The sequence below is a fragment of the Dasypus novemcinctus genome, chromosome 28 (genome assembly GCF_030445035.2).
Source record: "Dasypus novemcinctus isolate mDasNov1 chromosome 28, mDasNov1.1.hap2, whole genome shotgun sequence".
Lineage (NCBI taxonomy): Eukaryota > Metazoa > Chordata > Mammalia > Cingulata > Dasypodidae > Dasypus > Dasypus novemcinctus.
Genome location: NC_080700.1, coordinates 16050351 through 16122439, shown reverse-complemented (window position 1 = coordinate 16122439; position 72089 = coordinate 16050351). Strand labels below are relative to the sequence as shown.

Sequence of the window (72089 nt, the reverse complement as noted above, 5' to 3'; positions counted from 1 at the left end):
CCTATATATCAACAAAAGACAAACAAACAAACAAACAAAAAACAGGAAGAGATGGCTTATTCAAAGGAACAAAATAAAATAACAGTGGACACACAGACACTGGAATTAGTCAAAGATATTAACACAAATTTCCTTAATAAGTTCAATGAACTCAAGGAAAACATGGACATAGAACTAAAGGAAATCAAAAAGATGATGCATGAATGAAAGGAGGACTTAGAAATTTTAAAAAGAAAGAAAAAATATTGAGGATGAGAAACACAATAACAGAAATAAAAAATACCCTAGAAGAGGTTTAACAGGTTTTAATAGTCAGGAGAAAGAATCAGTGAACTACAAGACAAGATAATTGAAACTATTCCATCTAAAGAGCAGGAAATAACAATGAAATTTAAAAAGTGAGCTAAGGGACCTATGAGACAATATGAAACATGCTAACATATTCATTACAAGAGTCCCAGAAGGAGAAGAGAAAGGGGCAGAAAGAATAGTTGAAAAAATAATGGCTAAAAATTTTTCAAAATGATGAAAGAATATATACATCAAAGAAATGCAACAGACTTCATAGTCTGTAGGATAAACCCAAAGAGACCCAAACCTACCTAGACATATTGTAATTAAACTGTCAAAGGACAAAGACAAAGAGAAGAGATCCTAAAAGCAGAAAGAAGCAACTTGTCACATACAAGGGATTTACAATAAGATTACATGCCAAAAGTCAGGGAGACCACATATATAAAGTACTAAAAGAGGAAACTTTATGGCCAAGAATTCTATATCTGGCAAAACTATCCTTTAAATGTCAGAAACAAAGCTGAGGGAGTTCATTACCATTAGACCTACCCTATAAGAAATGCTATAGAGAGTTCTTCAGGTTGAAAGGAAAGAACACTAGACATTTGAGGAAAAAAAGATCTCTGGTAACACTTTTCAGTATGTAATTCTACTTCGTATTTCTTACAAAATCTAAAATACAAATGCATAAAAACACCACCTTTCTATGTTTTGGGGAATGCAAAATATAAAGAGGTAAGATGAAGCAAGAACTGCATAAAGAGGAGGACAGATGGGCATAAGAAGAGAGATTGTATATGCTATAGAAGTTAATTAGGCTTCATTTCAAACTAGTTTATTATAGATTTAGGATATTAAATATAAAACACATGATAACCATAAAGAAAAAACATAAAAAATATACAGAAAAGGAAATGAGATGGGGACCAATCTGTTACATTGCAAAAGAGCAACTATACACAAAAGAATGATGTAATGGAGGAAATAAAGGATAAAATGGGTTATAAGACATATGAGAAACAAATGACAAAATGGCTGAAATAAGTCCAGTAATTACTTCAGTGTAAATTATTAAACTTTCCAACCAAAAGACAGATTCACAGAATGGATAAAAAGTGTGATCCAATAAGAAAATCATCTTAGACTCAAAGTCACATATATGTTGAAAGTGAAAGGATGGAATAAAATATTCCATGCATATACTGACCAAAAAAGAACTGAGTGGCCACATTATTATTGGAAAAAAATTAACTTTAAGTCAAAATTTGTTACCATTGACAAAGAGTGATACTATATAGTAAAAAGTCCAATCCACCAAGAAGAGATAAATAGCATAAACATACATACAGCTAATCAAAGAGCCCCAAAATACATGAAGCATACATGGACAAAATGGAAGGAAGAAATAGATAGTTCTACAATAACAGTTGGAGATTTCAAGACATCATTTTCAATAACTGATAGAAAATTCAGACAAAAGATCAATAAGGAAAAACAAGTCTTAGACAATACCCTAAACCAACAAGACCTAGCTAACAGTAACAGAATATATATTCTTGAGTGCATATGGTTCATTCCACAGGATAGACCACAACTTAGGTCCCAAAAAGGAAAGAGCCAAAATCAATAATCTAATTTCCCATCTTGAGGAGCTAGAAAAAGCAGAGCAAATGAAAACTAAAGTTAGTAGAAGGAAAGAAATGATTAGAATGGAAATAATGAAATAGAGAACAGAAATACAATTGAGAGAATCAAAGAAATCAAAAGTTGGTTCTTTGAAAAGATCAATAAAATTGACAAAACTTTAGCTAGACTGATAAAGAAAAAAAGAGAAAGGACACAGGTTACTAAAATCAAAAATGAAAGTGGGGGGCATTACTACTGATCTTGCAGAGATTAACAGGATTATGAGCAAATACCATAAGCAGTTAATTGTATGCCAACAAATTAGATATTCTAGAGGAAACGAAAAAATTCCTAGAAACACAACCATATCTAAATTTACTCAAGATGAAATAGAATATCTCGACAGAACCATAACAAGAGATTGAATAGGTAATCATAAACTTCCCATTAAATGCCCTGGAACCAAATTCTACCAAATATTCTACCAATTCTACCAAAATATTCCCCCAAATATTCAAATATTCTACCAAATATTCAAAGAAGAATTAACATCAATCCTTCTTCAGCTCTTCCAAAAAACTGTAGAGGAGGGAACCCTTCCTAACCCATTCTGTGAGGCTAGCATTACTCTGATACCAAAACCATATAAAAACATAACTAGAGGAAGTGGCTGTAGTTCAATCAATTGGGCTTTCATCTACCATATGGGAGGCCCTGGGTTCATGTCCCAGGGCCTCCTTGTGAAGGCAAGCCCCACAGAAAGCTGACAGCCCATGCCCACAGAAAGCTGGTACAGCAAGATGATGCAACAAAGGGATACAAGCAGACACAGAAGAATGCACAGCAAATGGACACACAGAGCAGACAGCAAAACAAGCCACAAGGGTAGCAGGGATAAATAAATAAGTAGATAGATAGATAAATAAATAAATATTTTTAAAAAAGACATAACTAGAAAAGAAAACTACAGACCAATGTCCTTTATGAATATAGATGCATAAATCCTCAACAAAATACCGGTGAATCCAACAGTATATTTAAAGGATTATATACACCATGACCAAGAGGGATTTATCCCAGGAATTCAAGTGTAGTTCAAAAGAAGAGAATCAATCAATGTAATATACCATATTAATAAAATGAAGGGAAAAATCACTCAATTATCTCATTGATGCAGTAAAGGCATTTGACAAAATCCAAAACCCATTCAAGATAAAACCAACTCAGAAAGACAGTTAAGAGAAAGTAATTTCCTCAACATGATATAGGGCACATATAAAAAACCCACAGCTAATATTATATTCAAAGGTGAAAGACTCAAAGCTTTCCCTGAGATCAGGAAAAAGACAAGGATGCCTACTATTACCTCTGCTATTCAAAATTATACTGGAAACCCTAGACAGAACAAGAAATTAAAGACATCCAAATTGGAAAGGAAGAAGTCAAATTATCTCAATTCACAGATGACATAATCCTTTATAGAGAAAAATCCCAAAGAATTCACAAGAAAACTACCAGAGTTAATAATAAAACATCAGCAAAGGGGTAGAATACAAGACAACACACAAACATCAGTGTTTCCACACATCAGCAAAGAACATTCCAAAATGCAAATTAAGAAAAGAACAATTCTATTTACAATAGCATCTAGAAGAATAAAATACCTGGGAGTCCACTTAAACAAGGAGATGAAATACTTGTAAACTGAAAACTACAGGGAAGAGGATTTGGCTCAACTGATAGAGCACCCGAGTACCATATGGGAGGTCCAGGGTTCAAACTCAGGGCCTCCTGACCTGTGTGGTGAGCTGGCCCATGCACAGTGCTGATGTGTGCAAGGAGTGTCAGGCTATGCAGGGGTCTCCCTTGCATAGGGGAACCCCATGCTCAAGGAGTGCGCTCTGCAAGGGAAGCCACCCTGTGTGAAAAAAAAAAAAGAGAATTACAAAACTTTGCTGAAAGAAATTAAAGACAACTGAAATAAATGACAACACATTCATGTCCATGTGTTGGAAGACTTAATATTGTTAAAATGACAGTACTACCCAAAGCAACTACAGATGCAACAAAATCACTATCAAAATCCCAGCAGCCTTTTTTTGCAGAAATAGAAAAGCCAATCCTCATATTCATATGGAAGTTGCCTTAAATAGTCAAACCAATATTGAAAAAGCACAGAGTTGGAAGTCTCACACTTCCTGATTTGAGAACCTATTAGAAAGCCACGGTAGTCATGAGTGTGGTTCTGGCATGAAGATAGACATATAGACCAATGGAATAAAACTGAGAGTTTAGAAAGAAACCCATAAATCTATGGCCAATTGATTTTTGACCCCGTAAAATGGCCTCTTCATCAAATGGCAAGATCAGCCAGACACAGACAACTATTGGATCATCTTACTTATATGAAACACTTAGAATAAGCAAATTCCTAGAGACATATAGTAAATTACAGGGTACTAGGGACCAGGTGGTGAGGGGAATGGAGAGTTAAGATCTAATGTAGGTAGGTAGAGATTCTGTTTGATGTGATGAGAATGTTTGGATATTGGATGTTGGTGATGGCAGTGCTTGATTGGCAATGTAATTTAAACTACTGAATTGTACACTTGAAAGTGGCTAAAATGGACAATTCTGAGTTATATAGGTTACTACACTAAAAAGTTTAAAGAAAAATGTAGCTTGGAATACAAGTTATCAAACTTTTAATAAAAGTTACTCCAGCCAAGTTATCATAACAATTTAAATAGAAAGAATCCTAATCTTGTGCAATTCCCCTTCTCTTAAGATGGAGTCTTTGGTAGTTTTTTGTTGTTTTTAGAGTAACGAGGCCTTGCTATAACCAAGCTGCAACTGTCAGCGCAGTGGCTGGTGCCAGACTGTAGCCTGACCTCCTCTCACCCCCCCTCACATGGGGACCCATGAACCAGGAAAAGAGAGGGAGGGGGTTAGCTCTATGCAAGCCTTTAGAAACAGCGTTGAAGGAAAAGTTGTTTAGAACAAATATCCTCCCACGTCATCACTCAAGGTTAATCTCTGATATAACCAGTTTGGGAAGTGGTATCTGGTCACAGGACAAAGTGAAGTCTTCTGGACAAAGGAGCCCCTGCATAGTCCTGTCCTCATGGGTACTGTCAACAGAGCTGACAGTCCACAAGAGCACAGGAAGGAGCCCAACATCACTTCTTACTGAAAATATTAAGTATGTGATGAAGTATATTCACCACAGTAATTTATCTTCATAAGAACATAATGGAATTTTCTAGTTAAATAATCTGTTGATCTAATAATTATATTTAAGTCTTTCAACAGGTCCTGAAAAGATAAAAATGTTATTCCTTAGCTCTCCCATATTTGGCTTTATGGTGTCTGATCCTTTAACTAGAACACCAGAAAGGTCAGTGTAGGAGAAAACCACATTAATTAAGGTTTATTCTATATAGTTTCACAACTAACATTTCCTAAAAATTAACTGGGGAAACTTTTTATTTGAAAATTCTAAATTCCTATAAAGGAAAATTTTCAGAGGATTAATTTAAAGGAGTGGAACAACCATTTCAATTATCAAAGTAAAAATTTAATGTACAACATTAGCACTTCCACATTTAGTAAATTGTAAAAACTATTCTTTCTTCTCTGATTTTATTTTCCTTCATTCAGAAGATATTCATCAACAAAATAAAATTAATAACATTTTCCCCAAAAGGGATGCAGAATAAGCTATTCCCATGACTGTAAAATTGATATACAATATGAGAAAATTTGGAAAGTTTGGAAAATTGAAAAAAAAATAGCTTTACTAAACTATGTACTTTTAATATTATTTACCTCCAGACTTCTAATGCATTAACAAATGAAGGTGTAATCATATTCCAACTTCATATATTCCCCATTCTAAGTATTTTTTCTTATTAATACAAATTTTTAAATAATTATTTTTAATGACTAAAATAAATAACATTCCATTCTATGGTTATACAGTGACATGCTTACAATATACTTCCCCATACATTTCTAATTATAAATTTAGAGAAAGTTAACTTATACTATTAAAAATTTGGAAAATAATGCTTTATCTATAAAGATACTAATCCTGCCTTTCCACAAATGACCAACATTTTACCTTCTATGTCATCCCTGCTACAAGACTTCTCAGATTTTGTGTAACTGTTCAACTCTGGCAAACATGGAATGCATCCCTCAGGAGGCAGACTTACTGTATACAGCTGTCTTTCGGATGATCTCAGTGTTACCACCTGAAATTTAAAAAAAAGAAAAGAAAATAACATGAATTTATAAATATTACATAATGTAACTAGATATTTATTTGCTCAAGCATCATTTCTCCAACTAAATTCACTGAAGACATGAAATCCAATAATGCAGTAAATACATATTCACTGTTATATAAACAGTGATTTTTAATAAGCCAGTCTTTTGCCAAAAGAGTGAGTCAGCTATATATACAGTGAGGAAAAAGGAATGATCTGCAACTTTTAAAATTCACATAAGTTACTCATTTATGTAAACATATGGGTTTTTGTGATATGATATAAAAATATAACTAATATTCATGAAATTGAAGCAGAAAATAAAAATTCCCCACATATACTTATTATCACAACATGAATCTTTTAACATTTTTAAGCACAGTCTTCATAGAATTTTTTTCCGAACATGCTACAAAACTAACATGTGGCACACATGTACACATAAATATATATGTTAAAGGGATCATATATACATTTTATCATTATGCATTTATATATATTGCACATTAAACATTTATATAATATGTATAATATTTAAAAGAGAATATATGTGATAAAATACATTAAAGCATTTTAAATGTACATACTTATTTTAATAGCTGTCTTATATACCAGGTTATGGATAAATTATAATGTAATCATTCTCCTAACTTTTACAATGGAGGTTAATTCTAAATTTTCACTATTTCAAAAAGTTACTTTTGTGCGATCTATGTATCTTTTTTAAAAAAAGAAAAAAGAAAAAAAAGTTTCTATGTACTTCATTGTTGCATACAACTTTGGACACTTTGTCATTTAGTTCCTCAGGGTGAATTCTTAGAAATGGAATTTTTGGTTCAAAGAACATATGCCTTTTGGATTTCGATACACATCATTTAGAAAGATAACTGCTTTCTCCATAAACTTTCAACATTAGGTAACATCTTTTTAAGCTTTATATTTTCATTTAAAATAAGCAGTAACTTTCTTGTAGATAAATACCATTACTCTTTCCCATAAAAAATGATCATTTGATTTTAAAAACAATGAACAAAGATTGAACAAAATCACTAATACATAACAGAATGTGTGGTTTCAAGAAAAGCCTTGAAACATTTTCAAATTTTTCTGCCATCAATACATTTCACTTTCTTTAATGTAAGGTACAAAATTATGTTAATGTGATTCACCACAGATGATTAATTACACATGTTATTCAAGGGCAGAATGGAGACATTCTTCTGAGGATACTATCCCTTATCGGGTAACATCAACAATTGACCATTTTTTACAGGGTATTGTAAGCTTTTAATCAGCTAAATTTTTCTTAATAAGAAAGCTAAATAGAACTCAGAAATGTCATCATTGTTCATTTAATTATTAGGATGAATATAGGAAGTATCATAGAAGTGGAACATGAGATGACTCATGCAATGAAAAATAATGACACATTTAAGAAAAACACTTCAAAATACGATATGCAGGCAAATAATTCTCATAGCCTAAGAATTCACATCCTGACTTGTAAGTCAGAGCTTTTAAACCACAAATGACAATATTATTTTAATGAAAGATATGAAGTAAAGTTTTAGAAAATACCCTTGGCCTTCAGTTTGTTCGTCTGTAATTTTAAATGAGCAGATAATCTATAATAGCTTCCATTTCTAAGTTTTTATACATTTCTGGGTAAAATACAGTTCATTCTTTTGACATTTACCCTTTTTATGAGTTAGACATTATATTCATTACTCAGGTGGTAAGCAAGGAAAAGATCAGTTATACTTATTGAACAGCCAGTAGCCATGTGATATTCCACTTGACAGTTTCCTTCTCCCCTTGACACATACAGAGCACTGCATTTGTTACTCTCAGCAGTTAAACTGGAACAGAGTTCCTTTGAAACCTAATCTACCAGTGCAGGAGTTAGATATATAGAGACTGCACATCAGAATTCTACCTTCCTTTCTAATGAAAGTCATAAGCACTGACATCCCTAGGAAAAAAATAGAGGAAAGACATCAAGGTTTGAAATCATTAAGTATAAGAGAAAAAGTACAATTTAATTAGCTCTAGTTGGTTGATTGACTTAAATTCATAGTTCTGAATTTTTATTGTATTTCTGGTACTGGCATATTTTTGTGTAGGATACTGTCATTCAAGCTTCATTAAATTCTTCAACTTCACCAGGAGTTATAACCTATTAATTTGATCTTTTCACTGTTACATCCCTAATAAACTCCTTTTCCTCTTTTCCCAGCTTAAATTGTGTGGTCTTCATCAAAATCATTCCTCTGCATATGCCTATAGACCCCCTGCCTCTTTCTCTTCCTCTGTTATGATGGGCATCTATACTGAACACTCTATCTAACATTATACTGAACACTCTATCTAAATGGTGATGGAGAAACACATGGCCATATTGACTGTTGTCACTTCAACAGGTCCTGGGTGCTGCATGAGAATCACAGCGTTCCCCTGGTCTTTTTCTCCTAGCATCTCTTTTTATACTTCCTCCTCTCTCCTTCAATGACTCTTGCTTCCTATTTCACTAGGAAAGCAAATCAGATTAGAGTTCCACAAGCTCCTACTAGCACATCTACTGTAGCCACATTCATCATCAGATGTGAACTTCCTCTTCTGTACAGACTGGCCGAGGCCAACCCCTTCACTCATGCCACCCCCAACCCCTCCCACATCTAGTCAAAGATGCTGATCTAGCAATTGTTTCCTCTCTTGCATGATCAGTTTTTCCTCTCTGTCATTCTCAGTAGCATATAAACATGCTGTTATTTCTCCAATCTTAAGTATGTATATTTATATATATATTGTCCTGCCTTTTCCCATCTACCACCAATTAATATGTTCCTTGTGAAAGCAAAATTGCCTATACTCACCATGTCTAACTCCTCTACCCCTATTCTCTCTTTTTTTATTATTTATTATTATTATTATTTTTATTTCTTCTCCCCTCTTCCCCCATTGTCTGCTCTCTGTGTCCACTCACTGTGTGTTCTTCTGTGTCCGCTTGCAATCTTGTCAGTGGGACCAGGAATATGTGTCTCTTTTTGTTGCATCGTCTTGCTGCGTCAGCTCTCCATGTGTATGGCGCCATTCCTGGGCAGGCTGCACTTTTTTTTGCGTGGGGTGGCTCTCCTAACGGAGCGCACTCCTTGCACGTGGGGATCCCCTAAGCGGGGAACACCGCTGCATGACACAGAACTCCTTGTGCACATCAGCACTGTGTGTGGACCAGCTCATCACAAGGGCCAGGAGGCCCTAAGTTTGAACCCTGGACCTCTTATATGGTAAGGTGAATCCTCTATCAGTTGAGCCAAATCAGCTTCCCTCCATTCTCTTTTGAACAAACTCCAGTCAGTCTCTCTTGTTGAGGTCTAAATGGCATTCAAGTTTTACTGTGCATACAATTGTGACTTCTTTCTTACAGGCAATAGTTAATTACCTTATCTCTATCAATTTCTGAACTCCCTACTGTTTCCAATATCCTGTGCTTCCCCTTCAAGGTTCACTCTTATTTTTGCTAAAATACGTTCATTATTGTGCTTTCATTGAGGGTCTGGGAGAATGGTAAAATCTCCTATGCTTTGTAGGTATGAAAATCTTTATTTGGCCTCTTTTTAAAGATTATATATATTTATTCACTTAATAGGCACTATAATTACATAGTTCAAGGTGTGAGAATTATATGCAGTTAAAAATCTCCCTCCTGTTCCCTTTTCCCCAGCCACATAGCTTCCCTCCCAGGAAGAAACTAATGATATAATGTTCTTGTGTTTTCTTCCAGAGCTATTTGTATACATACAAACATATATATATATAGTTAGAGATTTGCAATAATTACCAAGCTGTACCTCAGTTTCCCCTGATATGCACCGGGGAAAGGTTAACCCCATCTGCCATAAGCCTACATGTCCAAGGGCATGGCTCTTCCCCACAGGTTAAATAAAGAAACCACATAGAGACAGGAGTAAAGGGAAATGGAAACCTTCCCTACCTACATATCAGAGGGAGATAAAATTCCTACAGAACAAAGAAACATCAGCTCCTGCAGCATTCCAAGAAACCATAACTCCCTAACCCACTATCTTCTAGTCACTATCAGGGAAAGTTTTCACCTCTAGGGCTTCCTATTGGTCCGTGCACCTCACTCAGACCCTCAACCCCCTCCCACCAACTACCATTCCCTGCCTAGGAAAGTTCTGTATAAATTCAAGTCCCCCCCTTCCAGGAGTGCACTGAAGCCTCTCCAGGAGTGCACTGAAGTCTGTTCTTCAGATCCCCTCCACTGGGAGAGCTTCTCAATAAATCTTTCTTTGTCTATAGTCAATCAGTCTCCATGTCCCAGTAAGCGCTGTATTTTCTCCAACATATGGTGCCAAAACCCTGGGACTGAGATCATGTTAAAACTTATTAACTAGGGAGGAATCTCCCCTCTGCCATGGCTGAACACACATCCAACACCAGACATTAAATCTCAGCTGGGTGAGTTAAGGATTTCTCCACTGGAGGATCCTGCTGTGTCTCTCTCCTTTTCCGTTGTCCAGGACAACCCAGTGGGAAAACCTAGCACTAGGTCAGGGTCCTCACCATTCCCCAAGGGTCATGGTGGGTGGTATGCCTGCGTCCTCATGGGAAGAAACCCCTTGGCTCCAGAGATGTCTGGCTCCAAGAGCAGTTTCCCATTTCCTTGGAGATATCTGACTGATTCCGGGACACCTGTCTCACTCAGGATTTCCCCTGTTCTAGAGGTCCTTAGTCTCACCCCAGCCCCTAAAATGGGGAATTCAATATTGGCTCCCCCAAAATCCACACCGCTAGGCTGTATCCTTCATAACCTTAAAAGTCTGTACCCAGAAGGAAATATCAGACCTAAAAAACTCATTTTCTGTTCAACCTCTGTGTGGCCTCAATACAAATTAGACAATGAAAGTCAATGGCTGGAAAATGGCACTTTTGATTTCCAAGTTCTCCAAGACTTAGAGAACTTTATCCAGTGCCTTTGCAGATGGCCAGAGATCCCTTACATTCAGGTATTTTTCTCTCTTCGAAATTTTCTCTCCCTCTGCCAATCCTGTTCTTCCTACCAAATTCTTCTTTTTTTTTTTTTATTGACTTTGTAATAATATTACATTAAAAATATATATGTGAGGTCCCATTCAACCCCACCCCCCACCCCCCCTCTCCCCCCCCAACAACACTCGTTCCCATCATCATGACACATCCATTGGATTTGGTAAGTACATCTTTGGGCACCTCTGCACCTCATAGACAATGGTCCACATCATGGCCCATACTCTCCTCCATTCCATCCAGTGGGCCCTGTGAGGATTTACGATGTCCGGTGATTACCTCTGAGGCGCCATCCAGGGCAGCTCCATGTCCCAAATACGCCTCCACCTCTCATCTCTTCCTGCCTTTCCCCATACCCATCGTCCACCTTGTCCACTTTTCCCAATCCAATGCCACCTCTTCTATGTGGACATTGGATTGGTTGTGTCCATTGCACCTCTATGTCAAGAGGAGGCTCAGATTCCACATGGATGCTGGCTGCCATCCTCCCACCAAATTCTTCTTTTACACCAGGAACTTCCTAAAAATTCTCCCTCCTCCTTACTTCCATCCCCTAAAACTTCTGAAAACTCCAACTTTGATCTCTCAGATCACGCTCCTCCTGTGCCTCCTCCCTATAATCCTCCGGTGTTATCCCCAAACTCACCCTCCATCCCTTCTTCCTCCCCCTCTTCATCACTGCTGCCCTCTAACCCTCATTTCTCTCCTCCTCATACTCCCTATCTCCTCTTTTAACTCACAAAGCTACTGCATCTATCTCCTCTACTCATCTTCAAACCCTTCATGCAACTCTTCTACAAAATCCTGGTGTCTTCTTACACCATTGTCCTCCTCTCAATCCTGCCACCTTCCTCCCCATTAATCCCAACCCATCCCCAGAAACACTGAACACAGATTACACTCATAATTGTGGTGATGTGCTTAATCTCCTCACTAAACCTCTTCCCAATATTTCAGATATTCCTCTTCCTAATCCTGCTCACACGTGGTTTATTGATGGCAGCGCAACTAAACAATTCCACCTAGGCTCGAATCGCTATTGTTACCTTAACTGACACCATTGAGTTGAGTCCCCTCCCACCTGGCACAACCTCACAACAAGCTGAGCTTATAGCCCTCACCAGAGCACTAGTCAGAGGCAAAGGGCAAGCCCTAAACATCTACATTGACTCCAAATATTCATACCACATCCTACACTCACACGCCTCCATCTGGTGGGAGAGAGGGTTCCTAACTTCTAACGGATCCTCCATTGTAAATAAAGATCTCATCCTACAGTTACTCAACCTGGCATCACTTCCAACTCAAGCTGCTATAATTCACTGCAAAAGGCACCAAAAATCAAATTCCCCATATCTTTTGGCAATAATCGAGCCGATGTTAAAGCCAAAGCACAGGCTACCAAACCCTACTTAAGTGCACACACCACTATCACACCCATTCTCCTAGCACTCCCATATCCTGTTCCCCCTTATACACCTGAAAAAACCTCAAAGCTTCCCCTTATTGGAGCAAAACAAATTAAAGGATGGTTTATAAAAAAACATTTCTTAGGAAACCCAGAATTTGGATATCATGCCCATAACAATCCAATCTTAAAAAAACCTGGTATAGGACACACTATCTTCCACAGCCTATTTTGGTTTGCAGGAATCCCACTATTAGAACAATGAATTTTAAACATTTCTCTCCAACTACAGCTATTCTGGAATGCAACCATACAGGCCATAAACAGTCAACAGTTAAAAATAAATAGTCTAGCTTCAGTTGTCATGCAAAATAAAAGAGCATTGATGTTCTCACAGCAGCCATGGTAGGCACCTGTGTAATCATAAATGAAACTTGTTTTTACATTAACAGAACTGGTCAGGTAAAAAAAAAAAATCTTAAAGTCCTGAAAGAAAACAAAGAAATCATTCAGAAAGCCCGAGATAATAACTATGGAACTCAGTTATGGCTATCCTCATTCCTTTCTTATTTTTCTTCACCCTTAAAATCAATCCTTTTACCCATTATAACACCATTATTAATAGCATTGCTCCTGCTTCTTTTTGGTCCTTGTCTCTTACAGCTTCTTGTCCAATTCATACACCAAATCATACAGTCAATAACCCAGGGATAAGTAAATGGCATCTTTCTGCTACGTGAACAATAATATCAACCCCTGCGGGACCTGAAACCACAGCCCACTGTACAGGATGGAAGGGAACTTCTTTTCTCCACCCCTTGACAGCAGGAAGTAGCCAGACAGAGCCGATGCCCCAAATCGCCTCACCCTCCCATCCTGCCCAGTACCTTATACTCCAATACCCAGTTCCCCCTATATATATATATATAAATAAAGAGTTAGGAATGTTAGAGGTTGGTAATAATTAACAAGCTGTACCTCAGTTTCCCCTGATATGCACTGAGGAAAGGCTAACCCCATCCCCCATAAGCCTACATGTCCAAGGGCATGGTGCTTCCTCACAGATTAAAGAAACCACATAGAAACAGGAGTAAAGGGAATGGAAACCTTCCTTACCTACATATCAGAGGGAGATAAAATCCCTACAGAACAAAGAAACATCTGCAACTGCAGCATTCCAAGAAACCAAAACTCCCTAACCTATTATCTTCTAGTCAGTATCAGGAAAAGTTCCCTCTAGGGCTTCCTAATGGTCCCTGCACTTCACTCAGACCCTCAACCCCTCCCACTATCATTCCCCCACCTAGGAAAGTTCTGTATAAATACAAATTCCCCCATTCCAGGGGTGGGCTGAAGTCTGTTCTTCAGACCCCCTCCGTTGGGAGAGCTTCTCAATAAATCTTCCTTTGTCTATAGTCATTTCAGTTTCTGTGTCCCAGTAAGCACCGTATTTTCTCCAATATATATATTATTCCTTTTTCTCCTTTTTTTAAAAACCAATCCAGTAGCAAACTCTACACACTGCCTCTTGCTTTTTTCACTTAATAATATATCTTGGTGTTAGCTTCATTCATGCAAAGAGACTGTTGCTCACTCCTTTTGATAGGTATATATAACTCCATTGTAAAAACGTACTATAATTTATTTAGGCAATCTCCTACTAAAGAAAATTTAAACTTTTCCAATCTTCTTTTATTCTGAATAATGCTTTGATGAATAACCTTGAACATGTCATTTTCTACACATGCCAGTAAATCTATAGCTAGACTTGCTAGAGGTATAATTGCTGGGCCCATGGTGTGTATTTTTAACGTAAATACTGTGAGACTGCCCGCCCTTCAAAATGACTGTACTGATGTATATACTTCAACTAGCCATGCAAGAGTGCCCATTCCTTTCTCCTGACACTGTGTTGACAAGCTTTTTTTTAAATATGACAATTTGACAATTGAAAAATAGTATCTCAATATACTTTCAATTTGTACTTCTCTTGAAATCAATGATATTTTCTAAGCTAAAAGAGCACCTACATATGTTTCTGTGAATTGTCTCAATTTCCTTTTGCCCATTTCTGTTTTGAGCTCTTCCATCATTTTCTTATTAATATTTAAGCTCTTTATGTATCAAGGAAGTGCACCATTTATCAGTACTAGGAGCTGTAATATTTTTTTCACTTTATTATTTATCTTTTGACTTTGCTAAATGTTTTTTGTTTTTGTTTTTTTTGATCATGTAGACACTTCAACTTTATTAGGTGCACTTAGCGATTTTTTCTTTTGTGACCCTAGATTGTGCATAAAATTCTATAGAGGAAAATTTCTCACTTTATGATTGAAAGTTTTGAGATTTGGATATCAGATCCATTTGGAATTTGGCCAGAGGTGCTTGAGGAAACGTGACTCCACCCAATTTACCTTTTCCTAGATAGTTAGCCAGTTGTCTCCAACATATTTATTACGTAGCTCACAACTCACTGATCTGTGGCCCTTGCTCTCCCTCGCTGATTCCTCCTCCCTTACTCTTGAAATCAGCTTGACTGTTTATAAAAATTCCAATAGAACTTGCTGTTATGATGGAAACGTTCTTATCTTTGTGTCCAACTCAAACCTCATGTGGCTATTGAGCACTTGAAATATAGCTAGTGTGATTGGAGTACTGAATTTTAAAGTTTTGATATTTTCATTTAAAGTTATACAGTCATATGTGGATGAACCTTATTAGACAGTACAGTTCTAGAGCAAGTTAATTTTTCTCAGTATGTTGGAAGACACCTATGATAAATCTAGTCTAAGAAGGACTATTTCTTCTAGAAAATTCTCAAATTTCAAACATTCCTTCATTTTCTATACATAGACAACTCTTTCTATCTCTGTTGGGTTCTGATTGAACATTCCTTAGTACTACCTTCAATTCACAAACTTTTGTAAATGAGTTCAGCCTACAGTTGCCCATTTTTAAGTTCCGGTATTTTTATTTTCAAGGTAGAGATGGTTCTTTCCTACAACTACTGGTTCTTTATTTCATTTTTATTTCAAAATTCTTTTTTAATAGACACTATGCTAGTATGGGTCCCCTAGATAACTCTCAATGTATTTTATTTTATTTTTTTATTTTTTGGTTTTTAAAAAAATATTTATTTTTTCTTCCCCTCCCCCACCCTGCTGTTTTTGCTGTCTGTGTCCATTCGCTCTGTGATCTTCTGTATCTATTCCTTTTTTTTGGCTTCTTTTCTCATCTTTCTCTTCTAGGGTTCACCAGGATTTGATCCTGGGGACCTGTGATGTGGAGAGAGGATCCCTGACAATTCTGCCACCTCAGTTCTTGGTCTCTGCTGTACTTCACCTTGACTCTTCCCTTCATCTCTCTTTTGTTGCGTCATTATCTTGCTACATGACTCACTCGTGCAGGAACTGGCTCACTGTGCAGGCACTCGGCTTACCACATGGGCACTGGCTCACCATGTGGGCACTCACATGGGTACTGGGCTCACCAGGAGGGCACTTGTGTGTGCACCCGACTCTCCGCATAGGCACTTGGTTTTCCACGCGGGTACTGGCTCACAATGCAGAGATGCTTTCTCTTCTTCTTTTTCACTAGGAGGTCCCAGGGATTGAACCCAGGTCTTCCCATATGGTAGGCGGAGGCCTTATCACTTGAGCCACATCAGCTTCCCTTAAAACATGTTTTGAAGTGAGATCAAGCCAGAGTATATTCTAAAATAGTCTTGTTCAACTTCTGGGTTGACTCCTTGCACTTTGTCAGCATTCATTCATGGGCTCATATTCATGTAACACATCTTAAGGCATTGAGTCCGGATGTGTAGACTTGTGGGTGATTCTTAACTTTCCCAACTTGCTGAAAATCTCATTCCTTGCTCTAGGCCTCCAGCTTATCATAGATTTCACCCATGTAGGTGTCAGCTTACTCCTTCCTCTACCCTCCATTTTCCTTTAAGCCTATCATGCAGTCTCTAGCTCTCTGAGGCACCTTGGTTTATTTATATCATATCATTGAGGTCATGTAGTATTTGTCCTTCAATGCCTGGGTTGCTTCACTCAACATAAGGTTCTCAAGATTCATCCATGTTATCACATGTGTTTGTAGTGTATTCGTTCTTAAAGCTGAATAGTATTCCATTGTATCTCAATGTATTTTAAATAGGCCTTTCCTTGGAAAATAGAGCTCTACTCAACCACTTGACCCAGAAAGTCATCCAGGGTCTATCGTTCTTTTACCTGCAATTCAGCAGCAAATGTTGATGTCAATTTTAACTCTGAAATACATCTTAGAGAATGTACCGCCATCTCTGTTGCCACCAATCTAGTCTGTTCCACAAATCATCCCTCACCTGGACTCCTGCAACATCTCCCTAACAGGTCATCCTATGTAGTTCCCCTCCCCTGCCCATCCATTCTTATAGCAGCCAAATATTTTTTTAAACAAATCACATCACACCACTCTCACACCTTGAAAAAGCCCTAATGCCTTCTGAGAGCACTTAGAGTAAGATCCTTACCTTGGCCCAGTGTGGTATGACCTCTACTGAATCCTCCCTTATCCCATTCTCTAACCTAAAGGTCTCCGCACATGCTATTCCTTCTCTCTAGAAAACTCTCTTCACCAGGCTCCTACTGATCCTTTAGGTTCCAGGTTTTGTGACTTCTTGGTGATCTCAGTAAACAAGACTTTTATGACACTTGCAACACCTTCACTAGTTCATCTCAGCACTATTTCCTTCTTAACAGATACTCAGCAGATATATGCATCCCTTCCATGTCCTGGACAGTATGAAATTTTCATATTTTTCAGTTACTTGTTCACATATTTTATTGTATCCCTAGCTAAAGGGTGAAGTCCATGATGGTCAGGTGTTTCTGCTTCACTGCTCTCTAATCAGCACTGTGCAGTGCCCAGCAGACAGTGGGCACCCAATATAGTTATTGAAAACATCAATGATGGGGCCATTATTCCCTGTAGAGCTACCCTAGCACTTTTGTAGATCATATCTCCACTTACCCCTAGTGCTTTTATAGCTCTAATTCAACTTAAAACTTATAAACCCATGACTTAAAGCATCACATTGGGAAGGTGAAAATGGTTTAATGGTTATGAGATTAAGGGTAAGCTCTAGAATCACATCTGCTTTCAAATTTCAGTTCATTCTACTAACTGTAATTAGCCTTGGGACCTAAGCCTCCATTTCCTCATCTGTAGAATAAAATTATCTAATTTAGAGGATTATTTTGGAGATTTAATGAAATAATATATGTGAGGCACTTGGCATAGTACCTAACCATAGAATGCACTTTAATATCAGTAATGGTAGCAAAGAAGAGGTATCATGAGTGGAATAAAATTCTGGGAGAAATTTACCACTGCAACTTATTTGAAGCTGGTGCAAAATGGCAGTCCTCAACGTTTGACTTGAATATATGCTTCATTTAACTCTTTCCTCAGGCCTTGGATAGGCTCAAAATGAAATTTATGAAGTTCATTCATGAGATAATCAAATTTTATGAGTTGCCTTCTCTGTGCCAACCACTGTGAAAGGAACTAGGTATACTATCATGTAGTCCCAGCCTTCAGACACCTAACATTCTAAAGTGACAGACAGAAAATAAATAATGTGATATTTGCAGATTATGCAAAAAGTTATGGAGGAAATAATTAAGTTAACAGTATATAATTGGGTAGGCAGAGAGAAAGATCACATAAATGGAAAGAGAAACTTAGTATTATAAAGGTGGCAATGCTTCCCAAATTTACTTAGAGAGTAAATGTAATTCTAATTAAATTCCCTAGAGGATGTGTAGCATGCTTATGGACACACACATATGTCATAATAGAATGAAAACAAGGACTGAGATATACGTCTCTTTTATTCTATATATCCTTCTGCACATTATTTTTTTCACTTGATTTGTCATTAATGATGGTACACATAGAACTAATTAATTGCTTTAAAGCAGCCTAGAGTATTCTATTAAATGAACATGTTACACTTAACTTATCTATTTCCTTAATAATAGTCATAGAGATAATTAAAGCAGATTTTGGCAAAACCAGTTCTGGATTTTCCAATGTATTATCTTAAAAAATAATAATAACAAACTTTTAAAAAGTTAAAGTAAACATAGTCATTGAAATAACTATATAATACATAAAAAATATTTAAGGAAAAGTGTAAAAATTTCTCACAATTCCATCAATAAGACAGCCACTACTAACATTGAGGAAATGACTGCAATCAAATTACTCATATGGTTTAAATACATTTTTCTCTCTTTTAATCAAGGGTATTTGCTATATGCACATGCATTCTTTAATAGCATGATTTTAATGGTTGAATAACATTCCATCTTATCAGTGTAACATCAATTTAGCCAACTTCAACTGTTAAATATTAGTACTCTAACTTTAGCTATTAGAAGTAACCAGATGTCAGCTAATGTCCTCCTTCCTCTTGGAGATTGAAAGAAATGACTCAGACTCTCAGTAACATGACCTGTGGCAGTTCAAAGGCCTCCTGCCATTTTTACAAATCCTGAGGTGATAGTTTTTCATCAGGTATTCTGCCCCTGGCTCCTGTGTCTTTGCATGCAATTTCTCTTTTATTCCTTGTCAGTCCAAATGCAACACTCAAGCCTTCTTTTTCTACAAATAATCCAATTACCACAAGCACTTCAAGAGTTGAGTATTTTAGTGGCAATTTGAGGGGAAAGAGAGGGGTCAGATCATGCTCTGCACAGATCTTTGCCGTTTGGTAGCCTTCCCTCCTACCCCATCTGTATCTTATGCACGGTCATTTTACCCTCCTAAGAAATCTTGGGGACCCTAATGTCCATGCCCTCAGCAAGCCAAACAGGTTTTCCTCTTGCCAGCAGTTATCCCTACAGCAGTAAAGAAAACCAAATTTTCTAGGAGAAAGAATCAGATTCAGGATATGCTCATGGATTATATGTCGGTTCTGAGTGAAGGAGAACAAAAAGGGATGACCAATGCTTTGGACTTAAGAAACTGGGAGGAGGAAGATGTCCAGTAGACCTCCTTCTCAGCAGAGGTGACAGGCAGCAGATGTTCATGCAGTGCTTTATGAGCTATATCAAAGCAAGGATCTGAGTTGCGGAATAAGTCCAGGTCGGAGAACTAAATCTGGGATTCATAAGTATCTCTATATATGGAAACAGAAGCCCTGAGACTGGATAAATTTCCTTAGGAAGTGGGTATAAATAAGAGAAGAAATGAGTTCTGGGGTACTCTACTATTCACAGGTTATACATGTGAATCATTTCAGTATGCAGAAGGGAATGATTGGGTCAAAGGGCATGAAAATGTAATATTTTAAATCATACAATAAAACTTCCTTTCAGAAGGGTTGTAATAGGTGATATTTCCACCAGCAATTTATAAGTACATATTTTCCTGAATTCTCAATTACAAGGTAGAAGACATACTTTAGAAAAACTCCTTCACCAACTTGGTGGGAGAAAAGTATGATTGTCTTTATCTGTGCATTTTAAATTATTATTAGGGAGGTTTTCTTCCTTATTCATCTTGTATAAGGTACAGCAATTTTCACACACAATTGCTTACTCTACTCCATTCAACAATATGACTACAATTATCTTAAAATGAAATATTTTAAGTTAATTATGCTCAAGGAAAAAATTTCTGCATGACAACGAGCTACTACAGGGAGAATCAGTATCAGGAGATGGCTCTGAATTGAAGAGAGTTGACAACACGTAACAGATCCCGTGTCCTGGCAAGTTTTCTTCTACCTTGTTTTATATTATTTCAAGAAATCAGATTGAAGGAAATACATGGATATAAATTAGAGCAGTTTCTTTTGCCATTTTTATGAGCTAATCAGCACAAAAATCTCCAAAGAAATGTGCCAAGAGCTGCCCCCAGGGGCCTGAGGCCAGGTTCCTAGCCTCTGTGGTTGACAATGGCTGGGGGGTATCTCCTCACAGAGGCAAGTTGCTTGTGTCCAGAGGAGGCTGGAGGAGCCTGCAGTCCTGCTGGTTGCTCTGCCTCCTCCAAGGAACTACTCATCAAAACATTTTCAGTCTAGAAGGATAATTGCTTGTATTTTCATAGTTCACCAAATTTCAGTATCCAATATCTCAGTATGTACACACAAACAAAACAAGGCCAAAAAGAACCTCACAGTCCCCATGATCAAGTCTCTTTATCCAGCTTTCAACTATAATTTCATTACATCCTTTTATGCACAATAAAAAGTTTCCCTACCTTGTATTTGTTGATTGAAAGTGCTCTGCCTTGAAAACAATCTGCCAAATAGGATGTTTCCAAGGCACTCTTTATTTGAATGGTAAACAATTCATCTATTAACCATATCCAGAATTTTATCCTCTCACAAATTCTTTTCCCACCTTTAGTATCCAACTTTCTCTATCAGCTTGAGCACATTGTCAGCGTACATACATCTATATAGCAGAGCTAGCTTTCAAAGGCACTTTCTTTTCCATGACAATATTTCCTAAATGCAAAAATATTCTAACATTTAAAATGTCTATTTTTTAAGTAACAAAATTTAAGTTATTTTTGCTACTCTACTGAACATTAATGAGAAAGTGGGATGCAAAGTTCAGGGCTAGATATAAAGGAATAGATTAGTACTGAGCCTTGATACAGGCTACCATTTCTTTTCTTATGACTTTCACACTGTTTTATACCCATGAACAGTTAACTACCTAATCATATTTTGGGAAAATACTCACATATTAGAGCCTTCTACTACTGATAATATGGCTGAAGAGAATATGAAAAATGCCCTCAGAAAATACCTAAAATTGCCACAAATAAAATATTCAAATATTCTTTAAATGCATAGTTCAGCTCTCAAACCTTTAAGAGTAATCCCACAGGATGGAGGAATAGAATATGGATTAGAGTGGACCTACTGATATTCTATTCATGAACTATTGTGAGTAGTAATCGAAGAAAATGTGGTATTGGTGTGGAGGAAGTGGCCATGGTGGCTGCTGGGGGTAGGGAGTGGGAGGAAGAGATGTGATGTTGGGGCGTTTTCGGGACTTGGAGTTGTCCTGGATGGTGCTGTGGGGACAGTTACTGGACATTGTATGTTCTCCCATGGCCCACTGGGTGGACTGTGGGAGAGTGTGGGCTATGATGTGGACCATTTACCATGAGGTGCAGCGGTTCTCAGAGAGGTATTCAAGTACAACGAATGTCTCATGATGATGGAGGAGGTTGTTGCTATGGGGGGAGGAGTGGAGTGAGGGGGTGAGGGGTATATGGGGACTTCGTATTTTTTTAATGTAACATTAAAAAAATAAAGACAAAAAAAAAAGAGTAATCCCGGAGGGCCAAAATTGAAGAAATAAATCTTGAGGGTAAGCATAAAAACTAAAACTATCACATGCAATAGCACAGATGATGTTAATTCTACCAAAACTAATACATAAATATGATACAAATGAAAGTGAATTTAAGAGTTAAGAGGATTTTTAAAATCTCTTTTAAGGAGTTTAAAGTAAGCTTCAGATTACATAAATGTTAAATAAAAAATATTAAGGGTAAACCATAATGTAAAACATAGGATAACTAAAAATGTAAAGAACTGTGTATCCTAAAGTAGGCACCATAATGTAAGCACAGATGTCACCTTGTTAGAAAGCTAATGTCTCAGACTCTGTACATCACTTTAAGTAAATATGATATGAATAGGGCGTAAGAGTATCACTGTGGAAGGGAAAAGGTTTTCTGGTGGATGTGTGGGAGTGCTGTATATTATATATATACATTGCTGTGGTCTAGGACTCCTGTGAAGAAAAGCTGAATAATTAGGGGGGAAAAAAAAAAAAAAGAAAAAGATAGGATGTGGAATTTTTTCAAGTCAACATTCTTTATCTAAGCTCTTTATCTAACTTTATCCAAGTTCTTTATCTATCCTTTAAACCCATCGCTATATGCCATTCCCTAGTAAGGGACCATGACATTATATTGGGCTTCAAATTTCGGGGAGTTCTGGATCACAGAGTGTTTCAACAATGGCAATGGAGAGATACTGGTATGGGATACCAATGACAGGTGATATATGGCTGACAGGGAGCTGTACAGAACATCTGTCCAGGGTGCATGGTAATGTTTGGATATACTCATAGTGGCAACAATTAAAAACCACAGCAGGGGGGGTACTGGGTTCCTGGCCAGTGGTGCTCTGTCATGGTCCCTAGGGGAGCAGCGACAGTCTCCCAGGTACAGTGGCGGGGACCGGGAGGGAGTGAGGGTTCAACAGTGAGCCCCTGATGCTAATGACTATGCTTGTGAGCTGATAAACCTAAAATAAGAACAAGGCCTAGAGCAACATTGTGCCTGGGAATTTCCTCCTGTCAGCCTTCATGTTACTCAAATGTGGCCAGTCTCGAAGCCAAACTCAGCATGTAAATGCAATGCCTTCCCCCCAGCGTGGGACATGACACCCGGGGATGAGCCTCCCTGGCAACGAGGGACCACTATCAACTACCAACTGATGATGCAACTGGAAAATGACCTATATGGAAGGTTCAATGCGGATCAGCAGAATATCCATGTCTACATAAAATACCATGACTTTAAAATGCTGTTTGACCTAAAGTAAGGGGGAAATGGAAAGGAGAAATGAGTTTATATGGCTACGAGTTTCTAAAAAAGAGTCTGGAGGCTGGCAGAAGGATTGCCCTCATGCACAACTGAGCAGAGTCAGAGGACAGATAAAGCAGATACAACCCCCAGATATTGGTTCCTTTGAGGGCTAAAGAGACCCATGGGAGTTATGGTCATGGCCGATGGGGTTAACTACCAGGGCAGATGGCCCCTCTTTGGAAATGGTGTTTATGTGTGATGAATCTGGACTCAGATGGGATCTCCCTTCATAAGACTTTCATGCTAATGTGCTGGAGGTGCAGTTAATGTTGGGGTTTAAGATATATTTAGGGGATTTGAATCTCTGGACTGACAATGTGATAGCCAGGTCCTGAGCCTCAACAGACTCCAGCACCTACAATCTGATCTATTGGACTTACCACACTCAGCTAAGATGGAGTTGAAGAAGGACAACCACCACACCATGGAGCCTAGAGTGATTACAACTGAAAATGGGAGGATTGCATCCAGCATCCATGTGGAATCTGAGCCTCCTCTTGACATAGAGGTGCAATGGACACAACCAATCCAATGTCCACATAGAAGAGGTGGCATTGGATTGGGAAAAGTGGACATGGTGGACGATGGGTATGGGGAAAGGCAGGAAGAGATGAGAGGTGGAGGCGTCTTTGGGACATGGAGCTGCCCTGGATGGTGCTTCAGAGGTAATCACCGGACATTGTAAATCCTCACAGGGCCCACTGGATGGAATGGAGGAGAGTATGGGCCATGATGTGAACCATTGTCTATGAGGTGCAGAGGTGCCCAAAGATGTACTTACCAAATCCAATGGATGTGTCATGATGATGGGAACGAGTGTTGTTGGGGGGGAGGGGGGGGTGGAGGGGTGGGGTTGAATGGGACCTCACATATATATTTTTAATGTAATATTATTACAAAGTCAATAAAAAAAAAATTAAGGATTCCCATATGCTCCACTCCCACCCCCTTCCACGCTTGCCCCCATTAACATCTTTCATTAGTGTGATACATTTGTTACAATTGATGAACACATATTTAAGCATTGCTATTGACCATGGTCAGTACTTTATATTTTACATTTTGCACAACACAATTTTATACTTTTTGACAAAATGTATGAGGGCCTGTATCCATCATTGCAATGTCATGCAGGATAATTTCAATGTCCCCAAAAAAATGCCTCATGTTACACCTCTTCTTCCCTTTCTCTTCTCAGAACCCCCGGGGGCCACTGCCTTTATATCAATGATACAAGTTCTTCCATTACTAGAATAATAATAAGTCTACTTTAGTCCTTATTTGCATTTCCCACATGTTTGTTCATTTGGCAATCTTGAGGATTTGGAATAGTGATGCCCACTCTCTTTCTGATCAAGAGAGGGCTTAGATCCTGTAGGACAGATGGCTGGAACTCTCTTGCCTATAGTTGTAGATACATTCTGAATTTGGAGATGGGTGTTGTCCATCATCATCTTTTGTTAGTTGTCCTGGGTGAATCTAATGAACTGGACAGTAGGGGTTGCAACTCTTACTGAGATTCAAAGTTTAATCAGCATATGAACAGACCAAAGATTTAAGTCTCTGGGACATCAATTTAATGAGTATAGTACTAATTATAAGTTCAAATAAGAAAAGCAGAAGAGCCATATGTAGGAAAATTATAAATGAATCTAATTCTGGTACATTGAAAAACATATATTCTAAAGAAAAGCCCACTGACAGGGCGCCAAATTCCCAAGATTGTCTGCCCTTCTTATAGTATTTTGATGTCTCCAGAGCCTCAGGAGGTCTGTTGCTTGAGGCACTGTTTACTGTGGCAGTTAATGAGATTCTGCTGAGATGTGCATAAGCATAGGTGCTGGAATGACCTCCCTGACTCACTTTGAAATCTCTTAGCCATAAAAACTCATTTGTATTCTCCACATCAATGCTACAGTTTCTTCCATTAGTTGCTGAGGGCAGGGAGAGGGAAGAAGAGATGTAATGTGAGAATATTTTTGAGACTTGGAGTTGTCCTAAATGATATTGCAGGGACAGATGATGGACATTATATATCCTGCCATAACCCACTGAATGTACTGGGGGAGAGTGTAAACTACAATGTAAACTATAAGCCATGGGGTGCAGCAGTGCTCCCAAATGTATTCACCAAATGCAATGAATGAGCCACAATGACGAAAGAGGTTGTTGATGTGGGAGGAGTGTGTGGGGGGTGGGGGGTGGGGTATATGGAACCCTCTTATATTTTTTAATGTAACACTTATTGTGATCTATGTATCTTCAAAAAAACACAATAAAAAATTACAAACAATATTTTTTTAAAACTTATTTGTATTTAATATTTCCCCCTTTTGGTCAAGGTCTTTATCCAAATGCTTTCCTAGTTGGCACTTGGTAATAATTCCTCAGTGCTAGGGAGACTTATCCCTGGGAGTCATGTCCCATGCCAGGAGGAAGGTAGTAAGTTTATATGCTGAGTTTGGTTTAGAGAAAGACCATATTTGAGCAACAAGGAGGCTTTCCGGAGGTAACTCTTAGGAAATATATAATACTAGGCTAACTTTCAATTTCTCAAGAAAAGGTTCACAAGTACAACCATCAATATCAAGGGTCTGGCATAATGGTCTGTCCTCCTTTGCTAGGCACTGACCATGTACCTGGGGGATTCTTACCATTCCATTAGAGAATGCAGCAGGACCCCCAGGCTGGGAATTCAATATTCTTTTGGTTATTATATGGGTTGCCACCACCATGGGTTCACATCCCATACCATGTGAACATATTCACATGACATAAAGGCATGCCCCAGGTACACCTCTGCCCACACATTCTGCCATCACTGGTACCCCACACCATTGGCCCTCCCCTGCCACAGTTGTGATCCTACTGCAATCCAAAATCTCCCCCAAAACAAAGCAAAAATAATATTAATAACAAGTAAAATACAGAAATAAAAATTTTTAAACTAAAAAATTTTTTCATTGCTACTTTTATCACTGTAAGATCTGTTATCTTTTATGTACAATGACAATTTCTTCCTTATGTTCTCCCAGTGTCTTTTTTCACTTGACTCTTGAAGAAGCAATTGATTTCAGAAAAGTCACATCGAAATATAGGGCATTCCCATACACCCAAACCCCTCCCCCTCTCTCACTCTACCCTAGTAATAACATTTTACGTGTGCATGGTACTTTTGTTACAAGTAATGTACAAGTATTGAAGCATTGCTACTAATCATGGTAAATGGTTTACATTATGGTTTACATTTTGCACCATATGTAGATAGGTTTTGATAAAATTTGAAATGGCCAGTATCCAGCATTGCAAGACCATTCCATTGCCCTAAGTTCTATCTATTCTATTCTTCACTCATTGTCCCCTCATAATCCATGGTAACCACTAACTTTCAATTTTTTAAGAATCAGGTTCATAGTTATATGCAATAATATTGAGGGCTTGACATAGAGGTCTGATTTCTTTTATTAGGCAATGCCTATGTTCTTGAGAGACTCTTGCTCACCTAACTGAGAAGACAGCATAGTGAGATAACACTATGACAAGATGAACATTTTCATATTCCATAGAAGCATGCCCCAGGTATGCCATTTCCCCACCCCTGACACCCTTCCATATTTGCCAAAAGAACATTCTCACCATTGTAGTTTTAACCACAGATCTACAAATCCACAGAGCTCACCTTTCCTTCCTTCATCCCTCCCCCTAGTTCCATAAATAATCCAACCCAACCACCCCACCCTTCCCCTCCCATTCCAGCACCATCAAACCAGGCACATCACTTCACAGCTATCACCCCAATCCATTGCTCACCCTCACCCTTCCACCTTATCATAGATTTTGCCCATACTGAGCATTAGCTCACCACCCTCTACCCCCTTTCTGTCTCCTGATACCCTATCTTCTAAACTCTAGCTCCATGAGTCTGCTCAATTGGCTTAAGTCATATCAGTGAGGTCATGTAATATTTGTCCTTCAGTGACTGATTGACTTCACTCCACATAAGGTCTTCAAAATTCACCCACGTGTTAACACTGCATTCCTTCTAAAAGCTGAGTAATATTCAATTGTATGTATAAACCACAATTTGCTTATCCACTCATCTATTGATGGACATTGGGGTTGCTTCCAACTTTTGGCAATAGTGAATAATGCTTCTATGAACATTGGTGTGTATTTATCTCTTTGTGTCCCTGGTTTCAATTCTTCTGGGTATATACCCATCATTGGGATTGCTGCCTCATATGGCAGTTCTATAATTAGCTTCTTGAGGAACTGCCAAACTTTCCTCCACGATGGCTGCACCATTCTACATTCCCACCAGCACTGCATGAGGGTTCCCTTTCTTCCATATCCTCTCCAACACTTGAAGTCTCTTATTTTTAATAGCCACCAGTCTAATAGGTGTAAGATAATATCTCATTGTAGTTTTGATTTGCATTTTCCTAATAGCTAGTGATATTGAGTACCTTTTCATGTGCTTTTTAGCCCTTTGTATTTCTTCTTTGGAGAAGTGTCTATTCAAGTTTCTTGCCCATTTTTATTTATTTTTTTTTAAGATTTTTAAAATTTATTTCTCTCCCCTTCTCCCCCCCCCCCCAGTTGTCTGCTCTCTATGTCCACTCGCTGTGCATCCCTCCGTGACCACCTCCATCCCCATCAGCAGAACCGGGAATCTGTGTCTCTCCTTGCTGCGTCATCTTGCTGTGCCAGCTCTCTGTGTGTGTGGCGCCATTCTTGGGCAGGCTGCACCCTCCTTCGTGCCAGGTGGCTCTTCCCATGGGTCACACTCCTTGTCATTATTGGACAAATGGTCACCAAATATTTTCTCCCATTGAGTAGGCTGCCTTTTCACTTTCTTGACAATCTCTTTGAATCACAAAAACTTTTTATCTATTTTTTCTTTCATTGCTCACACTTCGGGTGGAAAGTTTATGAAACCATTTCCTACTACAAGATCTCATAGATGCTTCCCTACATTATATTCTGGGAGCCTTATCATCTTGGCTCTTATATTTAGGTCTTTGATCCATCTTGAGCTAGTTTTTGTACAGGTAGTGAGATGGTGATCTTCCCTCATTCTTTTGGATGTGGATATCCAGTTCTTCAGATGCCATTTGTTGAAGATGCCGTTCTGTCCCAACAAGGCTTGGTGGCCTTGTTGAATGTCAGTGGACCATATATATGAGGATCAATATCAGAACTCTCAATTCAATTCAATTGGTCAGCATGTCTATCCTTGTGCCAATACCAGGCAGTTTTGACCACTGTAGCTTTGTATTATGCTTTAAAGTCAGATAATGTGATTCCTCCAATTTTTAAAAAATATGTTTTTGGCTATTCCAAATAAATTTTCATAATTAGCTTTTCCAATTCAGTAAAAAATGATATTGTAGCTTTTATTGAGATTGCATTAAATCTGTAAATCAATTTGGTAAGACAGACATCTTAATGATTCATCTGTTGCTTCAATTCCATGAATATGAACATGGAATATTCTTCCATTTATTAAGATTTTCTTTGATTTCCTTTAACAATGTTGTGTAGTTTTCTGTGTACAAACCCTTTACATCTTCAGTTACGTTTATTCCTGTGTTTAACTCTTTTAGTTACTATTGTAAATGTAATTTTTCCCATGATTTCCCCCTCAGATTGCTCAATATTGGTGTACAGAAATGCTAGTGATTTTTGTGTGTTGATCTTCCGTCCTGCCACTTTACTGAACTCATTAATCAGCTCTAGAGGTTACATTATAGATTTCTCATAACTTCTATGTTTAGGAGCATGTCATCTGCAAATAATGAATTTTTTATTTCTTCCTTTCAAATTTGGATGCCTTTTATCTCTTTTCCTTGCTTAAGTGCTCAAGTGAGTACAGCTAAAACAATATTAAATAAGAATGGTGACAGTGGACATCTTTGTCTTGTTCCACATCTTACAGGGTATGCCTTTAGCATTTCATCATTGAATATGATGTTGACTTTGGGTTTTTCAAATATGCCTTTTATCATGTTAGGAAGTTTCCTTCTATTATTATCTTTTTATCAAGAAAGGATGCTGTGTTTTGTCAAATGCCTTTTCTGCATCAATAGAGATAATCATGTGATTTTTTTCTTTTGATTCATTAAGGTGGTGTATTACATTGATTGATTTTCTTATGTCAAACCATTCTTTTATACCAGAAATGAAATCCACTTGGTCATAGTCTATAATTCATTTGATGTGTTTTTGAATATGATTAACAAGTGTTTTGTTGAGAATTTTAGCATCCAGTTTCATTAGAGCAATTGTTCTGTAGGTTTCTTTTCTTTTGGCATCTTTCTGTGGCTTTGGTATTAGAGTGACATTGGCATCATAGAATGAGTTAGGCAATGTTCCCTCCACTTCTGTTTTTTTGAAAGAGGTTAAGTAGAATTGCTGTTAGTTCTTTCCAGAATGATTGGTAGAATTCACCTGTGAAGCCTTCTGGTCCTGGGTTCCCCTTAATTGGGAGGTTTTCAATGACTAATCAACTCATTGCTTGCAATCTGTCTGTTGAGTTCATTAGTTTCCTCATTTGTCAATGTAGGCTGCTCGTATGTTTCTAGAAATTTGTCCATTTCATCTAAGTTAGCCATCTTGTTGACATACAACTTTTCAAAGTATCTTCTTATAATACTTATTATTTCTGTGGGATCAGTGATGATATCCTCTCCCTCATTTTTTAAAGTGTATTTGCATCTTCTTTCTTTTTTTCTTTGTCAGTCTAGCTAAGGGTTTATCAATCTTCTCAAAGAACCAGCTTCTGGTTTTATTAATTTTTCTAGTGCTGTTTTATTCTCAATTTCATTAAGTTCTGTTCTAATCTTTTTTATTTCCTTCTTTCTGCTTGCTTTAGGATTAGCTTGTTCTTTTTCTAGTTTCATCAGGTATGCAGTTCGGTCTTTGATTTTAGCTCTTTTTTCTTTTTTAATATACACATTTATGGCTGTAAGTTTCCCTCTCAGCATTGTTTTTGCTGTATCCCATAGGTTTTGACATGTTGTGTTCTCATTTTCCTTCATTTCAAGGTAGTTACTGATTTCTTTTGCAAGTTCCTCTTTGATCTACTGATTGTCCAAGACTGTATAGTTTAACTTCCATATCTTTGTGCCTATTTTGGTTCTCCACCACTTATTGATTTCCAGCTTGATTCCATTTTGGTTAGAGAAGTATTTTGTATAATTTCAATATTTCTGAATTCATTGAGAGTAATTCTGAGTTCTAGTATGTGGTCTATCCTGGAGAATAATCTCTGTGCACTCAAAAAGAATGTATATCCCACTGTATTTGAGTGTACTGTTCTGTGCATGTCTGTTAGGTCAAGTTCCTCTCATGTATTATTCAAGGTCTCTGTTTCTTTATTGACTCTGTCAAGATGTTCTGTCTAATGGTGATAATTGTGTAATAAAATCTCCCACTATAATTGTAGAGGCACCTATTTCTCCACTTAGTTTTTCCAATGTTTGCCTCATGTATTTTGGGGCACCCTGGTTAGGTACATAAATGTTTATGATTGTTCTTTCTTCTTGATTGATTATCCCTTTTCTTAATAAATAGTGTCCTTCTTTGTCTCTTACAATAGTTTTGCATTTAAAGTCTATTTTCGGGAAGCAGATGTGGCTCAACTGATAGAGCACCCACTACCATATAGGAGGTCCAGGGTTCAAACCCAGGGCCTCCTAGCCCATGTGCTGAACTGGCCCATGCACAGTGCTGCCACATGCAAGGAGTGCCATGCCATGCAGGGATGCCCCCACAGGAGAGCCACCCCATGTGAAAAGCACAGCCCACCCAGGAGAGGCACCACACACACGGAGAGCTGACACAGCAAGATGATGCAACAAAAAGAGACAGATTCGCAGTGCCGCCTGTCAAGAGTGCAAGTGGATACAGAAGATCATGCAGCAAATGGACACAGAGAGCAGACAATGGGGGAGGGGAGAGAGAAATAAATTTTAAAATCTTAAAAAATTTTTTTGAAAATTAAAAAAATAGTCTATTTTGTCCAATATTAGTATAGGTACTCCACCCTATCTTGGTTATTGTTTGCATGTAAAATCATTTTCCAGCCATTCATTTGCAACCTCTCTGGGTCTAAGGTGAGTTTCTTGTAAGTAGCATATAGATGGGCAATATTTCCTTACCCATTCTGCCAATTTGTGTCTTTTGTAGGTTTATATATATCATATTTTCTTTTTATTTCATTTTATCTTTTTAGTTATTCTTAATAATAATCTTCATTTCTACACTCACTTCAACCCTCTCCTGTTTTTTTCTTTCAACCTCCATAACTCCCTTTAGTATTTTTTTAAAGATTTATTTATTTATTTATTCCACCCCACCCCCCACCCCAGTTGTCTGTTCTCTGTGTCTATTTGCTGCATGTTTTTCTTTGTCCGCTTCTGTTGTTGTCAGCAGCACGGGAATCTGTGTTTCTTTTTCTTGCATCATCTTGTTGTGTCAGCTCTCCCTCTGTGTGGTGCCATTCCTGGGCAAGCTGCACTTTGTTTCACACTGGGCAGCTCTCCTTACGGGGCGCACTCCTTGCGTGTGGGACTTCCCTACGCGGGGACACCCCTGCGTGGCAGGGCACTCCTTGCACGCATCAGCACTGCACGTGGGCCAGCTCCACACGGGTCAGAGAGGCCCAGGGTTTGAACCGTGGACCTCCCTTGTGGTAGATGGACACCCTAACCACTGGGCCAAGTCCACTTCCCTAGTATTTTAACAGCACATTTCTTGTTGACAAACTCTCTTAATTTCTGTTTACTATAAATATTTTGAACTCTCCCTCATTTTTGAATGCCAGCTTTGCTGGATACAGAATTCTTGGATGACCATTTTTTCCTTTAAGCACCTTAACTATGTCATACCACACTGCCTTCTCACCACCATCAGAGCCATTATCTTTTCATGTCTGTTTATGATTTCTTCAGTAGGTTCCCCCAGTGCCTTCTCATCTTTTATCTCTTCCTTCACTTCATTAGTTGATTCATGATATTTGTTTGGACATCCTTAATGAGTTGTTCCACATTCTGCATCTCCTTCTGTTTTATAGCTTGTTCATTAGACTGGGCCATGTTTTCCTGTTTCTTAATACGGCTTGTAACTTTTTATTGGTGTCTAGGCATCTGTTTATCTTAACAGGCTAATTCAGATGGTTAGCTTCTCTTTCTACTCTAGGGTTTTGTTTTGTTTTGTTGTTTCCTTTTTGAAACATGTTTCCACTTATTCTATATCTTTGTAGTCAAACTTATGGTTTCTGCTTATTTGTATCTTGGATAAGATGTCTTGTTTCAGCTTTCATTTGGTCTTTTTGTCTCCCCATCCTTCTCCCTTCTAGATGATGTGCAGCTCTCTCATAGATCCCCAAGCAGCTCTCTTGGATAGATTTTTGCCCTTCCTCTGCTGAGACCAGCTCAGCAATAGGTTTGCATGAAGGTAAGGCAACACAGAACTGAAGAAATAAAATGACAGAAAGAAAGACACAGGAGAGGAAATAAAAATGGGACCAGGGGACTCACAGCTTCTGAAACTGAGAGCCTCAACCCTAGTTTCTACATCATATTTATTTGGAAACTAATAAGCAGCTGTTTGTTATCAGAACTGCAACTTCATCTACAATAACAGGAAACAAGTGCAACATCTACAATAAGGCAACATTTTACTATAATAAGGTACAGGTTATACAAAGTTCACACACCTCCCCACACAAACATTTTCTCATGCTGACCAGACAGTGTTCCATCTAATCAAGGCCTGGTGTTCCTAAGCCTGCACTTTTTGTCTGCATTATGGAAACACTTCAACTTCAAACCGTGTTCCTACTGTGTTCCCACAACATTCCCCCATTGTCTTTTTGAAAGATTTGAGTCCTGCCTGCCTATTTTGATACTATCTTTCCAAGAGGAATTTTTGCATGAAACTTGGCCATCTAATTCAAAATACATTTGGGAAAGCAAAGGGTCAAGAAGAGCAGAGAAAAATTTGAAGAATAAATGGACTGGTGTATCAGTTTGATATGGTTATGAATTCCAAAAATAGATATTAGATTATGTTTTTAATCTGGTTTGTATGTAAGCATGATTAAGTTATGATTAGGGCTCTGATTGGACCACATTAGGGCATTCTAATTAGGCACTGCACCAAGGGGTGGGGACTCACAGATAAAAGACATGGCAAAGGACAGAGTTGAGGGTTCTTGATGTCGGAGTTTTATGCTGTAGTCTTAAGCTGGAGTCTCGGGAAGTAAGCACACAGAGGAAAGAGAAGCAAGCCCCAGGAAGAGAAGAATGCTGAGCCCAGGAAGAAGCAAGCCCTGGGAAGAGAGGAACCCAGGAAGCCTGAACCCTCACAGACATCAGCAGCCATCTTGCTCCAACACATGAAAACAGACTTTGGTGAGGGAATTAATTTATGCTCATGGTCTAGTATCTGTGAGCTCCTACCCCAAATAAGTACCCTTTATAAAAACTAACCAATTTCTGGTATTTTGCATTAGCACCCCTTTGGCTGACTAATACAACTGGATTTGCCCTACCACATAGTAGCCTATTTTACTAAGCCATGGGAATTAAAATAGTGTGGTATTGGGAGAAGGCTAGGCACTGTTATCAGTGGATGAAACTGGAAAGTACAGACATACCCAAGCTTAAATGGGAACTGGGCCTATTACAGAGGAGGCAGAGGAGAAAGGACACATTATTCAATAAATAGTGCTGAGAAAACTGGATACCCATATGAGGAAAGAACAAAATTAAATCATCACCTCATATCATAGACAAAATGTGCAAGGTAAAAAAAAATATTGAAATGTAATAGGTATTTCATTTGGAAGAAAATTTAAAATATCTGTAGCAGTTTGATATAGTTATGAATTCCAAAAATAGATATTGAATTCTTTTGTAATCTGGTCTGTTACTAGGCATGATTGAATTATGATTAGGACTTTGATTGGGCCACATTACTAGGATGTTAAGTTCCCACCCCTTGGTGAGTGGGGATTTGCAGATAAAAGACATGGGAAAGGGCGGAGTTGGAGCTTTTGATGCATGGGTTTTTGATGTTGGAGTTTTGATGTTGGCGTTTGATGCTGAACCCTTAAACTGGAGCCCCAGGAAGTAAGCTCACAGAGGAAAGAGGAGCCATCTCCAGGAAGAGAGGAACCCTGAGCCCAGGAAAAAGCCAGCCCTAGGAAGGAAGGAAGCTTGAACCCAGAGAGAAGCAAGACCATGGAAGAGAGGAACCCAGGAAGCCAGAACCCTCACAGCCATTGGCAGCCATCTTGCTCCAACACATGAAAATAGACTTTGGTGAGGGAAGTAATTTATGCTCATGCTAGCATCTGTAAGTTCCTACCCCAAGTAAATACGCTTTATAAAAACCAACCAATTTCTGGTATTTTGCACCAGCACCCCTTTAGCTGACTAATACAATATCTTTGTTATTAGTGTAGAGAAAGATGCCTTATCCAATACACAAGAGAGCAGAAACCATAAGCTTAAAAGTTCATAATTTGGTTATGTTAAAATTACTTTCTGAAAAATGGGAGATATCATTGTTTTTTAAAATGAAAAGATTATCTATAGAGAAAAGTATTTGCATCTTCTGTAACTGACAAAGAATTGGGATTTGAAACATAAAAGGATCGTTAAAATCTTTAAGATAAAGACAATAACCCGATCAAAAAATTGCACAGTTACTAAACATGTGAATTGTTATTCAATTTCATTAATAATCAGTAATATAAATTAATGAGTGTGGCAGTTTAAGATTAATTTATGAATCCTAAAAAGAAAAAGATTATGTTTGTAAATTAATCTATTTCTCTGGGTATGATACCCTTTGGTTGTATTAAATTCAGCTGAGGGGCCCTTGATTAGATTACCTGTTAAGATTGCTTTGAGGGCTTTTTGATTTGACCCTGTCAAAGAGCATGATTCAGATTGAGTCTCCACTCCCTTGGTGGGTCTGATATAAGTGGACACTCACACAGACAGACAGAAGAGAGAGCTCTGCCATTTTTTTTAAGATTTATTTTTTATTTATTTCTCTCCCTTCCCCCCCCCGCCCCCATCTGCTCTCTGTGTCATTTGCTGTGTGTTCTTCTGTGTCTGCTTGCATTCTTGTCATGCAGCACCAGGAATCTGTGTCTCTTTCTGTTACATCATCTCGCTATGCCAGCTCTCCATGTATGCAGCACCACTCCTGGGCAGGTTGCACTTTTTTTCACGTGGCATGGCTCTCCTTGAAGGGTGCGCTCCTTGCATGTGGGGCTCCCCAATGTGGGGGACACCCCTGCATGGCACGGCACTCCTTGCACACATTAGCACTGTGCGAGGGTCAGCTCACCACATGGGTCAGGAGGCCCTGGGTTTGAACGCTGGACCTCCTATGTGGTAGGTGAATGCTATCGGCTATCAGTTGAGCCAATCCACTTCCCTGCCATTTTTTATTCTGCCATGTGACAGAAAGGAGAAAGACCAAGCAGCTGAGGCCCCAGGGAGAGATGAAACATTTTGCCTGATAGCTTAAAACTGAGATTAGAAAGAAAGCAGAACAACCAAGACTGATATAGAAGGCCTGGAAAGAAACAAGCCTGATACTAGGAGACTGAAGACTAGAGGATCACTTAAGAATAAAGCCTCAAGAAGCTGGCCCCATGGAGTCTCAAGAGGAAAAGGAAACCCAGAGAGGAAGGCAGAGACCCATCGGGATCAATGACCATCTTGTTTCAACATGTGGCAAATGACTTTGTTGAGAAAGCAACTGTAGCAGTTTGATATTATTGATGAATTCCAAAAAGAAATATTGGATTATATTTGTAAACTGATCTCCTCTGGGCATATTAGATTATATTGGATTCATAGGTTTACTTGATTAAGTAATTATGTAAACCCCTTGTGCCAGTAGGGTTTACAGATAAAAGACATGGCAAACGACAAAGATGAGGGGTGTTTGGTTTTGGAGTTTTGATGTTGAGGTTTGATGCTGAAGCCTTAAGCTGGAGCACCGGGTAGAGAGCAACCCTAAGCCTGGAAAGAAGCAAGCCCTGGGAAGAGAGGAACCCAGGAAGCCTGAATCCTCGCAGACATTGGCAGCCATCTTGCTCTAACACATGAAAATATACTTTGGTGAGGGAAGTAACTTATGCTTTATGGCCTGGTATCTGTAAGCTCCTACCCCCAAATAAATACCCTTTATAAAAACCAACCAGCTTCTGGTATTTTGCATCAGCACCCCTTTGGCTGACTAATACTGCAACCTTGGGTTGCTTTTTATGTAACTGTAAGCTTTTACCCTAAATACCCTTAATAAAACCAACAGACTTCTGGTACTTTGCATCAGCACCCTTTGGCAGACTAATACAATGAGATACCAATTTTTTTTACATCAATTAGCAAAATTTAAAATAGTATTATTGACTAGGATCTGGAGAATTAAGAGGTCACACATTATTGGAGGAAGTGTATAGTGATATAACTACTTTAAAAAATAATTTGGCAATACATAATTAAAGTGAAATGTACATAATCAATAAAGTAATAATTCTCTAGGTATATATCTTTGGGAAACTCCCATGTACATAGGAAATGTAAAGGAAGATTCATTGCATCACTATTTATATAAAGGAGAAAAACTCCACAATGCTTTGCTCCAACCAAGATGAAATAACAGAGGAAGGGTTTACTCTCCTGTCTGGAACTACTAAGAAAATGGACAAAACATATAAAACAAAGTTAGTAGACACTGGATATCAGGTAGGGTAAGAAAGTGGTCCCTGAAGAGTGGAAGCCAAATGTGGTGAGTTCTATGACTGTTACAGCTTAAGGCCAAAAGAGTTTCCAGACTACAGCACAGGGGTGAGGTGTGGAATTCAGGCAGAGCCTTGCAGTCTCCCTCTCTTGAAGAGACAAAGCTGGGAGCTCAGGGAGGCTAAGGTAACTCTAGGTAGCAGGGTGGAATATCAGAGTTGAGGGAGAGTCACAGAGAGAGAGAGAGCTTTTGACACCTACAGAGATCCTCTTCAAGTGTTTAGCTGAGTAATGATGAAAGCATGCCTGTGAGTAAACTGCCCAAGGCTGGGAAAAGAACTACCCAAAAGGATTCAAGGAAATAATTTCCAGATCTGTCACATGGCCTAGAATAATTCTATTCCCAGAAGTCAGAGTGGAAAAACTTATAATTCACAGGCATTGGGTAGAGTACTCGGAAGACTATTGCTTTGGCAGCAGGGCAAAAACAACTCTTGAAAGAATCATACTGCTTCCAAGTTACTTAAATTCTTACAAAACCAAGATAGTTTATAGGAATACAAAAATATCCAGTGCCTAACAAGATTGTGGTAGCTTTCAAGATAGTTCCCAAGGCAGTGGACTTGGCCCAGTGGTTAGGGCGTCCGTCTACCACACAGGAGGTCCGTGGTTCAAACCCCGGGCCTCCTTCACCCAGGTGGAGCTGGCCATGCTCAGTGCTGATGTGCGCAAGGAGTGCCATGCCACGCAGGGGTATCCCCCGCATAGGAGAGTCCCACCCGCAAGGAGTGTGCCCTGTAAGGAGAGCCGCCCAGTGTGAAAGAAAGTGCAGCCTGCCCAGGAATGGTGCCACACACACGGAGAACTGACACAACAAGATGACACAACGAAGAGAAACAGATTCCCGTGCCGCTGACAACAACAGAAGCGGACAAAGAATACGCAGCAAAATAGACACAGAGAACAGACAACCGGGGTGGGGGTAGGGCGGAGGGTAGAGAAATAAATAAATCTTAAAAAAAAAAAGATGGTTCCCACGTGATTCATTCTCTTGATGTTTACACCTTTGATCCCCTTCTGCACTTCATATGGCTAATTTGTGTAATAATGGGATTAATGTGTAAATGTCAGATAGTGACTTCTGAGACTAGGCCAAAAAAATTCATTGCAACTTCCATCTTACATTCTTGATCCTGACTCTGGAAGAAGCCACCTGCCATGTCAAAAGGACACTTGAATAACTCTATGGAAATAAAACTAAACACAGAGAAAAAGAAATGAAAAAAATGAACATAACATCAGTGAGTTGTGGGAAACCTTTGCGTGGCCTATGTATAGAGTCCCTAGAGCAGTTGATAGAGAGGGAGACTAGAAAAAAAAATATTTGAAGGAATTGTGACTGAACATTTCTCAAATTTGATTATAAATCAGAAAATCATGAACCCATAGATCCAAGAAACTCAACAAATCCCAAGCATAAGAAATATGAAGAAAACTACACCAAGACATATAAAAATCAAATCACTTAAAACTGAAAAAAAATGGGGCGGCAGATGTGGCTCAAGGTAGGCTTCTGTCTACCATATGGGAGGACCAACATTTGATCCCCAGGGCCTCCCCTTAAAGGTGTGGTGGGCAACACAGCAAGATGATGACACAAAAAGAGAGATGCAGGGGAGAGTCAAGGTGAGACACAACATAAACCAGGAGCTGAGGTGGTGCAAGTGACAGGGAACCTCCCTCCCACATCAGAGTCCCCAGGATCGAATCCTGGTGAAGCCTAGATGAAAAAATGAGAAGAGAAGACCAAAAGAAACAGACACAGAAGATCACACAATGAATAGAAACAGACAGCAAAACAGCAGGGTGGGAGGAAGGGGGAGAAAAAATGAAAAAAATGGATATATTTTGATATATTCACACAATAACATATTATACAGCAATTATAAGTAAATAGATTTTAGTATGATTAATATAAAGTTTAAAATGCTTCAAGTACTATGAGATTTTATAGAAACATATTTATATAAATATGTAAAAAAGTATAAATGCATAATATCAAATTCTGGGGATAGAAGAAGCCAAATGGGATCGGAGAGGTATTAAAGATTTCAATTAAATCACTATCATATTTCTTAAATACTATGAAGGAAATATGGCAAAAGGTTAAGATTTGAAAGATCTGGAGAGAGGGGGATTCAGAGACATATGTTGTACTATCAATGATTCATAAGATACTATTCACACATTAACTGAAAATTGAAGTTTCTACTAAAAAGATCTTTGCAACATTCTCATAAATACCTCCATTATATTCATAAATGCTCCTCCACTTAATCACTTTTCATGGATCAGTAAAAAGCCATGCCTGCAACAGTGCAAAATTAATACAGCTCTGCCCTCTACCAACAGATGGCATTAGCGAATTTGCTCATCTCTTTGCGAGGCCAGTGTACATATATTCCCTAAAAGAAAGTTTTAAAACTGTGTAACCCCCATACACATTTTAAAGCTGCCATATAAAATATCTAGCTTTTCTGTATTATAGAGATTTAAAAATAAATTTGTAATATCACTCTTTTATACGTATTTAAAGGGCATACCACAGTAAATTGAAATACATCTTCATCCATGTAAAGAATATGAACACACTTTTAGTGTGATAAAAAATTTACCATTCTTTTTTTCCTTGAGCTCTAACTCCTCTCCAATTTTACCTTAATATACTAACATCATTATTTTACTAATCAAACAAATTTTTTTTTTAAAATTCATACACTAGGAGTATATTTTTCTTAAGAATTACAATAAGTAGTATGCAACTGATCAAAATTACAATTATCAATATTGATAATTTTTCAGTACTGAAGTAAAATTTTTTTCAAAAGTAAACTTTTATGGGAATTGAATCTTAATGAGAAGAAAGGAATTTGAGTTATTCTTCATAATACTTAAAGAATATTTATTTTTGCTATAATGAGACAGTTCTGCATGAATTCTTGTTTTTCACTTTTGCAAAAACAATTTCTGAGAATTTTTGATCACATAAATAAGTAGATGGTAGTATAAAGAGTTTTTTCAAAAAAAAAACTTACTTGTAATACTCTGTCAGCTGCTAATTCAATTAGTTCCTTCAATTTGCTGAAAGCAAAGAAATGTAAGCCATCTTACTTACAAAGAGATTTGTTACCTGGTCATTAGAACGATTCACTTTCTCTCCAAATCCCCAATATTCCCAATGTTTCTTTGTTGAGTATTCCACAGTGGTAACTAAGGCCAGTGCACCTCAAAAGGTCCTGAATAAATGAGAGGTATGCTCTTCTTTTGTAAAGTGAAAGAGCAAGAGTTAGGAAAGTGACATTGAGAAAAAGAAAACCAATAGAATGCGTAGACAGGTTCTTAAGAAGAACAAATTTAGGAAATCAAACAGGATGATTTAACATGAAGCTTCAGGACTTTTCATTTTCATGGGTCCATGAAAAGGCCCCATACCTACTTTTATATTCGAAAATCTTTTTTTTTCCTTTAAAAAGTCTCTAGAATTGTACAAAGCTTCACATCCCACAAAACCTGAACCTACCTCTGAAAGAGCACATTATTGAAAGTAAAGATCTAGAAATCAATCTCCCTAAAACTGTCTGTTCCCATGCATCCTTTGATTTATTTATTTATTTATTTTTTTATTTTTTTTAGGAACTGGGGATTGAACCCAAGACTTAATGTTTAGGAAGCAGGTATTCAAACACTAAGCTACATCTGTTCCCCAATTTAGAAAAATTTTTTTGATGCATGTTCTTAATGCAGTATTTCTCAACTCATACTACATTGCAAACTCATGTAAGAAGTCAATTTCAGGGTGTAGGGGAAGAGGATGGGGGACGGCATCGCCCTACTTTCTTTTAAGTATAGCTGTTGAAAAGTTTTATGCTTTTTGCCAACTGATCCTTCATTTGCGTCTTTCTTCTGTCTAGAAGTTTGCAATATTCTTTATCCCTAATTCTAGGTTCCACTGTTTAATGTCAGCCTATTTTTTTTCATGAACTAGGGACTAAATGATTCCTGACAACTTCTAAACTCATGCCCTTCAATTTTCATAAGTTTTCATCACTGTTGATTTTTTCCCTTCCATTATCTCTCTTCTTTCTGGAACTGGACTTCTTTGATTCAAGGGAAAAAATTCCATTTACAGTAGTAGCTAAAAGAATCAAATATCTAGGAATAAATCTAACCAAGGATAGAAAGAACTATTACACAGAAAACAAAAAATATTGCTAAAAGAAATCAAAGAAGGCCTAAATAAATGGAAGGGTATTAAATGATTATTGATTGGAAGTCTAAATATTGTTAAAGATGAAAATTCTCTCCAAAGCGATTTAGTGATTCCACACAATCCCAATCAAAATTATCCCAATCAAAATTCCAACAACCTCCTTTGCAGAAATCAAAAAACCAATCATCAAATTTATATGGAAGGGTAAGGAGCCCCAAAAAGCCAAAGTTTCTTGAAAAAGAACAAAGTTGGAGGACCCACACATCCTGATCTTAAAACTTATTATAGGGAAGCAGATGTGGTTCAAGTGATAGAGCTTCTGCCTACCATATGGGAGGACCTGGGTTCAATCCCTAGGGCCTCCTGGTGAAAGAAGAGGAGAGGGCATGCCCGTGTGGCAAGCCAGTGCCTGCACAAGTGCCTGCATGGTGAGCCCAGTGCCCACACAAGTGCTCACGTGGTGAGCCAGTGTCCTGCACAAGTGAATCATGCAGCAAGATGATGACACTTCAAAAAAAAATGAGAGAGAAAGGGAGAGTCAAGGTGAAGCACAACAGAGACCATGAACTGAGGTAGTACAGTTTGACAGGGAGCCTCTCTTCCCATCAGAGGTCTCCAGAATCGAGTCCCAGTGAATCCTAGGGGAGAGAAAATGAGAAGAGAAGACAACACAGAGAGCAAAAAAATAAAAACCCAGTAGGGTTGGAGGAGGGGAAGGGCAAAAAATAAATAAATCTAAAACAAAAAACAAAAAAAAAATCGTATTATATTTCACACCAATGTTCATAGTGGCATTATTCACAGTTGCCAAAAGATGGAAACAACCCAAGTGTCCATCAGTCAATGAATGTGGTCTATACATATGATGGAATATTATTCAGCTGTAAAAAGGAATGAAGGCCTGATGCATACAACATGGATGACCCTTGAGGATAGTATGTTGAGTGAGACAATGTTTAAATGAATTACATTAGGCAAACTCATGAGGAGTTAGAGTCTACAATATAGGTTACGAGGAGATAGTGTGGAATTTGGGAATGGGGAATTGATGGTTAACTTGTTCAGATTTTCTATTCAGGCTGATGGTAAAGGTTTGAAACTGGATGGTGGTGATGCTGGTGCATTATTGTGACTGTAGGCAACAGTATTGAACTGTACAGGTAAATGTGGCTGATGTTTGTGGGGCTAGAAGTCCAAAATCAGAATGGGGCAGAGATTGAATGATGCTGTTAGAAGTCAAGGAATTCTTAGGGATACTAGAAGCTGGAAGGATCAAGGAAGGATTTCTTCTCTAGAAGGCTTCAGAGAGAACATGGCCTTACCTACAACTTGATTATGAATGTCTAGCTTCCAGAACTGGGAGAAAATAAATTTCAGTTGTTTTAAGTTACCCTCTTTTTTTCTTTTTCTTTTATTCTTTTTTTTTTTTCTTTTCTGCAGCCCTAGGAACTAGTAAACCCAGCCAAACTTTTAAGTGTAAGAATAGAGAAAGATGACATATGCGGTCTCAAAAATATTTAGATTCCAAAAACTATTTCTCAGGTGTTAGAGAAAAATGGTCCTCACTGGGACACAGAGACAGATATGATGCTAGCAGGAAGTTTATTGAGAAGCTCTCCCAATGGAGGGGGTCTGAAGAGTAGACATCAGCCCCCTGCTGGTATGGCAGGGGTCTGAAGAGAGACTTCAGCCCATTTGTGGAAGGTGGTAGATATGACTTTATACAGTACATCAATAGGTGAGGAAACATTAGTCTGTGGGGAGGGTGTTAGTCCTCAAGTATAACCTGTGGTTAGTAAGGGGCTGTAAAAGTGAATTATTCTCATGTAGTGGGCTAGGAAGTAGAGTATTCTTGGAACGTGGGGGGTCTGTTGGTCTGGAAGGGATGAGGGTCTTTATCTGCTCCATTCCCACTGTGATATGGCTCATCCTTGGGGGAAATACACTGCCCTCCACACAGAGGCATCTTGCTCAGTCGATCAGAATAAGCCTTATGATCTGTTAATCACTGCAGACCTTGTAAGGGGAAGCCTGTAACATTCCTCTTTGACTATATATATATGATGAAGGACTTAAATAATGGGAATACTGAGCAGAATGGAAGGATGAGGGGATTCAGGACGTTGACTCAGTCTGGCTACTTCCTGCTGTCATGGGGTGGCAAATCCTGTCCAGTGGGTTCTGACTCTGGTTCTGAAGAGGTTGTTGGTGTTGATGTAGCAAAAAGATGCCATTCACATATTTCTGAATTGTTGGTTGTACTGTTCACGTATGAATCAAAAAAGAAGCTATAAGAGACAAAAACCAAAAAGAAGTCGCATACTATCAGTAATGGTATTAAAACGAGTAAAAGGATTGATTTTAAGGGTGAGGAAAGTAAGAGAGAAATGAGGATAGCCATGATTGATTTCTGTAACTGTTGTTTCAGGCCCTGGGAATGATTTCCATGTTTTCCTTTCAAGACTAAGATTTTTTCTACCTGCCCGGTTTGATTAATATAAAACAACAAGCTTCATTTATGATTGCACAGGTGCTTAGTACATCCTGTTGGATTAGGGACAGGGGTGGGGATTTGTGTTAATTGTCCTGTATGACATTGCAGTGATGGATATGGGCCATTACATATTTTGTCAAAACCTATAAAATTAAATGTAAACTATAATGTTAACTCTAGTCCGTGGTTAGTAGCAATGCTTCAATATGTGTTCATCAATTGTAACAAATGTTCCACACTAGTGAAAGATGCTGTCAGTGGGGGAAAGTATGTGTGGAAGATGGGATATATGGAATCTCCTATATTTTTTATGTAAGATTTATGTAATATAAAGCTTCTTTAAAAATAAAAAATAAAAAATAATTATGCATATTAAATCACATTGCTTTTATTATTAGTGCTATTTTCCGGTCAAAGTAAAATAAGTTTTTGCATAATTAAATAAAATGAAATCATTAAAAAAAGAATGATGGTAACAGTTCATTTTTTGTAAATGTCCTTTAAAGTTTTGGGGAAGTTTCTTCTATACCTTGCTCATTGAGAGTTCTTATCATAAAAGTATATTGGATTTAAAGGAGTTTTTTTTTCCTTTTCTATTGAAATGATCATGCAGTATTTCATTTACTCTATTGATATAATATTTGTTTAAGATATGCAATTATTTTTATATGTTACTGGATTTTTCTATCTAGTATTTTGTTGAGGTTATTGTCCCCATATTCCAAAAAGATATTTATATCACAATTTGGAGTGGGTCATGATTAGTTCATCTCTGAATGACAGGTGGAATATAGGTATGAATTTATATTCACCTTGAATTTTCTTTGTGGGTAATTGTCTAGAGATTTTTCTTTTCATCTCCAGAATTTCCATTTGATTCTTTCTAAAATGCCTATTTCTTTATTGATATTAACTATTTGGTACAATGTTACTAGTATATCTTCCTTTGCTTCTTTTATCAAGCTTTCTTCTTGTGAAAACATTTGTAATGACTACTTGAATATTTTATTAAATGACATATGACCGTTCTCATAAGCAGTTTCTGTCATATACATTTTTCCAGTGTATGAGTTATGTAGTTATGTATCTTTGCATGACACATCGATAATTTGTGTCATGCACAAGTTATTGTAGCTCATAATTTCTCATTGGAAACTGCACAGTCTGAGTAATATCATGTAGCAAGTCTAGGTACTGCTAGCCTGCCCTGCAGAGCTTGTTTCATGACTCCTTAGTTGTTCAGTGACTGGCTGAAAGAATTCAGTGAAGTATTCCTTCAACATGGTGTTAAGTCTCTGGTAGTTTCCTCAGGGAGGCGCACATTTGGTTATTCCTGCAGTCATCCTGGCATGAAAGCTGTACTGGTAGTCCTCTCTTCAAATCTCCCATGGCCACACCTCACTGGTTTACATAATTACTAGTTGGTAAATTGCTCTAGTTGTTACAACTATACCATGAAATCTGAATATTTCTATATACAATCTAATAAAACTTTGAGCCCTTCAGATAGTTAGTCAGGAGGTCAAATGTTTGTTTTTTTCTAACCCAAGGGGTCTCCTCTCAGCTGTCTTATTCTCTATTTCTCACTTGTAAACTTCTTGGGTTTTGGTCTAGACTGTATCTTCATTAGTTCCATCATTCTTCTTCCAATTCCTTTCACTAAAATACCCACTGTTCATGAGAAATTCTGAGGTTTAAATTCCTCCCAACTCTGTTCGAATGAATTCAGCCAAGATCTTTTATCAGAACTCTCAAGATGGGGCTGGGAAAATAAAACCTTACTTTGAGAGAAACCCCTGTTCTAGGTAGTATTTGGTGAATAAGGAAAGACAGATTAAGGTCCTCTGTTTGCCACTCTTTGCTTGGAAACAGCCTCATGAGCCAAAAAGGAATATACTCAGGGGGCCACACCCAAGATCATGCCTCCATTCCATGAGTGGAGGGTAAGCAAAAGAAGGAAGCACTACCTCTTGATCACACTAGCCCTGGACTCAAACTTGGAAACAGCATCTGGGTCAGGGTGAGAGCTGTGGATGTCCTGTTCTTCCCAGGAAGAAAAAACTCTAAGGGACTTTACTCATTTAGATTTCTTCATTCAGCATAGTTGTACTTCATTGTTTTGTTGTTGCATATCAAGCATTCATTGACTTGAATGGTAAGTTGTGTTTCAATATAGCCATATATCTCAATTTGTTTCTCTTTTAACCAGCTGATTGGCATTTTTGTTGCTTCCAATTTATGGGTATTACAGTGCAACCTAGCAGTCATTATGGATAAGTAGATTGCTGTGAACAATCTTGCTCTTATTCTTACAAGAACAACAAATACAAGGAATCTGGAAAAACTGCAAATTATCAAAATGTACTCAACATGTCAAAATATTGACGTCACAGAGCTAAGAAAATTACTAAAATCTTGAAACAGAGAGGTGCTAAAAAGGAGACATAGGACCCAAACTAAAATCTAGTTGGGGCCTTTGTCATGACATCACTTACAAGTTAGTGAAAAGATTAAACTAGTAATTGTTAATAAATTTCTAAACTATGAGTGTGATAAAGTTACTAGAGTGATTTTCACATTGGCCATATCCATACTTCTTTGCAGACTTTTTCTCCAAAAACAGGGATAATATACCAGAAACTATACAGAACTAATAATAGATTATTCCTCAGTGGTGTTTTGGGAGAGGAACAGCAACTATTGTAGAAATGCACTGCAAACATCCTTAGGTTTACTATTTTTAAAAAAACACAAAATTATTCTGCATGGTGAAAACAAATTAAACTAATATCCTATGGGCACAGGTGGGATCCAGTAGAAGGTGGAAGGAGGCAGAGTTCTTCAAGGAACTCATATCCAGAGCCTACCCTCCTTCACTGCGGAATAAAAGTCTCCCCCCACAAACGAAGTTCTCTGAAATAAGCAGTTAAAAACAATGCAGCTTAGTAAGCAACATCTGGGAAACTAAGCACTCTACCCCAGGGAGGGGCAGAAATACACGGCAAGCCAAGCATTGCCCCATAAGGAGGGACAGGGCCCTTGGATGATATTCCCATCACTGCCCATCTGCTCCTACCCCTCATATCCCAGCTTCTCCACAGGAATCTTGGATTCAGAGAGGAAAACAACCAGGAGGAAGCTCTGCTTCAGGGGACTGTCCTGTTCTGAAAGGCTCGCCCTGCCCTGCCCTGGCCGTGGGGCCTGCACACCTGGGACCTTGAACTCTCCTTCCTCGACACAAGCCCCACTGATGAGACAGCTCTTTCGCACATGCAGAAGCAGAGCAGGTAAAGGGGCTTGAGGGATGCTCAGCTCCACAGAATGCTAGACCATGATGGCGAGCCCACACCTGATCAGGTCAGCCTCCCTGTAAGGGCCCTTCAGTGACCTCTGCCTTTGGAAGCCTGGAGATGTGGATGGAGGATTAGAGTTTCACATGTTCTTTCTCTCTTTGTTTTCTTTTTTTAAACTTATTTTATTTCTTTCTCTCCCTCCCCTTTTCCCCCTCCCCCATTGTCTGCACTCTGTGTCCATTCTCTGTGTTTTCTTCTGCCTCCACTTGCATTACCTGGCAGAACTGGGAAACTGCGTCCCTTTTTTTGTTGTTGTTGCGTCATCTTGTAATATGTGGTGCCACTCCTGGGTAGGCTGCACTTTTTTCACCCAGGGTGACTCTCCTTACGGGACACACTCCTTGCACATGGGGCACCCCTATGGGGGGGGTGCACCTGCATGGCAGGGCCCTCCTTGCCCACTGCAGCACTGCACGTGGGCAGCTTTCCACATGGGTCAGGAGGCTCTGGGGATCGAACCCTGGATCCTCCATATGATAGGTGGATACTCTATCAGTTGAGCCACGTCCGCTTCCCACAAGTTCTTTCTGATGACCTTACCTGATTCACAGAAAACTGTTAGAGGGAGCTTAAAGTTGTGGAAAACATTTAATGATATTAAGGAAAAAGAATATGACAAATGATTGATTGCCACAGGCATAAAAAAATTAAAGACTTCAGTTAAATATAAATGGATCAAGAATGTTAATTAGAATAAAAAATTATGCACTATGAACTGTTCTTTTTATCTTTATATATCCACAGTATTATATATTGAAAAGCTATATGAATGTTACAATGATGGCATTTTATGTAATAAAACCATAATTATAAGGGTCTTAATATGCATGCAGGGAATTGGATTCAAATACCACATGATATTGAGATGGAGGGAACAAAATAAGGCACTGGGAATCTTCCCTTTGAGAGGGACAGGCTGTCCAATTCCTTCTTCAGTTGAGGACATAGAACTCTACATGGTGGAGGGTGGGGTTTAATTTGCCTGGGAATTCTCAAACATTTGAGTTAGGTTGAGGAAAATAACCTCATAAGGATGGTAAATGTAAGTTTTGTTAACATTTTCAAGCATATTTACAAGAGGACCAATTCCCACAATTTACATAAAATTATATATCAACTATATGTATGAATGTAATTAAATATACATTCAGTAACATTACAAGAAATTGGTCTGTGTTTGAATCTTGGGTACATCATTGCACTAGCACTACTTAGAAAAGATGCCATGGCTGTGCTCTGGGAGTCACCTGTTTAGAAGCAAGAAGAGGGAAGCTAAATCAAGGATAAGAAACTTCTCCCCAGCTTCTCGGAACCTGGCCCTGGGGATGGGTCCTGAGTACTCGCTGGTGGCCATGAGGTTACCCTGCCGCCCAGCCACCTCCTGTGCCCTGCGGGGAAGGATTTTGTCTGGGCTCACAATGATTTCCCCTAACTGTGTATCTCACACAATGATACCCAATAGTGTCCTCAGTTCTGAGACTGGTCAGTTTTAAATACACTTCATTCTTGGAGATGTCTCTGGTGATGGTGAGTCCAGGCTGAGATGTTGGGTGATAGTTTGTACTTCTACCACTAATTATCCTGCCGACCCACTCTAGCCTTTCTCCTGGAGCCTGGCGGGTCCGATTCGTCTTATAGTCAGTTAAAGAGAATCCAGAGGCTTTGCAGGTGAGCGACAGGGTCTGTGAGGGCTCCACCATCAGGTCCTGACTCCCTCAGGGGCACCTGGTGCAGGACACCTGAGGATGAGAAGAGCAGTGAGTCATGTACTTGGATGTATCACCCCATTACCTTCAGGTCTGAATCCTGAGACACTCACATCTGGAAGCTGCCACCAGAAAGAGGAAGAACCATGAGGCTTTCATGTTCTGGGGGATAAGGTCCATGGAACCCAGGAAATATTTTCCAGACTGAGGAGGAACGTGAATTTAAGTAAACGTTTGCTGTGGTCTCATCTGTTCACCTGCGAGGTTATTTGCATTTGGGAGGCAACTTTGTATGTAAAATAAAGGGGATAAAGGGAGGTCCTTGTCCTTGGGAGGAGGAGGCTGCTGAGCCTGTGACAGGCAGTCCTTTCCCTGGACTGCCCCTCCCTGAACTGTACAGGTCTCTTTACTGCCGGGCAGGTAATGTGTTGAATGGGGAGTCAGAGGGAGCACGTTCATTGTGCCTCTGCTCCCAGGGATTGTACAGATATATATACATATATACATATATGTATTTGCATGTGTCCATTTCATATATATGGAATATATAACATGTACATAATTTATAATATGTATGTATACCCTAAAAATATTGAGTATAGTGGATTTGGGTTGGTTTTTGCAGTGTCAGTGGAAGAAAGGATGTTTGGTGCCACTTTTTCCATTTTGTTGATGTCATTCCTCGCTTATTACTTCTTGTGTGAAATGTAAGTAAATTGGCAGAGCTGTTTTATATTTTCACTAGTAACTTTAGTGGTACAATCCCCTGGTGGAGTCGGAAAAGCCCAGGGTGTGCCCTCCCCGCTGACCACCGCGACCACCCAGCACCACTCGCCCTGGCCCCTCCTGTGCTGCTGGGCAGGCCAGCCCCACTCACCATCAGCCATCCCTGAACATTGACTGACTTAGGTCCACTCATCTCTGAATATGTCTTTCTACCTCATATACTGATCAGAACAGGCACTCAACATATTGCAACCTGGCTTTTCAAAAATATTAGTTAAAGATTAAATAATAAATTTTGTTAGGCCTTCATCTGCTTCCAAGCTGGGGAGGCAGCAATGTGAGGTGAAAAGGAGCTGGCCTGGACACTGAAGTCACAAATGCTTATGCCAGGATTTGGAGATTCAGAAGAACATCCTAAGTCATGTTCCAAGGTTAGGGTCACCATGAGGCATTCAGGAAGTCACGCATGAGGGTACTGTGAGGGGAGGTGCAGGCAGGAAAATGAAATCCACATGGGAGTGAATTTTGTCACTGAGGACATTGTGCTGAAGGTTAAAGTGCATTTTCCAGGGGTGACATATTTCCACATCTCCCAGTTTGGTGCATTGATTTTGAGTTTGACATTTGATTGTGTTTATTCATGCAGATGCCGTTTGGTATACATTGTTTGTTTCACATAACTTTATACCTTTTATTTATCAATGAAAATACCCATATTTAAGTGCATTAATAAAATTTCACTGACCCTCTATCTTTTGTTTTCTTTTGTTTCTTTTCCACAGATTTGGCTCCCTTGTCTGTTTTTGCTCAATGTTTTGCTCATTGTTTGCTCATTGTTAGCTCATTGTTGACTTGTTTTCTGCTTGTTTTTCTCATTGTCTAGTCATTTTTTTCTTTTTTATTTTCTACACTAAAAAAATATGAGCTCCCCATATACTCCCCACCCTCCTCACCTCACTCCTCCCACATCAACAACCTCTTCCATCATCGTGGCACATTCACTGCAGCTGGTGAACACATTGTGGAGCACTGCTGCCCCACATGGGCAGTGGTCCACACTGTAGTCTGTACTCTCCCCCAGCCCACCCAGTGGGCTGGACACACAATGTCCAGTGTCTGTCCCTGCAGCACCACCCAGGACAACTCCAAATCCTGAAAATGCCCCCACATTTTCTCTCTTCTTCCCTCTCCTACCCTCAGCAGCTACTGTGGCCACTTTCTCCACATCAGTGCTACAATTTCTTCCATTGCTAATCACAATAGTTCCACAGCAGAACACCAGTAAGTCCACTCTAATCCATACTCTATTCCTCCATCCTGTGGACCCTGGGATGGTTATGTCCAGTCCCCCTCTACATCAAGAGGGGGCTTAGATTCCACATGGATGATGGATGCAATTCTCCTGCTTGCAGTTGTAGGCACTCTTGGCTCCCTGGTGTGGTGGTTGACCTTCTTCACCTCCCTGTTCACTGGCCAGGGTAAGTCCAATAAATCAGAAAGTAGGAGTTGAAAGTCTGCTGAGGCTCAGGGCTGGCCTGTCAGCCTGGATGTCACATGGACAATCCAGAGATCCAGGTCTCCTGAGTATACACAAACCCCAATGCCAACCACAGGTCCGGTAAAAGAGAAGAGGCATGTGTAGAAAGGTCATATCTGAGCCCAACACCATCACACTCAGGAACACAAACTCCAAAGTAGGGCCAACTGACATGGCACTGAACTCTAGAGTCATCTGCCACGATCATACAACCTGTGGGTCTCTGTAGCCCTCAGAAGAACCAGTACCTGGAGTTCTATCTACTTTGGCTGTCTCTGGTACCCTGCTGAGGCATGTATAAACATTACCCCTCTGATGACCTTCCAACTCTTTTTTGGAGACTCATAGCCATATAAACTCATTTGTCCTTTCCATTTCCCCCTTTTATCCAAAGTCAAAAAGCATTTTTAACAGCTGATATTACATGTAGGCTGAGATATTCTGCTGGTCTGAGTTGACCCCTTTATTCAAGGTCTTTTTCTAGTTACATCATCAGCTGGTGTTTGGTAGTAATTCCTCGGTGCTTCCTCAAAATTAAAGCCTTTTTCACCTCAAAGGAGTTTGTCAACAAAGTGAAAAGAGAGCATATACAATGGGAGAAAATATTTGGTAACCATATATCTGATAGGAGACTTATATCCTGCATATATAAAGAACTCCTATGTCTTGAAAATAAAAAGACAAACAACCCATTTAAAAAATGGAAAAAACATTTGAACAGACGCTTCTCCAAAGAAGATATACAAATGGTTAAAAAACACATGAAAAAATGCTCAGAATCACTAGCTATTAAGGAAATGCAAATCAAAACAACGTGATACCATCTTACTCCCATAAGACTGTCTAGTCATTGTTTTTGCTTGTTGTTTGCTTCTCATCTGTTTGTTTTCTTTAGGAGGCATCAAACTGAACCAGGAGGTCCCACATGGGATGTAGGCGCTCGACTGCTTGAGCCACATCTGCTCCCTGAACCTGTATTTTAGGCCATGTAAGCAGAGTCAGGACCAGGTTTATCTTATGCTTTCAATAGGATAAAGAGTGAAATCCTAAGAAGAAACTCCAGATGCTAAAAGGAAGTCCCCTTATACCTCCTGCACAAGCTCTTGGTCCTGTCCCCTAGACTATTTGCTCCTCCTGCCCCCAGCCCTTTGTCCTGGTTCTGACCTGGGACTTAAGGGCCCTGAGCCCCTCTGCCCCTGCCCTGATCCTGGCTCCTGAGGTGAAGGCTTCTACCTTCTACTTCCCCTGCTCCTGGCCACTCGGCTACACAGCCTGGAGTGTCTCCTGGCCCTGGCCTCATGATTTTTGAGCTCCCTTGCCCCAAACCTGGTCCTGGCTCCTGGACTCCATGCTCCTGATGCCTTCTGCCCTGCCTGGGCCCTGGACACTAGGGTTCGTGGTCCCAAGCTCTCCCTCCAACTGCTCCAGGACCTGTGTTTTGGACTCAGTAGTGCTGAGCTTCCCCGCACCTGTCCATGTTCCTGGCCCCTGGGCTCAGTGGCCCATAACTCTCCCCCCACCTGACCCCAGTCCAGGTCCCTGGACTCCATGATCCAGAGCTCCCCTTGTACCTGCCCTGTACCTGCATTTTGGCTCAGTAGTCTGGTCTTGAGCTGCCCCTCACCTGCCCCTTGTTCTTGTCTCTGAGATACATGCTTCTGACTCCCCCTGTACCCCCTGCACCTACCCTGGTCCTGAGCCTGGCCTTGGGATTCCTGAAAGCCCCCTGCACTCAGTCCTGGTCCAAAGGCAGCTGTAGGCCTGGACTCCTACCTTCTTCCCTGCCAAGTGGGTCCCATAGCAAATCTTCTATCTTGAGCATTCAGGTTGTTGGCTGTAGGTGGCACCTAGAACTGTCCTAGACAGGAGTCCTGCCCATTGGTGACTGAGCTACAGTGGGGTTCAGTAGTGCTATTGTAGCTGCCCAGCATCTGCAAGCTTCTCTGGGATCCAGAGACCCGTGGGCACTGAACTTGCTCACTCTCCTCTCAGTAGCTGGACCCTTGGGCATCCACAGGGACACTGATGAGTCAGAACAATTGATCACTGGGAGGGAAGGAAAAACACAGACCCTTAGAGAAAACTCCCAATGGCAAAATATGCCCTCTGATGCTTCTGTCTGCACAAGATCCCAGCTCAGTGTGGTCCTGGAGGGCACTCTGCAGGGGAGATTTGAGTCTAGGTTCACACTCAAGAAAGTGTGCACACCCAACACCATTACAAGTTCTCCCTTGCCTCTGTAATTCCCCCAACCTCCTCTTCCAACCCCCTGCCATGTCCCAAGATAACTACTGATCTTCTTTATGTTACAGTGGATTAGTTTGCATCTTCCAGAATTTAAATAAATTTAATTATAAAGTACTTGCATTTATTTCTTTACCTTCTATCACTCAGTATACTTTTCAGTAATGCATCCATGTGCTTGTGAGTACCATTCATTATTCTAAGCTGAGTTATATTCCTAGTATTCAAATATATGCAAAGAGCTCAATATGTTTATTCACCCGCTGATACATATTAAGACTATTTATAGTTTCCGGATATTAAAAAGAAGTCTAGGGAAAACGGACTTTGGCCCAGTGGTTAGGGCATCCGTCTACCACATGGGAGGTCAGCGGTAAAAGCCCCGGGCCTCCTTGACCCGTGTGGAGCTGGCCCATGCGCAGTGCTGATGCGCGCAAGGAGTGCCGTGCTACACAGGGGTGACCCCCGCGTAGGGGAGCCCCACGCGCAAGGAGAGCCACCCAGCGCGAAGGAGGGAGCAGCCTGCCGAGGAATGGCGCCGCCCACACTTCCCGTGCCGTGCCGCTGACGACAACAGAAGCGGACAAGCAACAAGACACAGCAAAAAGACACAGAAAACAGACAACCGGGGGAGGGGAGGGGAATTAAATAAATAAAAATAAATCTTTAAAAAAAAAAAGTCTAATACTCAGAGAAAACAATTTCTATTTTTTTTTTAAAGATTTATTTATTAATTTTTCTCCCCTTCTCCCCCACCCCCACCCCGGTTGTCTGTTCTGTCTATTTGCTGCATCATCTTCTTTATCCGCTTCTGCTGTTGTCAGAGGCACAGGAAACTGTGTTTCTTTTTGTTGCGTCATCTTGTTGTGTCAGCTCTCCATCTGTGTGGCACCATTCCTGGGCAGGCTGCACTTTCTTTCACACTGGGCAGCTCCCCTTATGGGGTGCACTCCTTGTGCGTGGGGCTCCCTTACACGGGGGACATCCCTGCGTGGCACAGCACTCCATGTGCGCATCAGCACTGTGCATGGGCCAGCTCCACACGGGCCAAGGAGGTCCGGGGTTTGAACTGCGGACCCCCCATGTGGTAGACGGACGCCCTAACCACTGGGCCAAGTCTGAATCCAACAATTACTATTATTTCTACAAAAACAGCAAATCAACAACTACAAAAACTGAACAAACTGCAAATTAACTAGTTGAGTTCAGTACATCAGGTAATTGAAATCACAGGGCTTTAAGCTTGAGAGAGGCAGATACCTGCAAGCAGAAAGAGTACCTAAACATTAGTTTACCTGGGGGAGATATCAGCAGTTTACCTAGGGGAGATGTCAGCAGATGGGATTTACACTAATAGAAGATCACACTAGCATTTGTAATCAATTTCTTAAGACAGTGTGATCAAGGCATAAGACCAACAGCCACATGTCTAGAAGGATTCACCCAGCATTAGGGAGAATTGGCACCATGTTTTCCCCTTCCTGGTGGTGCTGCCTGGGGGAGAGGAAGGGCAGCCTCTGCTGAAAAGTGCACAGACCCACCTCCCCAGCTCCAATGCAGATGAAATAATCTGATGGGGGCAATCACCATGGCCTTTATCCTACAGGGGAAATCCCATAGAAACTGGGAGGGATTAGATTCTACTACCCAAACTCTCTCACTGCCTCCTCTACCTTCCCTCAGGAAAAAAAACGTTTTCCGCAGGACAGGCACTGAGTCACAGAAGACACTGAGGGAAGGAAAACCATTCCAGTTGTTTGAGGGAAGAGATGGGAAAAGCAACACTCTCCCCTCAGGAACAGGAACCTGTGCTAATTCCTCAACTGCCCGCTGAGGAGGAGGGCCAGGGACATAGGGACTTTCAGCTGGGAGAGCTGAAAGGGGGAACGCTCTCTGCAGAGGGCACAAAGAAAAATCCCAAGTCAAAAAGGCAGAAAAAAACAAGTTATCAGTAGTAGAAACTAACATTTTGGTGGCCAGAGCAGAAAAAAATCAACTCAGGTAGACATGGCAACAACAACCTCCATGTCAGGTCTGGCTCGACTCAGACAACCCCACAGTAAAGCTTAGCAGAAGGTGGGGGTGATCACATTGAAGCAGCAATAAAGGAATGAACACTACAATTAATAATAACATAAAAACGATATAACAATATCTACTCTCTAACACAACATATCTAGCTTTCTACAAAATTTTTAGAGTAAATCAAAAAGCAAGAAAGAATTCTTCACAACTACTCAAATGAGACTAATATGTGATCCAGATACAGGAATTAAAATAAAAAATATATATATATATATTTTTAAAGATTTTTTATTTATTTCTCTCCCCTTCCCCCCCAGCCCCAGTTGTCTGTTCTCTGTGTCTATTTGCTGCGTGTTCTTTGTCCGCTTCTGTTGTTGTTAACGGCACGGGAATTTCTGTTTCTTTTTGTTGCGTCATCTTGTTGCATCTGTTCTCCGTGTGCACAGTGCCATTCTAGGGCAGGCTGCACTTCCTTTTGCACTGGATGGTTCTCCTTGTGCGTGCAGCTCCTCTACCCAGGGGACACCCCTGCATGGCACGGCACTCCTTGTGCGCATCAGCAAAGCACATGGGCCAGCCTCCCACGGGTCAAGGAGGCCTGGGGTTTGAACCATGGACCTCCCACGTGGTAGACGGACGCCCTAACCACTGGGCCAATTCTGCTTCCCAAAATAAAAATATATAAACAAGGAATTTAATGCACTATGATTAATATGCTGATGTTCTTTTTGTTTTTTATTTTTTTTAACAGATAACACAAAACATGTGAATCCAGTGGCAATGTCACTGCCATTTTTCAGGTGAACAAACTCCGAGCAGAATAGAGGAGCTGTGTGCTCTGCTGAAGAGCTCATCCCTGGTGAGAAGTCCCAGCATCTGGGCCTGGGCTCCCCACTAAGACTGCTCCCATGAACCAGCAAAAGCACATCTTGTGACATTCTGAGTTAGGCTTCAGAAGCCCTCTCTCAATACTGGTGTGATTTTGCTGCATTCCAATCTTTACTTAAAGAGCATATAGATTTTCAGGGTTCGTGTTGACTAATTTGTCAGAGTCTCTGATATTTCACATGTCATTATCTCTCTCTTGCTCCTTCTGCAAGATGCCTTCATTTGTTTATTTGCAACAGCTTTATTGAGATATAAATTACATGCAATAAATTGCATATATTTATTATTTCCAGTTTGGTAAGTAATCACGTATGTGCATACCCATTAAACATACATTCTTAATTCCTACCTCCAATTCATTCTCACTTCCTACTCTGTCCAAAGACATCAACTGATATTGATTTTTGTTTGTTCTTATTTAGTCTCCATCTTTGAGAATTTATAAAAATTGAATTGTACAGTATATACTTTTGTTAAGTTTTAATCTCTGTACTTATTTGGGATTGCACCCTTTTTAGTGGCTATGAGGCATTCATTGATGTTGTTGCTGAGTGCTTTTCTAATGGTTTCTTAGAACACCAGGTATTTATGTATTTACCTGTACATGATTACTTGGAAAGTTTCCAGTTTTGAGCTTTTACAGAAAAAGCTACTGCAAAGGTTTATTATATAAAAATCTGAAAAAAACGTTTGATGCATTAGATGATTGTTGTAACTGTATGCTGTTTACAAGAAAACCAATATAAATTTAAGAGCTGCAAAGGGGAAAAAGCAAAATTTGAATAGAAAAGAAGAAAGAAGGAAAAAAGAGAAAGAGGGAAAAGAGAAAGAGAAGAAAGAAAGAAAGAAAGAAAGAAGAAAGAAAGAAAGAAAGAAAGAAAGAAAGAAAGAAAGAAAGAAAGAAAGAAAGAAAGAAAGAAAGAAAGAAAGAAAGAAAGAAAGAAAGAAAGAAAGAAAAAGAGAGACAGACCTTGAAACCATGGACAAAAAGAAAGCATCAGTATATTTGATACTTTTATCTTGCACTGCTATAGCAATTTCATTACAGGCCAAGGAGAAAATAAAACTACCATATTGAATAAATTACTAAAACTTTTCTACTTTTAATAGTATTTTCCATTTGATAGATTTATGGTCATGTCCTGTTCAAAAAGACAAGATTCTTACCATATTTTAAATATTATTATAGGTTGCCACTGAAAGAAAAAATTTACATTGTCACTGAACATCAAGGTTGAAAATCTGTCCTGCATGAAAAATAAACCTAAAAATCATGTGAATAAAAGAAAAAACATTATTATATTAGAGAACTTCAAAGATAAAGTCCTCACAATGTGCCATCTAAATGTGGATACTTGTTCTGCTTAGAGTTGCTTAGATGTAGGGTTTCCTTGCTTCTGCCCTTGTCACTCTTATTCTGCATTTTTAACCAACAGTATTCATTAAGGCAAACATATTCTTTTCTGAAGAGGTCTTAAGCAAATTGTGGACAAATTGCAAACTTTTAGCATTAAAAGAGGTTAAACACATACATAGCCTTGAGTAATATAGATTAAGTATCTTTTTTCTTGGACTAGTGAGAAGAAAAGGTGAACAATGTCAAAAAGTTTAAAATTCAGCACACAAGCCATTCCTAACAGTGCTTCTGTACCTTTAAGCTCTTAACAGTATAGAATTTATGTAAATGCAATAAGGAATTCAAGCTTGGCATTCCACCCAAGCATGATTTTAAACTATATATACAGAAAGGAGATGATAAATACAAAATTAGAAGGATCCTTCTGTTTTTCCTTATAGATTTGAAAATTGACAAACATTTTAAAAATTTATTTTTATTGTCTTCTTTAAAGATACATTGAGCACACAAAATGTTACATTAAAAAATATACGAGATTCCCATATACCCCACTCTCCCCCCCACACACACTCCTCCCACAGCAACAACCTCTTTCATCTATGTGGCACATTCATTGCATTTGATGAATACATTTTGGAGCGTGGCTACACAGCATGGATTATAGTTTACATTGTAGTTTACATTCTTCACCAGCCCATTCAGAAGAGTTATGGCAGGATATATCATGTCCTGCATCTGTCCTTGCAATATCACTCAGGACAACTCCAAGTCCCAAAAATGCCCCCATATCACACTTCTTCCTCTCCCTGCCCTTGGCAAGTCCCATGGCCACTGTCTCCACATCAATAATACAATTTCTTCCATTGCTAGAATCACAATAGTTCTATAGTTGAATACCAGTAAGTCTACTCTAATCCATATTTTATTCCTCCATCCTATGGACCCTGAGATGGTGATGTCCACTTCACCTCTAAATCAAGAGGAGGCTTAGATCCCACATGGCTGAAGGGTGGGATTCTCCTGCTTGCAGCTATAGATTTTCTCAGTTCCCTGGTGTGGTGATTGACCATCCTCAGCTCCTGAGCTGACCTAAGTCCAATGAACCAGAGAGTATGTATTGCAACTCTGCCAAGGTTCATGGCCCAGCTGGCACATGATCAGTCCAGAGATTCAAGTCTCCTGAGCATACACCAAACCCAGCACCAACCACAGGTTCAGTACAAGTGACAGAAGAGGCATGTGTAGAAAGGTTACATCTGAGTCCAATTCCATCATACTCAGGAGCACAAATTCCAAAGTAAGGCCCACTGGCAAGGCACTGAACTCCAGACCCATCTGCCATGACCATAGGACCAGGGTGTCTCTGTAGCCTTCAGAAGCACCTAGGTTTTATCTACTTTGGCTGTCCTGGGATCCTGCTGATCTGTGCCTAAGTGCGACCCCTATGATGACACTCCGACTCATTTTGAAGTCTCTTAGCCACATAAACTCATTTGTCTTTACCATTTCCCCCTTTTATTCAAGGTCTTTTTCTAGATGCATCACCATCTGGTGCTTGGTAGTACTCCCTCAGCACCAGGGAGGTTCATCCGTGGGAGTCATGTCCCATGCTGGGGGAAAGGTAATGCATTTACATGCTGAGTTTGGCTTAGAAAGTGGTCATATTTGAGCATTATGGAGACTCCCAGGAGGTAACTCTTTTTTTTTTAAAGATTTATTTATTTGTTTCTCTCCCCTTCTCCCCACCCTGGTTGTCTGCTCTCTGTGTCTATCTGCTGCATCATCTTTGTCCGCTTCTGTTGTCAGTGGCACAGGAATCTGTGTTTCTTTTTGTTGCGTCATCTTGTGTCAGCTCTCTGTGTGTGTGGCACCATTCCTGGGCAGGCTGCACTTTCTTTCACACTGGGTGGCTCTCCTTACAGGGCACACTCCTTTCATGTGGGGCTCCCCTATGCAGGACCCCTGCGTGGCACAGCACTCCTTGCATGCATCAGCACTGTGCATGGGCCAGCTTCACGTGTGTCAAGGAGGCCCGGGGTCTGAACCTTGTGGTCCATGTGGTAGACAGATGCTCTAACAACTGGGCCAAGTCCACCACCAGGAGGTAACTCTTAGGCACCCTGCAGCTCTAGGCCTAGTTGAAATTTCCAGCACACAGGCTCATAAGCATAGTCATCAGTATCAAGGACGCATCATTGGACCATCCTTCTTCTTGCCCTTGCACTTGGACGATTGTTGCTGTTCCATTGGAGACTGTGACAGAACTCCCCAGGGTGGGAACTCAGCACTTCCTCAGTTGTCATGTGTAATTCTACCCACTATGACAATACCCAACAAACATCTTAACATATCTATATACCCTATATGCATGCCCTGGAGAACTCCCTCCCACCCATGCATCCCCCTTCAGTGACACCCCACACCAATGCTCCTCCCCTGCCATAGTTCAACCCCTCTTGTGTTCCAAAACTTCTTAAAAAATGAAGCCTAATATATTGCCAAATTCAATTAGTAGGAAAATGAAATAGTAATGATAGGTTTAAAGATTAGAAGTGGAATACATAGTAATTTAGGAAAACTAAAATAAAGTAAAAAGTAAATTGGGGTATTAAAAAATGAAAAATATCATAAAACTTTATTTAACATTTTGTCTTTCATCACTGTAATAGGTGTTGCCCTGTATGTATAGTGACAAGGCAATCTCTTCCATTTCTTCCTCAGTGTCTATATCCTTAAAAAATTTTTTTAAAATTATGTCTTCAAGAAGGTTTTGGTCACAGTAAAGTCACATATGAAATATAGGGGACTCCCGTATGCCCACCATCAAACCCTTATCTCCCTTCTCCAACAATGATCTTTTTACATGTGAATGTTACATTTGCTACAACTGGTGTACAAATATTGAAACATGGGCTACTAACCATGGTTACATTATGGTTTACATTTTCGACTGTACACTTTTAAAAATTTTTGGTTACATTATGGTTTACATTTTAAACTATATACTTTTATAAAATTTTCATGATATTTATCATGACCTGTGCCCATCATTGAAGGATCATGCAGAACACTTCCATTGTCCCCCAGTTACCCCCTTTTCCAGCTATTCTATTCCTCTCTCCCTCTCCCCTCAGGGTCCATGGTGACAACCAAGCTTCACTGCTTGAAGGACAAGATTCATAGATACTTGCAGCAACACTGAGGGTGTGACACACTAGTCTGTCCTCCCCCATTGAGAGCCACCCATGCTCTCAAGAGACACCCTTTCCTCTGTTTGAGGACATCAGTCCTCCCCAGGATGGGGGTACAACACTTTCCCACTCATTGTATGTGCCTCCACCCACTGATATAACACAATATGACAAGATGAACACTCACACACTCCCTAGAAGCCTGCCCCAGGTGCACCTTGTGCCAGATGCCCCCTGTCAAACACCTTAAATCAGTATCCTTTCCTTATATTTTCTAAAGAGTTTTGTCAACATTTTAGTTTCAACCACATACCTGACAATCTTCCATGTTCACCTGCTGCCCTCAACCCTCCGCCCAATTCCTTGGACCATCGGACCTATCCTCCCAACCCTAGCCCCCCTCAAGCCTGCAAAGCCCCACACAATAGTATCCCCGACTTATCCCTTCACTGCACAACTACTTACCTCCATATTATCATAGATTTCACCCACGTAGGCATCAGCTGACAACCTTCCTCTCCCCTGCAATCTCCTGTAAGCCTATTATCCAGTCCCTAGTTCTCTGAGACAGAGATTTGCTTAATTTGCTTGATTTGCTTAATTCATATCAGAAAGGTCATGTAGTAGTTGTCCTTCAATGCTTAGCTTGCCTCACTCAACATAAAGTTCTCAAGATTTATCCATGTTATTCCATGTGTTAGTACTGTATTCCTTCTTACAGCTAAGTAGTATTCCATTGCATGTATAAACTACATTTTGTTTATCCACTCATCTGTTGATGAGTATTTGGGTTGATTCCAACTTTTGGCAATAGTGAATAATGCCGCTATGAACATTGGTGTGCATATATCAGTTCATGGCCTTGTTTTCAGTTCTTCTGGATATATACCCAGCAGTGGAATTGCTGGGTCATATGGCAAATCTATAGCTAGTTTTTTTAGGAACTGCCAAACTGTCCTCCAGAATGGCGGCATCCTTCTACATTTCCACCAGCAGTGGATGGATAGGAACCATCCTATCCAACACTTGTAGTCTTCTGTTTTTTTAATAGCCACCAGTCTAATGGGAGTAAGATGATATCTCGTTGTAGTTTTGGTTGGCATTTCCTTAATAGCAAGTGATGTTGAGTATCTTTTCATGTGCTTTTTAGCCATTTGAATTTCTTCTTTGGAGAAGCATCTGTTCAAATCTCTTGCACATTTTTTAAATGGGTTGTCTTTTTTTTTTCAAGATATAGGATTTCTATATAAATGCTGGATATTAAGCTCCTATCAGATATATGGTTACCAAATATTTTCTCTCATTGGGTAGGCTGTCTTTTCACTTTCTTGATAAACTCTTTTGAGGTGAAAAAGGCTTTAATTTTGAGGAAGTCCCATTTATTTATTTTATTTTTTATAGCTTGTGCTTTGGAAGTGAAGTTCATGAAGACATTTCCTATTTCAACGTCCTGTAGATGCTTCCCTACATGAAAATTGACAATTTGAGGACAACTCTATGATAGTAAACATTAGGTAATAACAGGTGTTGGGAAATCTAGCTACAACAAACTGATTTAAAATATTCAAGATGGCATGGTAGTGTTTTAAACAATTCAGTTCATAGTCAAGGGCACAAGACAACACTTGACAAAAATAATCACATCAATTTACCTAGAAATCAAACACAAATAGGTATGAATACAATCTCCAAAACCTGTGTTTTCAAGTGCATAGTAACCATTTACTCAAAATTATACCAGAATTTGGAGGATTAAAGTCTTCTGTGACATAAAGCCATTTTGAATAGTTTCATATCTCTGATGGGCAAGAGAGAAGGTGAAAGAACAAGTGAGTAGAACCACGGGCAGATAGACAGTAAAAACAGACTCAGCATCAGCCTCCCCTGGCCTTCTGTCCTCCCTGACCGCATGCATGCATCACCTAGTAGCAGCATGCTGAAGGCCAATTTTAAAGCCATTTGTCTCATTAATCTTAAAGACTCCTTGAATTTTTTATAATTGTTTTGTTGTTTAAATAAATGCCTCTTCTATATTGAAAGCAGTCTTAGCAGAAGTTTCCATGAAGATAAGCCCAAGTTCTTGTGCAAAGCTCCATCTGCTGCACCTCTGTAATATGACCTTGTGATGGAATGAAAGGATTCCTGCCCTGCTGTATACCGTATTTGAAGTTTTATCTGTTTTCCATCAATTGTTATCATTAGAGCACAGAACTCTACACCAATTGTAAGGCCATGCACTGGCTCAAACCTCTGGTCTGTAAACTGTAGCAGTAAGCATGATTTACCAACACCTGTGTCGCCTAAAGTACCTGAAGAGATAAGCATACCCCATGGCCAGGGCCGCCTGGTGCTAGGGCACAGGGCTCCTCCTCCTGCTGCTGCTACTCCCGCACACCTCTCACCCTCGCACCACACCCTCCAAACTCCAGGCCCTGCCCACCGCCGCCAGCTGCCTTGAATGAGGGGCCACGGAGGAGGTGGACAAACTGACACCTGCAGAGCCTACTCTATCAGTATCAATTTCGGGCAAAGTAGAGTTCCCCAAGTTAAGATTACTAGTAATAGAAATAGAAAGTACATAGTAAAAAGGGAGTCCACTCTCCAAAACCCAGTTGATGAAACTGGTCATTGAAATAGATGAATCATGTCTTCAACATCCCACCCTCTGTAATTGTTTAATAACTAGGAATTTAATAAAGACAGGCAAGGATAATATGAACAGTATTTTCAACCTTCTTGATCCAATCTCATATCATAGAATAGTCAATGAAAAACCCACATAATATAAAAGCTATCCCTCCCCAGAAGTGATTAGGAGTTAAGGTAGATAAATGCAATGTGGTGTCCTAGAATGGGTCTTTGTACAACAAAAAAAGCATATTGGTGATGTGACCTGGCAAACCCACTTCTAGGTACATTATATACATACTAGGATTAAAAACAGGGTCTCAAACAGGTATTTGCACAAAAATTTTCACAGCGGCATTTTTAACAATTGCCAAAACGTGCAAATAACTCTGTGTCCATCAACATGTGAGTGGATAATCATTACTTGATAAACACATATACTAGAGTATTTTTAAACTTTTAAAAGGATTGAAGTTCTGACTCATGATACAATATGATAAAACTTCAAGAGATCATGCTGAGTGAAGTAGGCCAGAAACAAAATAACAAATATTATATGATCTCTGTTATATAGAATAGAGTATGCAACTTGACCAAGTCAGAAACTAGAATACAGGTTACCAGGGGCTGGTGGGGTTGGGGAAATGGGAGGTAATGATTAATTGCAATGGAGTTTCTGTTTGACATGATTTTAAAACTTCAGTAATTGATGGTGTTGATGGTTGATAGTGATAACATTGCAAATGTAACTTATACCACTGAATTGAATTGAAATTAGAAAAATGGGAATATTCAGTATATATATATAATATAAACTATATACTATTTTCCATTTTTTTCTATAAACCTACAGCAGGCTTAATATACTTTTTAAAAGATATTAGTGGAAAGTGATTCACCTATAATAATAGCTGCAGTTTAATAGTTTAATCAGATTACGTGATCTAATACATAGACTTCCCTGAAAAATCTACACAAAGATTCTAGAGATGATAAATAAGTTCAGAAAAATGTCAGGATATAAGGTCAACACTCAAAAATCAGTAGCATTTCTGTATACCAATAACGAACAAACTGAAGAGCAAATCAAGGGGAAAAGTCCATTTACAATAACAACAAAAAAGAATCAAGTATCTAGGAATAAACTAAAGATGTAAAGGACTTGTACATAGAAAACTATACAACATTGTTAAAGGAACTTAAAGAAGACCTAAATAAATGGAAGAATATTCAGTGTTCATGGATTGGACATTAAGATGTCTATCCTATCAAAATTGATTTAAAGGTTTAACACAATCCCAATAAAAATTACAACAGAAATTTTTTACTGAATTGTAAAAGCTAATTATGAAATTTATTTGGAAGGACAAGGGGCCCTCAATAGCCTAAAACTTACTGAAAAAGAAAAGCACAATTTGTTGGTATCCTGCTACCTGATTTTAAAGCATCATGCAAAGCTACAGTGGTAAAAATTGCATGGTATTGGCACAAGGATAGACGTACACACCATTTGAGCCAAACTGAGACCTCTGATATCAATCCTCTTATATACAGTCAACTGCTACTCAATAAGGCCACCAAGCCCACTCAACTGGGACAGAATGGCGTCTTCAACAAACGGTGCTTGGAGAACTGGATATCCATATCCAAGTGAATGAGGGAAGACCACCATCATCACACCCTATACAAAAATTGACTCAGGATGGATCAAAAACCAAAATATAAGAACCAAGACCATAAAGTTCTTAGAAGATAATGTAGGGAAGCACCTATGAGATCTTGTAGTAGGAAATGGTTTCATAAACTTTACACCCAAAGCACAAGCAATGAAAGAAAAACCAGATAAGTGGGATGTTCTCAAAATTAAGAAGTTTTGCACTTCAAAGGAGTTTGCGAAGAAAGTGAAAAGGCAGCTTATTCAACGGGAGAAAATATTTGGTAACCATTTACCCCAAAAGGCCTAATATCCATCATATATAAAGAAATCCTACATCTCAAAAATAAAAAGACAAACAACCCACTTAAAAGTAGGCAAGAGATTTGAATAGACATTTTTCCAAAAAGAAAACACAAATGGCTAAACAGTACATCAAAAGCTGCTCAACCTCACTAGTATTAGTGATTAGGAAAATGCAAATCAAAACTACAATACTATATCATCTTGTATCTATTAGACTGGTGGCTATTAAAAAAAAAACAGAACTACGAGTGTTGGAGAGGATATGGAGGAAAGGGAACACTCATCCACTGCTGGTGGACATGTAGAATGGTACAACCATTTTGGAGGACATTTTGGCAGTTCCTTAGGACACTAACTATAGAAACTGCTATATGATCCAGCAATTCCACTGCTGGGCATATGCCCAAAAGAATTGAAAGCAGGGACATGAACAGATATGTAGCGAGCAAAGGAGGTCATGATGAAGTCAAGAGTTTATGTTCCCTGTTATGTACCTGCATGCGGGTCAAAACAGGGGAAATGCAAGCAATTCTATGAACTACACTCTTGGCTGAAGTGCCTGTTGTTCCTTGTAAGGATGTACATCTGGTTAATTAAAAGAGGGCGTGTTTTTGGAGGCAGAACTAAAGACACCTGCTGTTTTTGTAAAAGTCTAAAAATAGCTTCGTATATAAGCATCATTGTACTCGTATGTAATAAAAGCATGGAGCTGACTGTCTGCTTTGCTGAATGCTTGAGCGAGCTTCAGTCCTCCTTACTACCAATTATCTGGTTGCTGATTCTTATCTCTGTCTCTGTTCCATACAATTTTACACAACACAGATATATGCACATCAATGTTCAGAGCAGCATGATTCATTATTGCCAAAAGTTGGAAGCACCTCAAGTGTCCATTAACAGGGAATGGAAAGGCAAATTGTGCTATATACTTACAACTGAATATTACTCCAGTGTAAGAAGGAATCAAGTATTGACATATGGGACAACATAGGTGATTCTTGAACACCTTATGTTGACTGAGGCAGGCCAGTAACTAAAGGACAAATATTAATGCATGACCACACTGATATGACCTAAGCAAATTGAACAGATTCAAAGTGCTAGAGCCTGGAAGATAGGTTATCAGGAGACAGAAAGGAAGTAGAGTATTGTGAGCCCATGCTCAATATGGGCAAACCTATGATAAGGTGGAAAAGGGTGCTTTGGTAGTGAATGAGCATGATGTGAGTATGGTCAATGATGTTAGAATGTGAGGGTGAGCAGGGTAGAGGTTTGGGTTGGATATCCATGGAACTGGAGAGAGGGCTGGAGGAAGGAACAGGTGAACTCTGGGGACTTGTATGCTTATGGTTAAAGCTACAATGCTGGAAACGCTCTTAGCAAATACAGCAGGGAAGGGTTATTGTGCAGGGTATTGGGGTGGGTGGATATGTGGGAAAGGGTGCACCTGGGGCATGTGTATATGGATTATGAAAGTGTTCATCTTATCATGTGGTGTTATCTCAGTGGGTGGAGACTGACACAATAAACAAGAAAATATTAAACTCCCATCCTGCTAGGTTCTCAATTAGAAGGGCAAGAATCTCTGGAGAACATAGACAATTAGTAACAAAAGAAGATCCACAAATATGTCAAGCCCTCAATATTAATGCAAGTAAGTATCAATCTGATTCTTCAAATATTGCAACCTAGTTGTAACCAAGGGTTTGGAGGGGGAGGAATAAGGAAGAATGAATGGAGCATGGGACATTTTTAGGGCATTGGGATTATTCTGCATGATCTTGCAATGAAAAATACAGGCCCTTATGCAATTAATAAGAATAAATATGAAGGGGAGGGGTTGAGTTACATGGAATCCCATATATTTTCTTTGTGACTTTTCTGTTACCGAAAGGTTCTTTGAAAATAAAGTGAAAAAAAATAAGACACTGGGGGCACATACAGAAGAAATTGTCACTGAACATAAAATATAACACATCTTATGGGACTGAAAAACATAATAAACAATATACTTTTCTATTTTATTTTTTTAATTTTTTATTTTTTATTTTAAAGAAGCTTTAGATTACATAAATGATATATCAAAAATATAGGGGATTCTCAGATGCCCCACTCCCTCTTCCTCCCACACTTTTCCCCACCATTAGCAACATCTTTGTTTAGTGTGGTGCATTTGCTACAATTGATGGACATATATTGAAGCATTGCTACTAACCATGATCAATAGTGTATGTAGTAGTTTATATTTTGCATGACACATTTTTATAGGTTTTGACAAAATGTATAATGGCCTATTTCCCTCATTGCAGTGCTATTCAGAAAATTTCCAGTGTCCCCAAAATACCCCTTGTTATACCTATTCCCTCTCACTACCCTCAGAACCTCTGATGACCATTGCCTCTACATCAATGTTAAACTTTCTTCCATTCCTACAATAATAATATCTACTTTAGTCCACAGGTGCATTCCCTCCTTAGGTTTGTTCATTCTTCAATCTTGAGGATTTAAAAATGGTAATGTCCACTGTGCTGACTGAGAGGGGACATAGATACTATGGGACAGATGGATGAAAGTGACTTGCTTGAAGTTGTAGATACTCTCTGTTTTAGGGATGGGTGTCTTCATTATTTTTATTTATTCATTTTTTGGCTTCATTTTTGAGGAGGTTTTCGATGGCAGAAGAATTGCATCTGTGGCAGGAGAGGATTGCTGGTGCAGTGGTGGGGGGATGTGTGGGGAAGGTGCACCTGGAATATGCCTCTGGAATATGAATGTCTTTAAGTGGTCATGGGTGTTGTCTTGGTGGGCGGAGACCCACACAATAACCAGAAGTATATTGAATCCCCATCCTGGGGAGTCCTGCTACCTTCTTTTGTAGAAAGGCAAGAATCTCTAGAGTACATGGGCAGTGCCTAGTGATGGAGGACAGACCAATATACAAGGCCCTTCATATTGATGCTTGTTCTTATGAACCTTGTTCTTGTGAAATTGAAACTTAGCCTAGTTTTATATATTGCCAAATAATTACCTCCTGAAAGCATACTTGTTGCTCAAATGTGGCCTCTCTCTAAGCCAAACTTGGCATATAAATTCCCTACCTTTCCCCCATCACTGGAAAGGGACATGACTCCCAGTGATGAGACTTCCTGGCACTGAGGGATTATCACCAAGTGACAACTAGTGATGCATTTGGAAAAAGACCTTGACCAAAAAGAGGAAATATTAAATACAAATGAATTTTTATGGCTAAGAGATTTCGAAGTGTCATTCCAGAGGTTACACTAACACATGACTGCCACAGTAAACAGTGGTTCAAGCAGGGGTCTCCTGAGGCTCTATAGACATCTAGACATTATAGACAGGGCAGAGAATCTCAGGAATTCAGCACCCGATCAGAGGGCCTTTCCTTGGAATATATGATAACCTAGACCCCAATGGACTGGAGTTGAACTCATAATTTTCCTACACATGGTTCTTATGCCCTGTTTATTTGACCTCTAATTAGTACTAAACCCATTAAATGTGTCCCAGAGACTTAAATCTTCCAACTATTCAGACGCCAGTTGAGCCCTGAATCTCAGCAGAGCTGCAGGCAACACCTTTCATCCAGTTCATCAGAATCAACCAGGAAAACTAACAAAAGTATGATGACAAGACAGAGAGTATCTACAACCACAAGCAAGACAGTTCCATCCATCTGCTCTATGGGATATAAGCCCCCTCTAAACCATAAGTAGAACAGTCTTCACCATCCCCAAATCCTCAAGATTGAGGAACAAACACATGTAAGACTAAAGAACGAAAAAATAAACCTACCTCACTACATAGAATCTAAATTTTTGACCTGATAGTAGATTGATTGCATAATGCAAAGTAATTGAACAATCATGGGAATAGTTTGAATGGTAATTTTGCAAGTATAAGGAAGTGAGATGTATGAGGTTAATAATCTGCATAATATTTAAGTTTGTCAGGAAAGAAGTTTTGTACAGTAGAAAATGTCACTCTGCAATTTACAGAATTTCAGTAAAAACTCCTAAATAGAAAAGCACTCATGCTCATGGTTGGTCAAGGAAATGCTAAGAATAGTAATATTTTTCACCCATTGTATAAGAGGAAATAAAAATAAATGAGTAATAGCACTTTCACCTGTGGAGTTCAGAATTATGTATTTTGCATATATTGCTGATGAAAAAATCATATATTAACTTTCTGATAGTAATTGGACATTGTAAACTATATTGTTTCAACAGAATATAATTGTCAAGCTTACCATACACAATATAAATGTAAAATATTTTTGTATATTTTATATTGTTTCATTTTCCCATTTATGCTAATAGCACTCTTATTACCTTATGGATTTATTAATAAATATAATAACTAATGAGACAGATCTTTACTTTTATCATTTTCATTACTATATTGATTGAATTAACATACCGAGTCTTCATAAGAATGAAAAGAGCAGTTATCCAATGTTACAGAAGTTTATTTACTAGATGGAATTGTGATGCATGAGTTTTAAATACACTGTAGAAATTATTCACTTGTCCACATTACAGAATTCTGTATAATATTTCAAACAAGGTCTGGAATTAGTCTAGGGCTTCCAGGTTGCATACACCATGGCAATGTGCCAGGTGGTGTTCTGAGAGTTTACAACATTGGAGTTTGGTCTCTATTCCCAGAGCATTAGGGTCCTCCTTAGTGTGTGTGCAGCAGCACAGTGAGCAGCGGGAGACTTTCTGTTGTGACCCAGAAGGAGGTGGTTAGGGGGGGACTCTTTCCTGAAATGCTCTGATAAGGGGCAGAGGCAGGTAGTTTGCAGGTGGGTGCATGTGTTCTACGGCGTGAAGGTACCCACCCAAACTGAGCTGGATGAGGAGAATGCAGAGAAGAAACTGATTCATGAGACACGGAGGAGATAAAGTGAAGGCACAAGGTTCATTGCACAGAGAATGAGGAAATTTAAAGATTTGTGGATGATTCTTCCTGTTCTGGCTACCACAAAAAAAAAAATGAATGGTGGAGAAAGAGAACTAGAACCCCAGGAGCAAAAGATAGGTGGAAGATACATGCCTTTAAAATCTTACTTCAAATCCATGAAAGACATATAAAAAGAGGAAAATGAAACATACTATCCTAATGTACACTAAGCTGTTAAGATAATCACATTACTAGGCATGACTGAGAGAGTGTAGAGAAATAAAAAGAATTTTTGCACAGCACTGGAATTTGGACTGAATTTACTTGAGTCCCCAATCAACAGCCTACTAAAAGATACTGATAGTTCCAATCTAAAAGGATGAATGGTTCCTTCAACACTGACCATTAGAAGATGAGAGAAAGCAGGGAGTTAACTAGGGAGAAGCCACAAGGGATCTCAAGGAGATGCTGGTCAGGAACAGGAAATCCCAGGGTCTCAGAGGCCCCTCGGTGCCTCCTGCGCCTGCCTTCGAGCAGGGCACCACCGCCCTCTGGTGGTCATGGTCGGGCCCTGCAGCCCAGCGCCCTCGTGCCTGCGGGGAGGTTTTTGTCCCGGCTAACTCGGACTTCCCCCTCATTGCGTCTCTCACACAGTAATACACAGCCGTGTCTTCTGTCGCTGCTCTCAGTTCTTCTGGGTATATATCTAGCAATGGTGTTGCCGCATCCCATGGCACGTCCATGTTCTACTTCCTTAAGAACTGCCAGTCCTCGGTGGCGTGCATTCTGCATCCCCACGGGCAGCCAGGAACCGTTCCTGTCTCTCCACGTCCTCGCCACGTCTGCCCGCAGCCCACCCCGCAGCCACGGGCTCCTCTGCGCCCACCGCTGGGCCGAGGCCATGCGCCTGCCCACTGGTCCCAGGCTCAGTGAGCTGGAGGGGCTGGAGCCACAGGGCCTGGGGCATGGGGAGTGGGGGCTCTGCCCCTTCAGGCCCACCCAAGGTGCGGGCCTCATGTGTGTCGCCGGCAGTTACAGCTCTTCTGCCTCTGGTGGTCCCTGCAAAGAGCTGTGGGGAGTCGTGGGGCCCAGAAGAAAGGGGGCTAAAGTGGGGGGAGCTCGAGGTGGACCAAGGGACACGGAGTGGTGCTCAGGATGCTACTTTGGTTTCGTCTCTGGGCTCCTTCACTGGGCACCTTGCCACAAACTAGTTCTGAGGTTGAGCCAGGACAGGGGTGGGGCAGGGAGGAGGTGCAGGGGTGAGAGTGGGTGGTTGAGTGCAGGGTTGGCATGACACTGTAAATAGTTGTGAATAATGGCCAGAGCGCAGGAGCCACCTGCCTGACCCAGGAGGGGCGCTGGCACATGGTGACCCTGGATGATTAAGGCTATTTTCCTCTTTTAGCTAAAAAAGCTGTGCTACCTCTACACGCCCAGTCAGATTAAATACAGATTTTGTACTGAAAGGCATTAATTAGGGACCAATTTGAAATTGGTGTGAAAGATAATGACCCCTAACTCATCAAGTCCTTGATGTTGGCACTAACCGCTGCCACCACTCTGGGAATGCAGTACTGCTTTTAACTTACTATCTCCTTAGTCAGAGACAGTTCTTGTGGATTTTACCTGACCTGTATACCCCTTGTTCCACAAGAGGACTGGCTCTATC

General features: G+C 39.5%; 1 pseudogene; it reads right to left on the bottom strand.

Moving 5' to 3' along the window:
* Positions 1 to 62777: 62777 nt before the first annotated feature.
* Positions 62778 to 63235, bottom strand: LOC131276373 (ras-related protein Rab-2A pseudogene; annotated as a pseudogene).
* Between the last annotated feature and the right edge of the window lie 8854 nt (positions 63236 to 72089).